The 57448-nt window shown below is 51.1% G+C and overlaps 3 protein-coding genes across 7 annotated transcripts; all 3 read left to right on the forward strand.

The window, feature by feature from the left end:
• Nucleotides 1–7503: 7503 nt before the first annotated feature.
• Nucleotides 7504–11910, forward strand: LOC120693061 (type I inositol polyphosphate 5-phosphatase 4-like). 2 transcript variants are annotated; one of them, XM_039976460.1, is made up of 14 exons: nt 7504–7917; nt 8038–8134; nt 8386–8460; nt 8546–8633; nt 8719–8826; nt 8993–9493; nt 9588–9723; nt 9855–10045; nt 10127–10235; nt 10478–10626; nt 10706–11018; nt 11122–11181; nt 11279–11326; nt 11421–11910. In XM_039976460.1, exons 1-11 carry the CDS (start codon nt 7882–7884, stop codon nt 10950–10952), a joined length of 1737 nt encoding a protein of 578 aa, XP_039832394.1. In that variant the 5' UTR covers nt 7504–7881; the 3' UTR covers nt 10953–11018; nt 11122–11181; nt 11279–11326; nt 11421–11910. The 2 variants fall into 2 exon arrangements, with proteins under 2 accessions (XP_039832394.1, XP_039832395.1); XM_039976461.1 differs by having other exon boundaries at nt 7505–7917; nt 8722–8826.
• A 6640-nt stretch (nt 11911–18550) lies between these two features.
• On the forward strand, nt 18551–44539 carry LOC120688299 (probable RNA helicase SDE3). Of its 4 annotated transcripts, none has more exons than XM_039970555.1 (6): nt 18551–18782; nt 19105–19158; nt 20725–21522; nt 21597–21758; nt 42241–43692; nt 43781–44539. In XM_039970555.1, the coding sequence occupies exons 3-6, from the start codon at nt 20740–20742 to the stop codon at nt 44258–44260; spliced, it is 2877 nt and encodes a 958-aa protein (XP_039826489.1). In that variant the 5' UTR covers nt 18551–18782; nt 19105–19158; nt 20725–20739; the 3' UTR covers nt 44261–44539. The 4 variants fall into 4 exon arrangements, with proteins under 4 accessions (XP_039826489.1, XP_039826487.1, XP_039826490.1 ...); XM_039970553.1 differs by having other exon boundaries at nt 20732–21522; XM_039970556.1 differs by lacking the exon at nt 19105–19158 and having other exon boundaries at nt 18572–18782; nt 20732–21522; nt 43781–44514.
• A 1874-nt stretch (nt 44540–46413) lies between these two features.
• Nucleotides 46414–47436, forward strand: LOC120687293. Its single transcript, XM_039969278.1, has one exon. It carries the CDS (start codon nt 46616–46618, stop codon nt 47057–47059), a length of 444 nt encoding a protein of 147 aa, XP_039825212.1. The 5' UTR covers nt 46414–46615; the 3' UTR covers nt 47060–47436.
• The last annotated feature ends 10012 nt before the right edge of the window (nt 47437–57448 follow it).

The raw sequence follows: 57448 nt of genomic DNA on the forward strand, positions 1-57448 counted from the left end.
TACTCCTAAAAACATACTAGAATTTAAAACTTGGCTATCACATGTAAAATCTTTATCTGTACTGCCAACCTATTAAGCATTCAGTTTGGAAGTTTCATTGTTTTATAACAAAAATAGCGAGTGTACGGATTGTTAGATGACCTAGTTACATTATGAGAGCAGAAATCTTGACAGAATTACTGCATTCTTTCTGAGTTTAACCAATGTGAATGTCTCGGCGATGAATAAGGAAGTTGTAGCTCCAAGATAGGTTAGTGTAAGTGCCCTCTTGTGCTGCTTCAAGTTTGAACACAAGGCTCTATGGAGTTCTCTAACAATATAATTTGCTGAGTGGGGCTACCAATCAGTTGCACAGCTTGCAGCGCTAGCAGTTCCCATGTTCTTATTCTTGGTCAAGTCTGCTCTCAACTCAAGAAGATTGGCCCTGTCTTGGGGAAGGGAGCAAATATGCACAACAAGTAGCCAAGAATGTACTTTTTGATTGATTAATCAACCTAGCCACTAGTCTAATCACAGATTGTACCCATGCTTAGGGCTGTCTTAAGTGACCATTTAAAAACTGACCATCTTTTCCACCCACTCGTGCAATATCTTCTATAACAGTGGGACCATGAATTCAGACATTCAGTATGCCTTATATATCTGGCTTGTAGGCATGTAGATGTACCATTGGTATATACTACACTGCATTATATATGGTATTGTACATATGAATCTAGTGTGTCCGTAGTTGTTAAAGAAAAAAGCTGTTTGCTTTGCCATGATTGGGGCAGTAAGTATCCTGTTGGCAGCATGCTATTTAACCCATGATCAGTATGTACTTGGAACGGAGAAATAAATAACAAATCAGCTCCCAGGTCTACTTTCTCTGAGCTGCCATACACCCGTGGGAATTCTGGGATAAACTAATCAGAAAGGATGGGGCTTTGCACAGCTTTTGACGGAGGTAACCCTGGTCATAATCTCTTGGTTCCAGGATTATGATGCTAATTGTTAATTATTGGCTGGCTCAGAGATCAGACGGATTGGCCAATTCTGGTAAGACCGTCCTACCATCTGAGCTGATGATCATTGAAAATGGATGTCACGTGATTGGCACAAAGGTTTTGCTGTCCTCTTCTCAAGATAATGCTTGTCATTTATTTTGTTACTTCCTCCTTTTCTATTTACATGGCGTATTAGGTTTGTCCTAAGTCAAATTCGACTAACTTTGACCAAATCTATAGAAAAATATAGTAACAACTATATTATCCAACAAATGCACCATCGGCACAAATTTCATGGTGGATTAAAGAGGACAAATTTGGTATTGTAAACATTATTAGTTTTTTCTTCATGGTTGGAAATAGCCCGCTATAGTCTCGCTATAGCCCGCTAATAGCTTTTTAGGAGATCTACCGCTCTGCTATACAACATTTGTCCGCTATATCCGCTAAAGGAGGTTTTATGAGATTTAGCCATGCTAAATGTCCGCTAAATAGATTTTTGTGAGACTTAGCAGCGCTAAATGTCAATTGGGTACTGTTGGGTAGTTAAGAGACGTGTTAGACTCAAATTTTAGGTGTTAGACCAACAATACTTATAATTTGTATGAGATTATTTATTATTTTATCATTCCGCTAAATGATTTAGCTTTCGCTATAGCCCGCTATAGCTTCGCTATAGCTATTCTATTGCTTTTAGATAAGGTTACCGCTAAACTTCATAGCCCGCTATTTCCAACCTTTTTTGTATAAATTTAGTCAAAGTTTGCCAAATTTGACTTACTGGCTACTCTCATGCTCAGTTTTCAGGAAACTACTGTGCTAAAATTGATAGTACCATGTTTATGAACAAAGTTGTGAAAGAATTGCTGCTTTGTTAAAATTCATGATTCATGCCCATCCACTGTCCTGAATGCTCTTTGTTTTTTCTACAAGCAAGCCTCACTGCGATTGTTAATTACACTGAAACAATCTAATGACTGTTTTGGCAGTGTACGAAGAAAGCACATATGTGCATGGGGTAAGTAACTTCTGTCCAAGGTGACACCCGAACCTAGTCAGCCAAACTGGGCGCAGAAGAATCAACCTCTGGCTGTTTTACTGCAGAGATCAGCTCCCTTATTTCTATGTCCGTACTGAGAGCCCCCGGCCCCCTGGTCTGTGTCCTTTGGTAAGTACCTTGCGGCTGACTTACTACCCAGTGGAAAGTTGGTCCCAAGTGTTATCTCCTTGCAAGTACCACGGCTATAAACAGTCTCGCAAAATAAAAGTTTGCCATAATGCATTAGTCTATACTCTATAGTGCTAACATTTTTACAAAGAGGGTAGTACTACCAAACAGATGTAGCATATAAGGTGCGGCGATTTTGTGTCAAGAGGGGTGTATTTTATTCAGTTCATTTCTTTCGATCTTGATCTGATTTGGCTGGTCACTGGTTCTTAGGAAAAGGAAAAGGAAGGATCAGAAAAGAAATTAAGCTCTCCGATTTTTTGTTTTCTTTTACCAAGAGGATCTGCACTTGATTCTTGAGCACATGAAAAGAAGAGTGAATCGCTTGGACTGAAGGTGCTGACAAGCTCAACATTCCCAGTGAAATCTAGGAAGTAGGGACTAATGTGCAATCACCTCCATTCAGATATCAGGGTCGCTCTCAAAACTCAAAAGGCACGCAGTACCCAGTGACCCAGGTACTCGCGGAACAAGAGTCCTCCAACATCCCTGTGGTTGTGACTGCTAGCTCCATTCCAAGTAGCCTCACGACATTTGTACCCGTGAAGACCCAGGTAAATGCTGCCCATTTATTCGCCCTGAGCTAACAAAAAATTTCCATGTTAGTTGTCTAGAACAGCACTCTAAATGAAAGCATATCGAATTCCAACTCACACTATCCTTGCCGTACAAGGGAGGGAGGGGCACAAAATCCAGCAGGCCAAAGAGGGAAAGACCAATCACCTCGAGCCGAAGTACCAAAGCATATCAAAAGAAAGGAAGAAAAAAAAACAAACAAAATAGGGAGCCTTATCATATTAAACACAGGGAAAAACACCTTGGAAGGGAGAAAAGCAGGGAAGGTCTCTGTGAAAGTGTGGGCAGCCTCTCCTCTCCCGACTTTATCGCCAAAGGCCTGCTATCGTAGTGGTAGCATCGCTGGAGGCACTCCCCAGAGGTCCTGGGTTCGATACCCCTCGGGGGCGAATTTCAGTTCTGGGGTTAAAATAACTCCCTCGCTTGTCCCACGTCCAAAGCACTGTGGAGCCCGGTCTAACTCACAAGGCGACGGGCCCCCGTGCTGGAGGCACTCCCCAGAGGTCCTGGGTTCGATACCCCTCGGGGGCGAATTTCAGTTCTGGGGTTAAAATAACTCCCTCGCTTGTCCCACGTCCAAAGCACTGTGGAGCCCGGTCTAACTCACAAGGCGACGGGCCCCCGTGTACGGGTGGGGCAGGGGTTCGGGGGTTTTCTTGGCCTGCTGTGAGAAGGTCATTCTACCTCTCAAACAATGCCGTGGGGGCGGTCTCACCCCCCGCAGGTCAAGTTTTTTTTTCTCCCGACTTTATCTTTTCTGCTCCTCCCCAACTGCTCTTGGTTTCTTTCTCTGCTGTGGTGCCTGACGAGTGAGCGGCCAGTCACCAGTGGAGGGAGGGATCAAAGGTACACGCCAACACTGCAGTACTAGTACACTGCTGCACACCATATCCTTTTTAGGGGTGAGCCTCCAGAATACTATAAGTGATACCACATATCTGAAATAGCTGGCATTATATGCACCACTGTAGGATTTCTTATATCCTTTTGGGAGAAATAAATTTATTATATTTTATATAAAATAGTGTCAGAACACATTGAAGATATTTTTTAAAAAAAATCGTGTACGTATTTGGTGTAGAGTTTGGGAGTTAAATGAGTGCAGTACAGTATGCCAATAGCCCAATAGCAAGGTGGTTGAGTAAGTGGTCCTTTTTGCTTCATGGAGTCGTCACATGCTAAATACTGCAGTACTTTTCCCTGGAAGGCTACTGTGCCTGTATGCATTGTTTGCCATTCTACAGTTCTACGTATTTCCCTTTCTTGGTTTTGCAAGATCAGCATAAAGCAGAGACTGTCCATCCTATAAGATTCCTCCACACTTTATGCTCTCCCTGCCTCACACGTACTTAGGCTATGTCACAGAACAGTCCAAATAATATCAATCAAGTGCAATAATTAACACTTAAATTTAATCAAGAATTACTGCACTCAACCAGTACACTCAGACTGCATGTTGTAACCAGGATCGATTACACAGAAACTCTTGCCAAAAGACGAGCACAGATGATTACCGGCAACAAAATTGTTTAAATTCCTTTACAACCAGAGGTTATAACAGAAGTACCAAATTAATTTACAAAAAGTGTTTACAAGCCGGGTTTACAATTCAAACTTCGGAGTTCAAACGCAGCGGAAAGTAATTCAGAGTTTAAAACATGATCTCAAAATACAATACGATAACCAACGTCAAAGACAAAGAAGAGCTTCACATCTTGCCCACTGATGTGAGGCTCACCTACCCGAACTTCATGGAGAAAACGGGACCCACTCGACCGACCAACCCGGAGGAAGTGGTTGACCGATCCACGAGGCGCAGATCTCCTCGAAGTCCTCCGGAACGCATCCTGCTAAAATATATTACAACAACAAGCCTGAGTATTCTAATACTCAGCAAGACTTACCCGTCTATGGGTATACTTAGCCCATTATCTAGACATGCAAAGCTGTTTGGCTCTGGAGTTATTTTGCTGAAAAGCTGCTAATATTGGATCCTTACTTTCAATATTTTATCGCCAATTGAGTTGACCGCTATAAACTAGGTTTGCCTAGTTCTCTAGAGCATACATGATTGATCACATTAATCTTTAGTAACATACAACTCAATCTTTCCATTCTAGTCTTATTCCACTTCTTTACTACGATGCGACGAAGTGACCAAAGTTCTCATAACCGTGAGTCACGGCGAATCGATCCGATTTAACCTTGCAAGGTGGACCTAACTCACACACCAAGTGCAACCCCGTCGAGTTACACCGAGCAATTGTTCCCATAATTACCTCGAAATCTGACGCGCGGCCGCAAACACTCGGATGATAAGTCCCACACGTGCGAACACCCGGTGAACCCGTGGACGACTACATCATCCGCCCTCGCACCACGCCAGTGCAGCGGATGGAGAGTCAGATTCCGTTGCAATTAGGTAATTAGCTTACCGGTTTCGACTACCTCCTACTTCCGGCATGTGGTTAGTACTGTTCAAACTTGGTCAGCACGGTCAGCAACGGTACGGTCCTCAATCGACACAGACAGAGACTCAATTTTCCTTTATTCCATAATCATGTTCCACTTTCCCTCCGCCTGGTCTCCAATATCATTCTTACAGCACTATTTCTCACTTCTCTTACTGAAGTAGCAACCCTATATCTCGCGGGTGACAGGAAATCACCCGTCTTCTACCGGGTTTACTTAGCATAGCAGTGCTAGCGATAAACTGAACTAGTAAAGACACTGGTTATCCAAGATTATGCATCTATGGTTCTAATCAACTCCTTGAATGTAAATGCACAATACTTTAAGTAAAACATGGAGTACTTAAAATAAGGGATATGCTCCGGGGCTTGCCTGGGAGTAACACTATGTCAGCGTTAGTTAGATGATACTCGCTTGGCGAGCATCTTCCTTTGGTCATGCACATCGGGTCCATCCGTCCATCTTCTAGATGCGTCCGCATCCACCGTTACACCATCTTCTGGCTCGGCTCCAACCTTGCCCTTCAGATCCACGCGTCGCACATCTAGCATACCTAGCTGAGATGCAACGATGCAAGTGCATGAACATAAAGAAAATAACGCACGATGCATTTAAAAGACACATGGCAAGCATAAGGTCACATGAAATGACATAAGCACCCAGAGTTGGTTAGCTAAACATCACACAAGGGTACCATAGAAGGATAGCAGGCACATCAAACATGGCACACAGGTTCAATTGGTTAATATACTACAAGGCATTAAATTTTCAAGAACTAATTAGCTCAACAGCACACAGCCAGCAGGTTATATATAACTAAAGTTTTTCACTTCCAAAAGCAGTACTAAACTTAGAAAAGTCAAGCAACACTACAAAGCAAGAAGGATTAACTAGAGATTTTATTTAACTAACAAACAAGCATGACCAAGGTACATAAAACAATCCATATTATGGTCAACTGAAACAAATAAGCTGCTGAAATTAACATGCAGCAAGTAAATTCTAAGCAACAACACAAAAGGTAAAGCTATAGCTAGGAACTAAACAAAGGAAAAAACATAACTTGCAGGCATGATCTAGCAACACAAATTAACTGGCATGATAACATACTGATAAAGGGTGTAACAAAAATTTATCAATATTTATTGGTAACAGAAAAGTATTTATTTTATCCTCAACAAGACAAACTGAACAAAAATAGATTTACAAACATGCACATATCTTCTGGTTCTGAAATTTTTACAGTGAACTAAACATGCAAAGAGTAAATTGATAAACCAGAAGATATGTGCATGTTTGTAAATCAAGTTGGGGCAACCGGAGGAGGGCCGGCCGCGAGAGCAGTGAGGGAGGCGGCGGTGACGGCAGCATGCGGCGGCGCGCCGGTGAGGGAGGGCGATGGGGCCGGGTTGGAGAGCTTCAGGGGGCTGAGGGCAAGCAGGTTTGGGGGTTGGTGGAGGGCGGAGCGAGCTTGGACGGCGGCACAGCATGAAGGTGCGGCGGCAGCCATGGCAGGCGGCCATGGCGTGCGGTGCGTGGCGTGCGCCGGCGACGCGGGTGGGCGACGGCGTGGCATGGACGCAGGCGGCCGGTGCGGGCGGCACGAGCGCGTGCGCGTGCGCGTAGCGGGCGAGCAGCAGCAGCACAAGAAAGAGGAGGCGGCACGGCATGGCGGGGACGCGCGTCGTGCGCTCTGCGCACAGACGGCGTCGTGGACGACTTGAGCACGATTCCGCTCGGCTTGGGATAAGAGCGAGGACGACGCAAGGATGAACGAGCAGCGGCCGGTATGGGCAGGCACAGGGCGACGGCGAGCAGGCACTCGCCGCGCGTCGAGCGACCATGGGTGCCAGACGGGAGCAGTGAACAGAGGGAGAAAATGATTCAACGAAATTTAGCTCGACTTTGACCATCCAAAACTCAAAATTTCACATTGAAACTTGAATTTTTGCCAAAACAAAAGTTGTAGAGAAAGGAAAAATCTACAACTTTGACGTTGGGCAATACTTGATTTGAGCTTTAAATTTGACAGAAAAAAATAAGGATTAAAGCTCAGCTGACATGAGATGCCACTAAGCGAGAAATGTTAACATTAATGACAATGTTTAAGAGAGAATTAGCGACTAAAGCATATGATTAACCCAAAACGTAACACTGGGTGTTACAGGCTACTCACACAATTTTACCTTCAGAGACCCAGGTTTTTGAAGGAGATAGACAGAGCCTTCCAGTCCAGTCTCCCTCCCTTCCTTCCTCCAACTTTACCTTGTTCTAGCTCTCGCTCACACAAACATACACATACACTCAAGAAGCCCTGTGAGGCTGTAGACTAGTGGTAGCATAGCATCACATTTTGTTCTTCCTCCTTTGCTTCAGGAGCCAGTTAGGACATTGGTGTTACCGGGCTCTTTCCTCCAAACAGAATCCAGATTTTGTTCTCATCCTCAATTCTCTCTCCCTGACCCCCCTCCCTCTCTCTTTCCATCAAATCACAAGCTTTGTTTATAGAAAATGAACAGTTGTCTCTGTCTCTGCTTGGCTTCTTCTACCTGCATCGGCCGTCCATTTTTGCAGCAAGCAACAGTCTCTTCGGCTGCATGAGTGTTCCCCGGAGCAACAATGAGAGATGGCAGCAACACCTCCAAGAAGAGCAAGGTATCTTCCATTCCTGGACCTTCACTGAGCTCTGCATTCTGAAATTAATTGTTTTGTTTTGTTTTGTTTCTCCGTGCTTCAATGTCGCGGCGCTCCTTGATGTGTTGCTGTGACTTGCAGCTCTCGTGGTCCAAGAGCTTGGTGAGGAAGTGGTTCAACATCAGGAGCAAGGCCCGTGACTTCCATGCCGACGATGTAGCTGCGGTTGGGAGGACAGGTGCGTATTTCTGTGAGTTCGCTGTGTGTGTTTCTATCAGTGGGCCTGATTGGTCCCCATTGCTCCAACAGTGAGCTTGCCATGTCTTTCGGTCTCCTGAAGATGAGTTTTGTTATTTCTTCAACTTCTCCTCCGTCCTTGTCTTGTTTCTCTTTTCTTGCCACTCGCAGAAAGCTCCCAACCTTCCAGTTTTCCCAATCTCTTGTTACTAGTTATTTGCCCTGATCGACAGTTTCCTGCTTCGATTGCAGGAGGGGCTGATGATGAGTGGAGGGGCAGCAACTTCACCAGGAGGGAGCCCACTACAGTCAAGAAGAGCAAGACAGGTGAGCAACTAGCAAAGGCTTTATTATTGCTATCTCGACAGATGCATTTCTGAATAATTCCCTTTTCTGTGGCATGTTGATTCAGAGAGGTCCTCAAGGAGGAGCAATGGGCACTCGAGGCGAGGAAAAATTGACCTTGACGCCGCTGAAGCTACAGTTACATTGGACTATAGGTACACTTCTGCATTGCAATGTTAGTGCTCGTGCTTATACCCAATTGCATATTTGGGCTGTAAATAACTCTTCTTGTTCTTGAAGTAGGATATTTGTTGCTACATGGAATGTTGGTGGCCGTTCCCCACCAAATAACATGAGTCTTGAGGACTGGCTCCATGCTGCACCTCCTGCTGACATCTACGTCCTCGGGTACTTGATACACCTCTGTGTTTTTTTTAACGTAATGGCAGGAGCTCTGCCTTTCAATTAAGAGAGAAAGCAAATAGGTTGATACACCTGTGTGTTGGTATCTGAATTCTTGTGACAGTAATTACAAGTAAGATAATACTGATTTTGTCAATGCTGTTGTGTTTAGGTTTCAAGAAATCGTCCCGCTGAATGCTGGGAACGTTCTTGGGACAGAGGACAATGGCCCAGCAAGGAGATGGGTGTCTCTGGTCAGGAGGACACTGAACAATTTGCCAGGCACCAGTGGCAATGGGAGCTTCCGGACACCGTCTCCGGCACCTAACCCTGTGGTGGAGATAGATGATAACTTTGAGGGTTTGTCATCAAGGCAGAACAATGCACCATTCTTTCATCGTCGGTCTTTCCAGGCCGGGCTTAGCCGGAGTTTGAGGATGGAGGGTGACATTCTTGCTCCCCAGCCAAGGCTGGAACGTCGGTATAGTGTCTGTGACCGAGCAATCTATGGCCGTAGGCCTAGTGACTACGAGAACACCTGCAGGTGGGGTGGATCATCAGATGATGAGAATAATACCGGAGAGTCACCGAGTACAGTGTATTCACCAATGTCATATGGATATGGTAATGCATCATCTCTGGAAGATAGTCAGAGACGAGCTGGTCATACTAGGTAAGTTTAAGTTCGAAGTTTTCATTCCTGAAGCTTAGTCAATCCTATATTTATGGTATTTAGTTAATTATTTTTGTGGTGGCTGGATGTTCAGATACTGTCTGGTGGCAAGCAAACAAATGGTGGGGTTATTTTTTATGATCTGGGCTCGGAAAGACATAAGGGATGACATAAGAAATCTGAAGGTTTCTTGTGTTGGGAGAGGACTGATGGGCTACCTCGGGAATAAGGTTAGTCATAGTGTTATAATGCTACCTAATCACGTTAATTTTATCGCTTTTCCAGTCTACCCTATATGACTTGATCACAAACAAGAAATCTTGCTAGCTTAAATATTCAATGGTAAAAATTTTGTTTCCAGGGTTCAATTTCAATTAGCATGTCACTGCACCAAACAAGCTTCTGCTTCGTCTGCAGCCACCTGACTTCAGGACAGAAGGAAGGTGATGAGCTGCGGAGGAACTCCGATGTACTGGAAATCATCAGAAAGACCAGGTTTCCAATGGTCTATGGGCAGTATGAGCGATCACCAGAAACAATCTTAGAGCATGAGTAAGCAAAGAACCTTAGTGGACTTATGAAACTCCAAATGTTGTTCTGACTTTGGGTCCCTTGCTTTGCCTTACGTTGCAGTCGAATCATCTGGCTCGGGGACCTTAACTACCGAATTGCGCTTTCCTATCGGTCAGTGAAGGCCCTCGTGGAGATGCGCAATTGGAAAGCTTTGCTGGAGAAAGATCAGGTGAGAGCTTGGTAACCCTTCTTGAGCACAATGTGTGCGTGTGTGTAGCGTTGAAGCTCTCTAAAGCAGTAAAATTCTTGTGCCACAGGCAACTCAGTACCTTTAGTCTTGTCATTCTTTTACTTTATCATGTTACAAGATTTCTGGTAGCTTGGCAAAAGCAAAAGAGCTATTGTTTTCATTATAAAAATGATTTTGAAATAATCTGTGGTCTCAAAGTCTTGAAAACTTGACACTTTCAGCTAAGGATTGAGCAAAGAGGTGGACGAGTATTTGTCGGGTGGAATGAGGGGAATATATATTTCCCCCCAACATACAAGTACTCGAACAATTCTGATAAGTATGCTGGAGATGACATGAATCAGAAGGAAAAGAGGAGAACTCCTGCATGGTATTTTAGCTGCAGAATTTAGTGCCATTTTTTGTCAGATTTTGTACAGTCAAGTAAATTCAGTAATCTTGTCATGCAGGTGTGATCGTATTTTATGGTATGGAAGAGGCCTTGGTCAACTGTCATACGTACGAGGTGAATCTCGCTTTTCGGACCATAGGCCAGTCTATAGCGTCTTCAGTGCAGAAGTGGAATCAATCAATCATAGCCGGATCCAAAAGCTGAGTTGCTCAAGTTCTCAACTGGACATCGAAGAACTGCTGCCTTACTCATATGGATACACTGACATCAACCCGTATGGATACACTGACCTAAACTTCTACTGAAAGAGTTCAAGGATTTCAGTCTTCAGCATCCTTTGAATGTTAAAACATTTAAGTAGTGATGAAATGGTACGTCTTGAAGAGTGACTTTGGTTCTTATTTGAAATTTATATATTGAATTAATGCACTGATAGTTTCATAAAAAAGATGCACTGATAATTTCCAATGTCAGGTTGTATTATTGATGACGATGCAAACATTGATGGACATAAGCTTCAGCGTCCGATAGTTGGTAAACTCCATTCGATATCATTGTCAATACAGCTGATTCACTAAGCACTTAAGAACTGACTAAATTTAGTAACATTGGATATCCGCGCATTGGACAGCTTCGGAAGTGCTCGGATGGTATGCAAGATTTAAGTAAATGGGACAAGGTACGAGTATGACCAGGATCGTGTTAGCAGAGCTACATCTCTGGTGCATGAGAGGTCTGACGAGCCACTCAACCCTATTTCCTCTCTTTTGCAGGTGAGGGCCATGTTCTCTGAACTCTGAGCAGAGTTACATACTGCAGCAAGGGGCGTGGTTCACTGACTTACAGCAAAACAGTTCGTTTTTGGGGCAGACAGTACGATATTCAATCATAAGCTCAGAAGACTTTGGTCACAGCAAAGATACTCACTGTGTTCGGTTGGCTGGTGCTGATTTTTTTTAAGAGAAAAATACTGCTAGCTGGCTGGTGTTGATTTTGTGTGAGAGAAAAATATTATTGGCTGGATGCAGCAAAGATGAAGCGAACAGAGTGACTACTGACACCAACGGCAAGCGTGCACCAGATATATATTTTTTTACCTGTACATTGTAGGGCAACATTTTTCAGATAATAACGACAAGCAGTCCTTTGCATAGTTACTTCTCTGTGGTTGTATTAAAGCTGTAAAAAAGGCCCATGAACGCCTGCATTGCTCGTATGATCATTTCCATGGATGGAAAAAGGGTGTGTAGGCCATCATTGCCATGTTTTTGTTTTATGAGCATCGTCCGGATCAGTTGAGCTGACAAAAAGGCTACCTGTCACATTTTCACCAGCCGTCGCCCCGCAGGAAAATGTGTTCTACCCCCTTTTTTCACTGTTCCTTGCAGGGGCTATGGGTAGAAAAAAATTGCTGCTGGAACCTGCAGAGACACCTGTGATATTCTTTTCCGTTTGTGCTGCAACTATGCAAGTGCAAGAGCACGCCGTGATGAGGTCTAGCGTGGAATGATTTGTCTACTAGTTGGTGTCCACCGCATGATGGTCAGATTCAGTGCAGCCTGAACATGCATCAGAGCAGGTTTTATGGTTTCGCGACCGCCGGCTGCGAGCCGCGGCGTGGCGTTGGTTGTTTGTGGTGGGTTCCGCCGAAATTTAATGCCCCACAGCCGGTTGAGCCAATCACAACCGCGCTAGCGCGTCTCCGTCGGCGTCGAGCGGGCGCGTCGTGAGACGCCCGCGCGGTTCTCTCTCCTTGTTTTTCCGTGTGCCACATCGGATTTCGCCGATTCAACGTCAACCATAATACTTGCTCTCAGTGGTGCAGACCGTTCCCATTGGGCCTCGCATGTACTAGGGTGATTCAGTCTTTGGCACCAACTGTTGAACTGCAGAGGAACTCAGGTTTCAGGCACTGTTGAAGCTGCTGAGTTACTGAAGGTGTAATCATTTTATATTAACAGATATTGCTCTCCTGAAGCAAATCTTTGTCCACTGAAAAAGTGGCATGGTTGACATAGTAAATAACAGATCACGGCGTTGTGACCCCAATGTTTCGACAGGGAAGATGCAGAGTTCTAGGCTGCTTTAACCTCATTTCCTGCCGAAGAACCTGATCACTTTTTACAATACAGTTATTCTTGATTGGTGTGTTTAGCCAGCCCTTAACACAGCGCCTCAAAAGGAGAGCGAGTTGGAAGGAAATGACCTTGACAGTCACATCTTTCACCTTCTTTTGTGCGGCTTTGTGGGTCTGAACAACTGTAAATTTCACCAAACCTAAGCTGAATCTATCAAGATGTAGGAACTGTTAACCACCAAAGTTACCAGTCCATGCATGATCTCTTGCCTTAGGTCGTCCGCAATGGTAATAGCTAGTATTAGCTATTTGGTCAGCTGATGTGGAGGTGAGAGAGAAAAAAAGACTATTTTATACTATTGGTCACATACGCTTCTCTTACATGTTTTTGGACTACGTGAAATAGATCAGCTATTTGTTCGTCACTAGTGACTACTCTCTCTCCTATTTTGTTGTTGTTGCCACATCAGATCTAGCTAGCCAAATAGCTAACCATTGCGGATGCCCTTAACTTTCATTTCAGTAAATAAATGTGATGTCCACGTAGTATAAACTTTTTGTTTCCGTAATAGGCCACGTCCATGTACGAGCTAGCATGTGTGTGTGTGTTTGTGTCCATGTGCCGGGTGAATGTAACAATTGAGCGAGGTCTGGGAATAAAAGAATCTCCATGAGCATGGAGCAAAATGGCTGCTGTGCCATCGCGCCCTTTGGGCGTTGAGGTGATTGGTGGAAAAGCACATAGGCCATGCATGAGAGGACACGACGGTGGGAGCCGGCCGTCGCTGGCCCTAGAGGCATTCATGCCTTGTTGGTGAAGAAAACTAGAAGAGGAGGAGGAGATGGTCGGACTTTTGCATGGGCCCGCCCAACACAAGCAAAGACTGCAATGGTCGTCAAGATTCATTCATGATCCCGGCCGGATTTCTCCCACTCGACGCCGATCGGATTCTGCATGCATCCCTGGGATGATTGTGTTGCGTCCCGGCCCGGCTAATCATTGGATCGGCCGCTGCAACAGTGCCTCATGAATCATCCATGACTAGACGGCATGCTGCTCTTTTTTGCAGCATGCAACAATGCGATGCAATTGTTCATGGCAGCAAATATGTAGTAATAAATCTGTGGATAATATTCCAGCTGGGTAGGGCAGGGATGGATGAGAAATTGAGAATTGAGAAGTGAGAAGATTGCCTTCCCAACATCGTGGCAGCAACGTGCAAGAAGAAGCATCAATTGCCTGCGGCCGCCGTTGATGCGGCTCGGATCTCGAGGAGCAGATGATGATGGCTGATGTCATGGCTCTCACCGCCGAGGACCCAGAAAACCATGGCCATCATGTCCACCACCTCCACTGCTACTGCAGGAGAGTGTTCGTCACGACAGCAAGCAATTTATTCGCTCGATCCGTCCAGAATTAGCAAAGAGAGGGTGCAGCCTTTTATTTACTCCACAACGCGTTTAAGCAATAATCAACTCCGTGATATGGAAATACTCATCCTAGACTCCTAGTAGTGTTTTACCAGCATATTATTCTTTACCTGGATCTGCAGCATGCATGTTATGAGTTCTTGCACAAAAGATTACAGAGAATGTAGGTATAGAGCGGAAAATGATCTTCTGATCAGGGATCGACGAGGATAACGAGTGGACACTGCACTTTTGCGGTTTTGCCTACTAGCTCGAACAATCTCTGCGTGCATGGGGGGAAACAGGCTTGTTCCTGCTTAAAGTCTATACTAAAGCTCAACGACTATCATTCAGAGAATCGATGCTTGCATCAGGGCACGACGATGGAAGGCGGGCACTCTCAACGCCAAATTTATTGTGGTTTCTATCCCTATCAAGTAGCTTGACACCTCAGCGTTTTGATGATCTGGCACATGTATTAATGAAGAGAGAAGGGGAAAAACGAAGAAACGATTTCTTGTCTACGGAACGACGTCTACGCTTGCAACGAGGCGAGAAGAAACCAGCGTCTGCGCGTCGGGGAGAAACTACTCGTTTCTCGCAGGATCCGCTACGCCGCCGCCGGCCTCCTTCCCAAGCGCGCATGATGTGGTAGCGTGTGTTGTTTGAACTACTTGCCACAATTGATCCATCCCATTTTTTTTGGTCTTCTGGAACATGATGTGGTAACGTGTGCTGCATTTAAGTTTATAGTTTGAATGAACATTGCTAAGAAACCATGGGATGGGAAGGATAGTTTCTACTGACATTAATTACTCTTGGAAACTGCAAACTAGAAATCATCCATTGGGACTGCCCTAAAGGGCGGCCTTGCGTTGCATTGTCTTGTCACGCACTAGCTCATACGTGCCATTCAAGCAAACAAGGTTTTACTGCGACGTGCTGCAATCATGCCAGGTTGTGTGCCAAGGATAATGCTATAAACCACCATGCATGAAGAGACAAGACTGTAAAAAGAGAGAGAGAACAATGCAGGGTTTGTGTGGGAGATATAGGGCACAGCTTGGCAAGATCGATTGGGCCTTATTAGCATATTGATCTATGTGTATATATAGACGACTGTGTTTGGATACGAGTGCTAATATTTAGAAGTACTAAATTTTAGCACTAGAAGTCCAAATAAGAGTGCTAATGGGGTAGGCTAAACTTTAGCAGATATAAGTGATAATAGGTGCTAAAGTTTAACACTCTACTTTAGCCCATCTAAATAGGGTTTATACATGTATGCATACGGTAGGATGGAGATAACTTTATATCACTGATTTTGCATTTTTTCTTTCCCGTGAAGTTTCTTGTAATTAACACCACATCCTTGTGTATCACCATTCTGCCGTGGACATTACATGCTTGTGAATGAAGATGGGCAGGGGAAACTGAAGAAACGCAACGATCAGCAACCTGCAGGGGAAACTGAAGAATGAAGATGGGCAGGAGAAGAGGGAGAGCATCATCTGCTGCAGGCTGCATGCAGCAGAACTTTGGGCATGGGGCACGCGGCGGCCGGCATGCATTGAAGTTGAACACAACACATCAAGCTTTGGCTTTGCGAGGAGGCCGGACGGCAAGTGCAGGAGAAAAGACGGTTGGATTGGAAATGAGCTAGCTGCTGGTGGGGAAGAGAATCTCTCTCCTACTGCCCCTTTGCCTTTTGGCCATTTTTGCGTAGGGCAGAAGCTGTCAGAAAGAGAGACCAGAAGAACTACACTACTCTCTCTCTCTCTCTCTCTCCCTCTCTCTAGTCCCTTCACTACTTTCACTTGCATGCATGCATGCTTTGCTGACTCATCCACAGTCCACACAGGCAGTGCCATGCAACATGCATGAACCGTGCGTGTCTATCGCTCATGTTCTACTTCTCCTTGGCATGCATTGCATGGGACTCTATCTATCGCCTATACGTGAGTGGCATTCCTGTTTAGGGGCGTGTGCGTGTTGCAGTTGGGGTGGGGGTACTATAGGAAGATCAGTCGTCTGTGCGGTAGATGATGAGGTGATAGGCATGCAGAGGAGAGAGCAGCAGCAGCAGTTTGTGGATTTGTGGTGTTTGGGATTTGGGAACCGCCGCTACCTTGCAGATCGAACCACACGGAGAACAAGAGGATAACGCCAACAGTCACATCGCCCAGACTCGAGAGGCCGGCCGGCCGGCCAAAGAAGCATGCCGGTGTACTTGATCGGCCGGCACTTGCTTGGGACTTGGGCATGTCGTGTGTGTGCGTGTGTGTGTGTTTTCTCTCCTCATGGCTCGGCATGTGCGCGGCGTTGTCTTCAAGAATCAAAGATCACCTGTGGCTGGATCGCCGGCAGATCGGATGCCATTCCCATGCTCATGCGAATTGTATCGCATGAGCGAGCAGCCGTTGAGAGCTCGATACGTACGGGCCGGCAAGCGGCAGCTAGCCAGCGGAGAGCTAGCGACGGACGGGGCCGAGCGGCCCAGTGGGGTTGGCGTTGCGTGTACTGGGCCACGGGACACGGCCCACTGGCTTAAGTCTGTGGGCCGGCCCGTGCCGCGTGCGCTGCGCGCTGCTGCTGCGCTGAAGCGGGTCTTTGACCGAAAACAACCACCACGAACAAACATACGAACAATTGTCTAGAATTTCTTTAAAAAAGAATTTCTATAAAAAATTGCCTAAAAGAATTCGTGTTGATTGTACCGCTTCATAGAATAACACAATTGTTCGTAGACGATGCCATTTAAGCTCGGACAAGGTACTCAAGGTTTGCATATCTCAGCGAAAATAAAGATTAGAGGTGAATTTGCGTTTAAAAAAAGGTCGGTAGGTGCTGGCTTTATAGATTTTGCAGGTTCAAATCTTTGTAATTATAGCTCCTGTTCTTGAACAGAGTATGCGGTATCCTACCTACCAAAGATTATACCATTCACTCTGCTCAAAATTCGGCATACTTGCAAATTTTATTTTTTAGGTAACCGAAAATCCATAATGAACTAGAACTAATGTTGTCCAATTTTAACCCGTCTCCCTCAGCATCTGTCGACCAATCTTTTTCCGCAATTATTTTAGGCTACAAATTACTATCTCACGTCTCACTGTAAAACACGTAGAACCCTATATAGAAATACAAAAAATATATATAAAAAAGCAACCATAACCCGTGTTTAATACTAGCTTTGTAAAGCTGTTACCATTATTTTATCTTCATATGGTAACACTTGCATAATACACACATTGCTACCAGGTAGTGGCAAGTGAAGTCGTAGCTACAGCTACACTGATCCATATTTTTTTTCTTTCCAACCTCGATATCTCTAGTCTGATAATTCTAATTCTAACCTACCTCTCTTATTGGGTTAAGAGGATTTCATTCACTACTACTCTCTCCTGTCTGAAATATATGACATTCCGATGACTATGGTTAGCCATGGATAATTTTTTTTAGCATAGCTATGGGGAAACTTAATGATGTATATTAATACCTATATATATAGGTTAGTATTTGTTTGCAGCGCATATGGATGGTGCGTTTAGTTTCCAAAAAATTCTGGAATTTTTTTAGAGCGTTTACAAAACTAATTAGGAGTATTAAATAAAGTCTAATTATAAAACTAATTACATAGATGGATGGGAAATCGCGAGACGAATCTATTAAGTCTAATTAATTATTATTAGAGATTGTTTACTGTAGTACGACATTGTCTAATCATTGCATAATTAGGTTCATTAGATTCGTCTCGAAATTTTGCCCGAGAATTATGAAATAAATTTTATTAGTTATTTATATTTAATATTTCTAATTAGTGATCAAACCTTCGAAATTAGTGTAGCACTAGAAATTTTTGGAAACTATGACCCTACCTCTTGACGGCATGTATCAGCACTCATATATAAAACACTGAGCGCCGTCGGATCCGGAAACGGCGGAGATCGAACCCCGCGGTCGGGTTCGCTTTGTTGAAGTCCACAGATCCGCATCCTGGAGTTGCAACTTCTGCGGAAGAACAGACAGAGAATCAATGCCGGTTTCATAATGAGATGGCACCCTTTCCCTTGATTCTCTTGGTGTCCCTTCGTCAAGAGCCATCACCAACCTCCTCCCCGTGCTTCCCGGCTTCTCCTCTCCAGTGGCCGGTGCATCATCCGACGTGGTCTCCATGAATCGAATCATAACCGCTGGAAGGAGTCGATTCGTAAAGGAGAGAGAAAGAATCGACTCTCTTTTATGAGTCGAATCCTGAGCAATAAAAAAAGGTGAACGGTGTCTCTCGTGAGAATCAAATGCAAGCGATGCCTCTCTGCATATGATATTTTTTAGTTAGATTGGGTCCCACCGATGTGATGGTGAGCAGCGCAGGAAAAAAAGAAACGTTTCTGAAATCCAATCACGGACACGGTGGCGAGAGGTCGATTCAACCACTGGAGAGTGATAGGCACCAGGCGACAGCGGCGCACGGAACAGGCGCATCGGAGGGCCATCCAGCAGTGCTCCTCCCCTAAAACTCCAAAGCTTCTCCCTCCCAACGCCAACCTCGTGGGGGCGGTGATAATCCATCTGCGGTTCCTGCCTCTCGTATCGTCTCGCCGGCGCCCGGTTCTTGGCCCCCTCTGGTGCTTCCCTTCGGAGACAGGTGATACTTCATTCCCCTCTTGATTAGTGCCGCATTGCAATTTGTTTTTGTTCCGAATTTGGAGGGGACTACTGTGGAAGCCTGGAAGGCATAGAGATTCGTTGAATTCTTTTTGAAGAACTGTAGAAATTTCGATGCGATCCTGTTACCTTTTGTTATTCCGATCATTGTAAACTATTTTTAATGCTACGGTAGGGGGGCACGCAGGAGAAGGGAGGGAGAGGGATAAAGTTAGGGTTTGGCCAAGGCACCCAAGCCCTTGATTGATAAGTGTGTTAAGCCTTGCGAGTCTGTGAAAATTCTTGCCTTTTTTCATCAACAGGGGCAATCGGTTGGACTAATGGGGGGATATGTAGAATGATTACTTTATGCCCTGGTATGTCTAATTGCTTAGTTGCTTCATCATTTAAGTTGTGTGCAAAGAAGGGAGTTGGAGTAATGTAGTGGGCTAGTGGCCAATTTCATGTTCAGTAATGGAGCAATGGATTAATGGGCATATATAGAATGTTTACTTTAGCTTTGATGTGTCTAATTGCTTGTTGTCTCATCATTTAAGTGGTGTGCAAAGAAGGAAATTGAAGCAATATAGTAGCAAATTGCCTATGAATAGTTGGTGTGAGAGGGATTTTTTATTTATTATTTTGGGGATCCAGAAACTTTTCTTTTTATGTTTGGGATGCAGAAACTTAAAGTGGGCTCAACAAAACAGCAACCCTTAAAATGCATTGATCTGTGAACCGGCTTACTGGCCGGTGGCTGGGTGATGGCCACACAATGCGAGTCATGTCTGCTTCCCATAGTTACTTATAATAGTTAAGTAGAGTCTAAGCCCTTCCCAACCTGTGAAGGATCTTGCCTTTCTGTTTTTCTTTCTTTTGGGGAATCAGTAACGGACTATTTGGGATATGTAGAGGGACTGCTTTAACACAGGCTGATACGTCCAAATGCAACTGTTTCATCATTTAAGTTGTGCACAAAAAAGGGAATTGTAGTAATGCACTGGCAAATTGCCTCTATGTAGTTTATGTGAAGGGAAATTTTCTATCTAGGGATGCAGGAACTTAAGGGAGCACAACAAAACAAAAAAGGGCGTACCCAGTGCCGTAGGCTTCCCGCACTGTGCGGGGTCTGGGGAAGGGTTGTCTTTAAGCCCCAAGCCTTACCCACACAAATGTGCAGAGGCTGGGGCTCGAACCCGGGACCTTCCGGTTACAGACGATAGGCTCTACCGCTGCACCAGGCCCGCCCTTCTTAAAACAGCAATTCTTAAAATACATAGATCTGGGAACCTGTCAGTGGCTTGGTGATAGCCACAGGTTTGAGTATTACCATGTCTCCTTCACATAGTTTTTTTCCCCAAAAGGACATCAAGATCTTTGATGCCAGATTTATTAGCAGTGAGAAAATAAAAGGAGAGAGAGAATACAAATGACTCCCGAGTCGACCAAACTGAACCAAACAAACGACTATACCCTGGCTTCAACATGAGGTGCACCATAACTACAGGAAAACATCTCCACACATGGAGAGAAAGCTAACACACCAGTATTGGGGTTGAAAATGGAAAGGCTACCACAGAAAGAAAACGACAAAAAATGTCAGTGCAAAAATATTGCTAGATGTCTTCCTTAATTAGATAGGCCACATCCCGTGGTTGCTTTGATACTTGTTGGAAGGCTTGTCCGTTCCACTCTTTTCAGACGTTCCACCAAAAGTAAAACATGAAACCGTCAAACGCTTTTCTTCTTCCCATAATTAGTCATAGTGATTAAATTGTATTTGGTCTTTGGTTGCAATATCAGTTTGTATGCTTGTACGCCTACTGTACATGGGAAAAGGTCCTTTACATGTCTTATGTCTATAATGTTTTTTTCCCCTCATTTCAAACTCCACTCTGAATGTTAACTTTTGGTCGATGGAACTTGTTGTAAAACTTGTTTAGCGCTCAGGATTCAAGATGGAGACCTATCAAAGGAATTATTCAGATGATGAATTTTCAGTGGCTGGTGAGAAGCCAGAAGTAGAATTCATGGATTACCAAAATGATGACACTATTCAGGATTATGCATCTGAAGATGGACCTGTGGTTGTGACAGTTCCTTTCCCTTTTGAGCATGGCAAACCAAAATCAGTCCTTGTTGGAGAAACATCAGCTGACACCATCAGCATTGAGAATACCTCTCCAGAACCTGTAAATTTGTGGAGTGTCAGAATATTCTCTTCAAATCCGGAAGATAGCTATGTGTTATCAATGATGAGACCACCACTAAACGATGCTGATGAGGAGGCAAAGCAGGCTTTTCTTGGTTTGACCTCTGTGGAAGACCGTACACTTATGCCTGGGCAAACCCTTACAATTTGGCTTTCTTGTATGCCAAAAGATATTGGTTTGCATACATCAATTGTGCATGTTGATATCGGTGAGGAGAAGATTGAGCGTGTGGCTTTTCTATTGGCAGATGACAATATCTCTAAGGCCTTATTTTCAGATAAACCTTATTCCAGGAGACGCAGTGAAAATAAGAAATTTGAGCCTGCTCCAATTGTGCCAGGTTGCCGTCCAACTCGGCAACACACTCAAGGATTCAAATATAAGCTTCCTCAGTTTGCAATACCTGCAGACATCCGAGAGCTCATTGAAAGTAAACAGAGACCTGATGTCCTATCCGAAGAGTTGAGCATGATAAACTATGCGCAATTTTTCAGCACTCTTTTAGTCATGGAAGAACTTAATTTAGAGGTATTCCAACACTTGTAGTAGTATACAATTTTAAACTTTGTCCTGGTTTGCTAACTTCAGGTTTCCATTTGCAGGAGGAGATGAGAGCATATGACATGGAGGGTGTCTCCATGAGAAGGAGGGGTATGAACTTTTTGTCTCTTGAGGTCCCTGGTTTGGCAGAAAGAAGGCCATCACTAGTCCAAGGAGACTTTATAGTTGCTAGATATGCTAGGAATGATGCTCGGCCTTACCAAGTTAGTCCCCTTTCTTTGGCAATTGAATATTTTTTTTAGCATTCTTATATATTTTCATAGCTCTCAATGCGTAATTGTCGGTGTCCTGACCCGGCGGTCCGGACCCAACCAGTGATGATGCTGCGTGTTCCTCGTCCCAGATGTTGATGCAAGAGGCAATACAGTAACGCACTGGTTTATCCTGGTTCCGGCCGTAGGGCCGTACGTCCAGCAAAGGGGTGTGCGAGAGCACTGTACTGTCTTGCACCGGGGGTGCCTGTAGTAGGCGGTACAAGCGAGGCGAGAGAGGGATGGAAGCTCCCAAGTCTCTGCTAGAGGAGGAGTTGATTGAGGCGAGTGCCAATATCGGAGCTCGGAAGAGCGTATGTGCTCTGTGAGTAGTGCTGGGCGTTGTGTTCTACCGAATGGGCCGACCAACCCCCTAAGATAAAGCCCGCGTCCTCCTTTTATAGACACAAGGACGGACAGTGTACATGCACAGGGGCTCGCGGAAGTCGTCGTTTTCTCCCCGAATCGCGGGGGTGCAGTGGTCGAGCATTGTGGGAAGTACACTGTGGGGTATGGCGTCGGACGTGGAAGTCGTCCTGGGCATCGTCCTTGGTCTTGCGGAGATCGCGCCGGCGTCCTGGCGGCTCCAGCAGGTGGCGTGCTCGTTGCTGTAGGGGGTACCGTCCTCCAGGCGTGGTGTGGCGGCATTCCGAGGGTCCTACAGGCCAGGGTCTTGTCCTGGTCAAGGCTGGAGCTGCTTTCGAGGGTCGTGCCCATGCCGCTCGAGGGCTCCGCGGAAGGGAAAGTACGAATGAGGTATGGGGAGTTGGCAGTATAGTAGCTGGAGCAGTGCCGAGCATGTATTGCACTGCGTCGCAGGTTCCCACAGTGTCGTCACAGCGTCCGGGATGGCGGAGCAGTGACCAGAGTTGGCGGACGAGACTCCGGTCACAGCCACTGTGGGGAATGGCGGCCTGGCGCCGTCAGACCCGGGCGCTGTGGAGGAGTGGTTGACATTTAATGCCTCCATACGGCGGGCGGGTGAGCGGAAGGGCCGTTTGTCTTTTCCGTCGAGGGGTGGCCTCGAACGAGGCGGAGATGATTCGCCTCTCCGAGGGTAGGCTCGCTACCCTCGAGCGAGGCGGAGACGATCCGCCTCCCCGAGGGTGGGCTCGCTACCCTCGGGCGAGGCGGAGGCGCAGGGCGTGGTCGAGGGCTTTGGCGGGGAGCCCTCGAGCGAGGCGGAGATCACCCCGCGGGTCCGAGGGGGTGCGGATGGGCCACACTGCGTACGTGGGCCGCGTGTTGGGCTTCTTTAAGTCCTTTCCTTTCTTCCAGATTAGAAGGAGGCTGTAGGCCTTCGTGGGCCCGGTTGCCGAACACGTGTTTGCGTTTTTAGGGCGATTTTAGTCCCCTGATTAGGGTGCCCCTAATCACGGTACCCGACAGTTGCCCCCGAGCCTTTGGTCGAGTCAGGGGATTCGGCCAAAGGGTATTTCGGCAATTTTACCCTTTGATGGGATCGATCGGCGCTGCGCTCCCGCCAGGCGCATCCGGGTGCTGGCCAGTCGGACGCGACAACTCGTCGGTCGGGGCAGTGTGCCTGCGGAAAAAGTACTCCTAGGCGCGCGCCCCTTCTTGTCTTGTTTTGGGGACGAGACGCGTCAGCGCGCTGAGCAGGCCAGGGCCATGATGGCGCCTGCTGCTCTGCAGCCGGTGCTATTGTTGCGCTGTCCCGCGTTCAGGGTCTCAGCCCTGCTTTCCCTGGTTGCCTTGCGGCGTGCCGTTCGAGGGCAGTCGGCCAGCGCCGATGCTGCGCTGCTCAGCGTCCTGGGGCTCGGGTTTGCGTTGTTTGGTCACGTCTTGGCACGGTAACCGAGGGCATCTTTCACTCGTGGGGTGCCGCACCGTCACGGGCGGTTCAAGCCTTCCCCCTGCGACAGGCTTAAGGCTTGGTACCCGACGCAACTATAAAATAGGGGTCGTGGGACTACCTTTCCTCTCCAACTTCCCTGCTCTTACTTCTAGCATCGTCTAAGTCAGTAATGTTTCCCTTTGCCTTTCACGGTCGTCCCCCGGATGGGGTGGCCTGGCTTCTTTTGGCTTTGATGCTAGAAGAATGCTTGCGAGCGGCGGGGGAAAGCTGGAGAGGGCGTGCTCACCATCTCTCAGCTTCAGTGGAATTAGCAGAAGAACATTGGGCCTGTGGGGCCCTGCCTCTGCGATGTCCCTCAGCCTGAAGGGGCGTTGAGACGCTTGACCATGGCGTCGGCGCCAGGTTTGGTGGCCGTTCTTCGCATCGTCCCTCTTGGCGACAATGTCGCTCTCGGGGAGATGGTGCAGAGGTTGCTGTCCGCCAGCTTGACCTCCGCAAGGTCTTCGGTGGAGGAGACGCTAGAAGAAAGCTTGCGAGGAGGGCATCCCGCCGGACCCGTGCGGTCTGGGGGCTGCTCCTCGCAATCCAGAGCAGCCTGGTCGTCATGTCGGCCAAGGACTCGGTGCTCTTCATCGCCGCTCGCTCCTCCCCAAGACAGAAAATTGCCACGCAGGTGGCAATGTGTTTGTACTTTTCGACGGCTTCGAGCCGGTAACCTTTTGTAATCTTTGTTTGTAAAGAGCAATGAAGTCTTCTTCTCCTTCGCGGAGAGGATGACGGAGGGTGTAAAGGTGTACATCAGCCCCGTAGAGGCTTAACCCTTCGAGGGTGTGGCTCGAGTACTGACCGCGGCGGCCTTAGTTTGCCCGGCGAGCGCGCAACGGTGCTCCGGGGAGCATTGTTGGAGGAGTTTGATCCAGAGTCGGGGTTTGTCGCTGGAGAAGCAGTGAGGTGGCCACTCCAAGTTGCCTATGCAGATCATAGTTGCCTCGAGTACCATGGTGTCGCCGCTGGGCATGTCGACGTCGTGCTGCTGAGGACGTTCGAGCAAGCCTGCAGAGGATTTTGGTCCCTCCGTGGGGGCGCGCCAGCGCACCCGTGGGTGTAGCCCCCGAGGCCTTGGAGGAGTGTTTGCACTCGTCCAAGGGCTATATACGTCGCCCTGCTTGGTTGCTTTACTGGGGTGGCCGTCCAGCGTCTTTTTCAGCCGGCATCAGCATTCCTTTCAGCCGGCCTCGGCGTTTTTCGTGCTGGCGCAGCGACTCAGAGTCCTGCTGAACCATCTGGCAGGCGCACGTTAAGAGTGGGGGTTTTGGTTAAACACGTGGAACTTCACAATCGACGGTTGTCGATCCATTCGAGGGTGCGGCCTGTGCCGCGGTGTGCGAGGAGCCCCCGAGCCCCGGCCTGCGTGAAGGCGTTCAGGGGATCCTCGACTTTTATTACGACCCTCGTCGCCCTTCCGCAGGGAGGAGGGGTGAAGCGCACCATGCTACCCATGCCCGGGCCGCGAGTTTTGGCTGCTTCAGTGAGCTGTTATCGGGTGGTTCAAGTGGACGTCCGTGCCCCGTTCGATAAGGGTCGACTCGTGGTCCGTGGACACGTCACATAAAGCGCTCGCAAAGGTTCGCTAGGCGGGGCTCGGACTCGTTCGATAGGGTCCGAGAGCTCGATGCTTTCCCTCGATGGGATCCCCCTGCTAGGCACCCTCGACTGGCCTTGAACACTGCGTAGGATGTCTCGAACTTCGCGTTCGAGGGTAGTTTGTACGGCACATCCATGCAGTCCCTGACTCTGGTGATCTGGGGCGCCTGTCGAACCCTCGACGGGCCAGGCTTCGAACCCTTGATCAGTAAGGCCTCGGAATAAGGTTCCTTCGAGTGTGAAGAGCCCCCGAAGGGAATATTCCGTCACGGTTTTCAGACGACGCGGAGTCGTAGGTCGTGCGTGCGGGTATTCCGCTGGTCGTGGGCGACGTGGCCCGGTACGTGTGGTGCAGTGCGGGTGCGCCTTTTTAGGCGGCTGCCTCGGGTAGGCGAAGAGGCGTGGGCGGCTGATTCGGGCTGTGGCGGCAAATCCGCCCGTCTTGATGGATAAAAACAGGGAAGGGGGGATTGTTTGGGCTCACCTGGCCACTTTGGCTTCATCTCCCCAGCCTTCTCCGCCTCCCCTGCATCCTGAGCCCAGAGCCGAGAGCGAGAGGAGGAAGAAGGAGGGAGCGAGAGCGCACCTTAGCCACCATAGAGCTTGCCTTCCCGCATCCCTCAGCGGTTCGAAGCGATGTCGGATGTTCAGGAGCCGTTGTCGTGGGGGAAGTCCACCGCCACCACGGCGGTTTGGGAGCAGCTGGTCGCCGATAGGCTGCTGCCGATGAACATCAACTCGGAGCGGCCGGCGTGGATTCCCTCCCGGCCGGAGGAGACCGAACCGAATCCCCCCGAGGGCTACGTCGTGAGCCTCGTGCGACTCCACGAGCGGGGATTCGGCGTCCCCGTCGGCACATTCATGCGGGCACTTTGCGAGTACTACGGGGTGGAGCTGCACAACTTCGGCCCCAACTCCATCTCGCAGGCGGCGGTCTTCGTCGCTGTCTGCGAGGGGTATCTGGGGATCGAGGCGCACTGGGATCTATGGATCCATTTGTTCCGCGGCGAGCTCTTCATCGAGAACGTGCGGTGCTAGCCGAAGAGGTTCGCCCGCATCGGCGGTCTGATGCTCCACTTGCGCCCAACACGGAGGAATTTGTACATCCCCAACAGGATGACGACGAACAACGCCGGGTGGACCCGAGGGTGGTTTTACCTGCGCAACTTCGGCAACCGGCTCCTGGCGTTCACCAACAAGGTGCTCCGGGAGAGGCCGGAGAAGTGGGACTGGGGGGTATCGCCCCCACCGCATCAGGCCAGGCTCGAGGTGCTCACCAACGTGTTGCGGCATCTGGCGAGGAGGGGGTTGACAGCGGCGGCCGTCATCGCGAACTTTCACCGGCAGAGGGTGATTCCTCTCACGGAGAGGAGCCTGCCGATTTTCGACCTCACCCCCGAGGCCTCGAGCGCGGGCTCGAGAACGTCGTACGTGCTGCTCTCCCACGACGTCGCTGCCCGGAGGGCGAAGAACGCAGTGGCGGAGTTCCCCGACAACCCGAACGATCTCTGGGAGATCAAGATGCGCCCCGAGATGGGGTACCTTTCTGTGGTAAGTTCCAGTTTCAATTCGTTGCCGATTTGTGCTACTCCTCTCCCCACTCCCTGATTCTGACTTGGTTGCGTTTCGCAGGGGTTGAGCCGGAGGGGCTACACCTCGAGGCCTTCGGTCCCGGAGGAACGCGAAGTCAACCGCCTGCACGCAGGGCGGTGAAGAAGCAGAAGGACGCGGCGGAGGCGGCCGCCGCCAGGATGAGGAAGAGGAAGAGGAAGAGGAAGAGGAAGAGGAAGGAAAAGCACGATAAGGCGTGCAAAATTGCACACGCGGAGGGAAAGCCGCGGCCCGCCACGCCCGAGTCCACCGAGGAGGAGGAGGGCTCCTCGGATGCCGAGATCAATTTCTCGGACGAAGACGAGCCGGCGACTGGCGCGGGTTCCCCGCCGATCTATCGAGGGGTTGGCGACGAGGATGTGCCCGTGACGCTGGGTGAGGCGAGGCTCATGTCAGGGTCGTTGGTGGATCCGCCCCTCGTAGGGGCGGGGCGGAGGTCGCCCACGCCAGCGGCGGGGTGGAGGTCGCCCACGCCGGCAGCGGGCGGGAGATCGTCTACGCCCGTGACAGGACATAGGTCGTCTCCACAGGCGACGGGTAGGAGGACACCCGCGCCCGCGGTGTCGACGGGTGGCGACGGGTTCGCGGCGAGTGCGGAGACGCCTGCGCAGACGACCTCGAGGCTCCAGGCCGATCCGAGGACGACTCCCTCGGGTCAGTCGTCAAGAGGCGTCAGTGTGCCGCGGGCCCGAAGGAGCGGCTCGGGCAAGCGCAGCATGAGCGTCCGGTCAGGGTAAGTGATTTTGATTTTATTCTTCGCGTTCGTTTAATCGACCCCCCAATCCTGCTGACTTCAGCGCTTCTTCCCCGATTACCAGCTCCGGTGCCATCGCCAGGGATGCAGCCCTAGCTTGCGCCGACCAAGGCCCTCAAGACCGGGGGGCGCGCCACGCCGCACACGGCAGCGCAGCCCCTGCTCGAGGGGCCCAGAAGGCCCAACAGGCTAGAGCGCTGGAGAGCAGGGGCGACGCCGGCTAGGGCGGCGCTGTAATGGCCGCTCAGGCTGACGCCGAGGGGGAGGTCGACCAGGGTGGCGCAAATGACGCCACCCGGCCGGACGTCGAAGTCGAGGCCGGTCGGGGCGACGCGGATAGCGCCGCCCGGCCGGTCGCAAGAGAAGGAGCTGGTGGGGACGCCTCGGAGTGCCCCGCCAGCCAAATAGAGGTGGGGACCCTCATCCTCGAGCCCCCGAGGGCTGGGGTCGAGGGCGTCACGGAGGAGTCGGCGCCAAGGGCGCGGGCAGCGGAGGAAACCTGCGTCCCGGAGCCTGCGGGGGCCCGGGACGACGGTGTTGTTGCAGCGGTGACGGCGCCGGAGAACGTGGTGCCGGTGGTGCAGCTGCTAGAGAGCAGCGAGGAGTTCGGGGACTTGAGGGACATCGACCCTGCTGCTGCGGCCAGCGCCGCCGACCGGATTGCCGAGTTCACATCGGCCTCCGAGGAGGTACTCAACGCGGGGACGTCCGAGGAAGGCTTGGCTTTGCCGAGGGTAAAGCCAGGCGTACCTCAGTGTTCGGGCGCCTCCGAGCCCCCCAGGGTCCGGAAAGTTCCCAAAAAATAAACAAGTAAAGCATACTCCTTTATTGTTTCGGGAAATCGTAAATGCGAGGACAAACGATGTACAAATAGCTTGGAACTCTAAGGATAGAAACGACGTAGCTACTGTATGTTCCAAGCATTGGTGAGGATTTCGTCGTTTTCGTTCGCTAGGTTGTACGTGCCGGGCTTGAGCACCTCGGCGATGATGTATGGGCCTTCCCACGGTGGTGAGAGCTTGTGGCGGCCCCTGTTGTCCTGTCGAAGCCTTAGGACCAAGTCCCCTTTGTTGAGGTCTCGGCGCCGAACTCTCTGCGCTTGATATCTTCGCAGGGACTGCTGATAACGCGCAGAGTGTAAGAGCGCCACGTCTCGAGTCTCGTTCACTTGATCCAGCGAGTCCTCGCGGACTTGCTGATTCTGCTGCTCTTGATAGGTCTTGAGCCTCGGTGACCCGTACTCCAGGTCCGTGGGGAGCATGGCCTCGGCGCCATAGACGAGGAAGAACGGGGTAAAGCCCGTGGCTCTGCTTGGGGTCGTTCTCAGGCTCCAAATAACCGAGGGTAGCTCTGTGTGCCACCTCCGGCCAAACTTGTTCAGCTTGTTGAAGATTCTTGGCTTCAGTCCTTGGAGGATCATGCCATTGGCACGCTCCACTTGCCCATTCGTCTGTGGGTGCGCCACAGCCGACCAGTCCACGCGTATGTGGTAGCTGTCGCAGAATGCAAAGAATTTCTTGCCTGTGAACTGGGTGCCGTTGTCGGTGATGATCGAGTTCGGGACCCCGAACCTGAAGACAATGTCAGTAAAGAACAGAACAGCTTGCTCGGATCTAATCTTGCCGATGGGTCCATTCTCGATCCACTTGGAGAATTTGTCGATTGCCATCAACAAGTCGGTGTAGCCCCCGGGCGCCTTCTGCAGCGGGTCAACGAGATCCAATCCCCACACGGCAAACGACCACGTGATGGGGATTGTCTGCAGAGCGTGGGCCGGGAGGTGCGTCTTCCGAGCGTAGAACTGGCAACCCTCGCAGGTCCGCACGACGTCGGTGGCGTCGGCGACCGCGGTGGGCCAGTAGAAGCTTTGTCGAAACGCGTTACCCACGAGGGTGCCCGACGCGGCGTGGGGACTGCAGATGCCAGCGTGGATGTCACGGATCAGCTCCTTGCCCTCGAGGATGGGGATGCATCGCTGCAAAACGCCTGAGGGACTGCGTTTGTACAGCTCGTCGTCGATTAGGACAAAGGACTTGGCCCGCCTAGCGAGGCGCCGCGCCTGAGCGCGGTCCGAGGGTAGGATCCCTCGAATCATCCAGTCGAGGTACTGTGTGCGCCAGTCTCGCGAAGTTGGGGCCTCGTCGATCTCCATTGCTTCGGCCTCGTCCATGGAGGAGGTCTCGAAGTCACTGTCCATGGGCTCGACCTCGTCCGCCGAGGGGTTCCCGCCGGGGGGCCCGGCGTTCGAGGGGCCTGGTTCCGCCGGATCCTTGAAGTCGACGGAGGGCTTGGCGACGTCGCGAGCAAAGATGTTCGGGGGGACGGTGGTCCGCCCCGACGCGATCTTGGCTAGTTCATCGGCATCCTTGTTGTACTTGCGCGGGACGTGGTTGAGTTCTAGGCCGTCGAACTTGTCTTCGAGGCGGCGTACTGCATTGCAGTATGCCTCCATCTTCGGGTCGTGACAGCTAGACTCATTCATCACTTGGTCGATGACGAGCTGAGAGTCACCGCGCACGTCGAGGCGCTTGACGCCAAGCTTGATGGCATGCGGAGGCCACTGAAGAGGGACTCGTACTCCGCCATGTTAGACGCAGGGAAATGCAGTCGTATTACGTAGCGCATGTGCTTTCTGAGGGGTGAGATGAAGAGGAGGCCAGCGCCGGTTTTCATCACTGACCCGTCGAAGTACATGGTCCAGCGTTCAGCTTGGATTTGTGGTGGGGGTAGCTGAATGTCCGTCCACTCAGCGACGAAGTCGGCCAAGACTTGGGACTTGATCGCCTTGCGAGGGGCGTAGGTGAGAGTTTCTCCCATCAGCTCTACGGACCACTTGGCAATTCTACCCTCGGCTTCTCTGTTGCGGACTATCTCTCCCAGAGGGAAAGACGAGACCATGGTGACGGGATGGGCCTCGAAGTAGTGGCGCAGCTTGCGCAGAGCCAAAACCACTGCGTATAGCAGCTTCTGGATCTGCGGATAGCGTGTCTTGGTTTCGGACAACACTTCGCTGATGTAGTACACCGGCTGTTGGACAGGCAGAGCATGGCCCTCCTTTTGTCTTTCGACAACGATCACCGCGCTGACCACTTTGGTTGTCGCGGCTACGTACAGATAGAGGGGCTCGCCGTCTATGGGTGGTGTGAGAATGGGGGCGTGAGTGAGCGATGCCTTTAGCCTGTCGAGGGCTTCTTAAGCCTCGGGGGTCCACGTGAAGCGCTCAGTTTTTCTCAGGAGTCGATACAGGGGCAAGCCTTTCTCGCCGAGACGCGAGACGAATCGGCTGAGGGACGTTAGCCATCCCATGACCCTCTGTACCCCTTTAGGTCTCGGATCGGTCCCATCCGAGTGATGGCCGAGACTTTCTCAGGGTTGGGTTCGATGCTCCGCTGGGAGACAATGAAACCCAAGAGCATGCCTCGAGGGACTCCGAACACGCACTTCTCGGGGTTGAGTTTTACCCTTTTGGCCCTTAGGCAATCGAATGCGATCCTGAGATCGGCTACCAGGTCGTCCGCCTTTTTGGATTTTACAACGATGTCGTCGACATATGCATCTATGTTCCGCCCGAAATGGTCCCCGAATACGTGGAGCATACACCGCTAATATTTAGCTCCGGCGTTTCTAAGGCCATAGGGCATCGTGACGTAGCAGTACATGCCGAAAGGTGTGATAAAAGAGGTCGCGAGCTGGTCGGACTCTTTCATCTTGATTTGGTGGTAACCGAAATAAGCATCAAGAAAGTATAAAAGTTCACATCCCGCAGTTAAATCTACGATTTGATCAATACGTGGCAAAGGAAATGGAACCTTCGGATATGCTTTATTTAAACTAGTGTAGTCTACGCACATCCTCCAATTTCCATTCTTTTTCTTCACTAATACAGGATTAGCTAGCCACTCGGGATGGAATACCTCCTTGATGAATCCGGCCGCTAGAAGTTTCTGCAGCTCCTCGCCGATCGCCCGGCGCTTGAGCTCGTCGAAGCGTCGCAGGCGCTGTTTCACCGGCTTGGAGTTGGGTCGGATATCAAGGGAGTGCTCGGCGACCTCCCTCGGTATGCCAGGCATGCCCGAGGGGCTCCACGCAAAGATGTCTGCGTTGGCGCGGAGAAAGTCGACGAGCACCACTTCCTATTTGCTGTTGAGGGTGGCGCTGACCTGCAACGCCATGTCGTCGGGCTGATTCGGGTCGAGGGGCACCTTCTTGATACCCTCGGCGGGTTCGAAGCTGCCCGCGTGTCGGTGCGTGGAGTCCAAGGCCTCGCATGCCATCTTGTCGAGGGTGGCTGCGAGGGTCTCGTCCTTCGCTTGAGCCTCCGCGTGCTCGACACACTCGACGTCACACTCGTAGGCGTGCTCGAACGAGGAGCCGACTGTGATGACACCCCTCGGGCCCGACATCTTCAGCTTGAGATAGGTGTAGTTGGGGATGGCCATGAATTTGGCGTAGCAGGGACAACCAAGGATGGCGTGGTAGGCTCCCCGAAACCCCACCACCTCGAAGGTGAGCACTTCCTTGCAGAAGTTGGCTACCGTGCCGAAACAGACGGGTAGGTCGATCTGGCCGAGGGGTTGGACTCGCTTCCCCGGCGCAACGCCATGGAATGGCGACTTGCTGGGGCGGAGCATGTTCAATCCGATCCTCATGAGCTCCAAGGTGTGGGCGTACATGATATTGAAGCTGCTGCCTCCGTCCATGAGCACATTGGAGAAGTGGGTGTTGCCGATGATGGGGTCGACAACAAGCGGGTACCGTCCCGGGTGTGGGACGTAGTCGGGGTGGTCCTCGCGGCCGTAGGAAATGGTGTCCTCCGACCAGTCGAGGTAGGATGACGTGGCCTTGGTGACGGAGAAGACTTCCCGGCGCTCTCGCTTGCGCTGCCGAGAGGTCATGTTTGTCGTCGGTCCTCCAAAGATGAAGAAGGCGTTCTCCACCGGGGGGAACTCGTCGTCTCCACCTTTGTCGCCAGCATCCTTCTTCTTGTCCTCGTCGCGATGCGCGGCGCGATTGTAGTATTTCCGGAGCATCTCGCACTGCTCTAGGGTGTGGTTGACCGAGCCCTTGTGGTAAGGGCACGGCTTCTTGAGCATGTCGTCGAACAGGCCGCCACCGCCTCGAGGGGGGCCTCGAGGTCCTTTGCGGTCCGGGGCAGCTACGAAGGCCTCGTCGGAGTCTTCCGCCTGCCCCGGTCCACGCTGGTTTGGTGGGGCCGGTTTCATCCCCTTCTTCCCCGCTTTTGTTTCTTGGCGGGGGCATTGGTCTTGGCGTTGTTGCTCTCTGCGGGTGCATCTTCCTTGCGCTTGTTCGGCTTGTCGTCGAAAATGGCGCCGACGGCCTCCTCGCCGGCGGCGTAGTTGGTGGCAGCGTCGAACAACTCGTTGGTGTTGGCGGGATGGCTTCGCGCAAGCTCGTGCACCAGGTTCCTGCACGTCGTGCCCTCGAGGAAGGCGTTGATGACCTCGACGTGGGCGACGCTAGGGAGCTCGGTGCATTGCTTGGAGAAGCGCCGCACATAGTCGCGCAGAGACTCATTGGGCTTCTGCCGGCACCATTTGAGGTCCTAGGAGTTCCTAGGGCGCACGTACGTGCCCTGGAAGTTGCCCACCAAGATCTGGACTAAGTCGGCCCAGTTGTAGATCTGGTCCGCGGGCAAGTGCTCGAGCCACGTTCGTGTGGCGTCAGCAAGGTGAAGGGGAAGGTTGCGGATGATCGCCGCGTCGTACGTCGCACTGCCCAGCTGGCATGCTAGGCGGTAGTCGTTGAGTCTGACTGCGGGATCGGTCTCGTTCGAGTACTTGACGAGGGTGGTGGACTGTCGAAAGCGTGAGGGAAAAGGAGCGGTACGAATCTCCCGGCTGAACACACGGGTGCCCGGAGGCTCCGGTGACTCGCCCCTGTCATGTTCGGGGTCGAAACGTCCACCCCGTCGAGGGGTGTACTTCCTGACATTGATGATGTTGCGAGCATCGCCGTCGCCGGCATGTCCGCGCGTGTCGTGGAGTCGCTCCCTTGCGGGAGTCTTTCCGATGCGGTCGTGCACCGAGGGTGCCTTCGCACCGTGCACTGCGGCTGCCTTTCCCTTTCCTCCTTGTGGTGTGCACCGAAACCTCGTGGTCCTGCCGTGCAGTCCCACCGGGATGCTTCGGGAATATCAAGCGCATGCGAGACGCAGAGCTCTCGGCCTGCTATATAGCAGCTTGCTCGATGAGCGCCTGTGCCTCGCGGCGCAGGTTGCGACCCGAAGTCGTCGACGGCTTGGGCATTGCTTGGAGTAGGTAGGCCGCAGCGACGAGTTTTTCGCCGGCCGTTTTCAGTTTCGGAGGTTTGTCGACGTTGTCATCAGCTAGGATCCGCTCCCGGGCAACGCGTGCTGCCGCCTGGACATGTGCGCCACGCGTGGTACGCTGCTGCTCGAGTGCGGTGCGCAGCTCCTGTGTCTGCCGACGCTGCTCGTCGAGCTTGGCTTGAAGCTCCTTGAGCTGCGCCAGCTGTGCCTGCCGCGCCGCCGAGCTTGTCGAAGAAGGGGTCGCGGCCAGCACCACTGGTTGGTTTGCCTGCGCGTCTGCCCCGCCGTTCCCGTTGTTGCCCGGAGCATTGTCGTTTTGCCCATCCGCGAGCTCGGCCTGTTAGAAGCTCAATTCTAACTCTCATTGAGCTGAGAGGATGACAATGAACTTGGGGCAATTTTCTGGTTTTCTCATATTCACAAACTCAAAGCCATGCCAACCCAAGGGGCTGGGGATACATACTTATAGCCAGCCAAGGCAGGCAGCCAAAGCTTGCTGCAGCAAAAGATGCTAAGATGCTAGTCAAAAGAACTAAAGCTAGATGCTGTCCTAGCAAACTGACTGTCCTAGCAAGATGCTGTCCTAGCAAACTGAAATATGCTAAAGGAATATATGCCCTGGTCCTTGCAAGGACTCTATGCCTTATCCAGCACAAAGACTTATCCATCATTCTCCCCCTAAGTCTTATGCGTCGTCTTGTGGGAGGATTGGACCATCCCGGTCCTGGAGCAGAGCTCAAGGAACTTGATCCTCCCAAGGGGCTTGGTGAGCAGGTCTGCAAGCTGGTCCTTGGTGTTGATGTAGCTTGCCTTGATGCTCCCGTCCTCCAAGCAGCCTCGGATGAAGTGGTACCTCACCCGGATGTGCTTGCTCCGTTCATGGAAAACGGGGTTCTTCGCCAAGGTCAGGGCGGACTTGCTGTCCACCCTGAGCTCCACCGCTCCAATGTCTCTGCCGAGTAGATCACCCAGCAGTCGAGCGAGCCAGAGCGCCTGAGTCGACGCAGTGGAGGCCGCTATGTACTCGGCCTCGCAGCTGGACAAGGCCACCACCTGCTGCTTGACCGACTGCCAGCTAACGAGGCACTCGCCAAGGAAGAAGAGGATCCCGCTCGTACTCTTGCTGGTGTCGATGTCGCCGGCGTGGTCGCTGTCGCTGTACCCGACGAAGTGTGCCGCCCCAGGGCACCTCGGGTAGTGGAGACCGTGGTCGAGAGTCCCCGCAACATAGCGGATGATCCTCTTCACGGCCTGCTGGTGCTCCGTCGTCGGTCGCTGCATGAACCGACTGACGTAGCCGACGGAGAACGCCAAGTCCGGCCGTGTGTGGGCGAGGTAGCGGAGGCTCCCCACAAGACGCCGGTACTGAGTAGCGTCCACCTCCTCCGCCGTGCTGTCACGGCTCAGCTTCAGCCTCTCCTCCATCGGAGTGAGGGCTGGGTTGCAGTCGGTGAGCCCAGCGAGCTCGACGACGCGCTTGGCGTAGGCGGTCTGTCGAAGTGTGATCCCGGAGTCGTCCTGGTGCACCTCGATCCCCAGGTAGAAGGAGAGAGGCCCCAAGTCGCTTATCTGGAAGGCGGCCTTCATCCCCTCCTTGAACACTGCCACCTCCACATCCTTGGTGCCGGTGATCACCAAGTCGTCGACGTAGACACCCACCAGCAGGGCATTGCCTCCTTTGCCCCGCCGGTAGATGGCCGCCTCGTGCGGGCTTTGCTCGAAGCCCATCCCCTTGAGCGTGGAGTCCAGCTTGGCGTTCCACGCCCTCGGGGCCTGCCGCAAGCCATAGAGGGCCTTGCGCAGACGTAGCACCTTACCCTCCTTGCCGGGGATCGCAAACCCCGGCGGCTGGTGCACGTAGACCTCCTCCTTCAAGTCGCCGTTGAGAAACGCCGACTTGACGTCCATGTGATGGACACGCCAGCCCTCCTGGGCAGCTAGCGCAAGGAGGAGTCGCACGGACTCCATCCGTGCCACGGGAGCGAAGGCATCGTCGAAGTCGACTCCCTCCTGCTGCACGAAACCTCGTGCCACCAGGCGAGCCTTGTGCTTGACGACGGTGCCGGCCTCATCCCTCTTCAGCTTGAACACCCACTTAAGGGTGATCGCGCGGTGACCGCGAGGGAGATCAGCAAGCTCCCAAGTGCGGTTCTTCTCAACCGCGTCCATCTCCGACTGCATCGCGGCACGCCAGGCCGCGTGTCCCTCGGCCTCTGCGAAAGACCGAGGTTCGCCATCGTCGCACGCGAGGTGCAACTGCGCCTCCAGGTCGTGAGGCACCAGTCCCGGCACCGGCTGGTCACCGAGAAGGTCCTCCATCGTACGGTACCGCAACGGCTCGCCGTCATGGTACGCGTCGACGCGCTCCTCGTCGTGAGAGAGCGGAGTAGCGAACTCCACCGGACTGTGCTCAGCACGAGCAGGTGTCGAAGTAGACGGGCCCGGAGGAGTAGCTATCGGTACTGGAGTGCGCGGCGTCGCCGGTTGTAGTGGTGCAGCCGAGGAACTCGGCGCAGCCGGAGTCGTAGCGGAAGGGCGTGGTGCCGCCGGTGTGGCGGGCGCCGGAGTCGGTGGAGGCTCGGGGACCGGGGTAGGCACGCTCGGCGAAGAAGAGCTGCCTACTCCCCCAGCTCCCTCGAAGTGGACGTACTCGACGGTGAAGTCGTCGTATGTCGGAGCCGAGCCGTCGCCTACCGCCTTGTCCCACGCCCATCCTCGCCCTTCGTCGAACACAACGTCGCGCGCCGTGCGCACACGCTGTGTCTCCGGGTCGAGAATGCGGTAGGCCTTCGAACCCGCAATGCGGTAGGCCTTCGAACCCGCCGCGTAGCCGATGAACACTCCCGGAGTGCTCCTGTCGTCGAGCTTGCCGATGTGGCCAAGCTCCTTGGCGAACGCGAGGCAGCCGAAGACCCGCAGGTGGGAGACCGCCGGCTTGCGCCCATGCCAAGCCTCATACGGCGTCATGCCGTCGAGTGCCTTGGTGGGCGAGCGGTTGAGGATGTAGACGGCTGTCACCACCGCCTCTCCCCAGAAGACAGCCGGCATCCCCCTCTGCTTGAGGAGGGCCCGGGCCATCCCCACAACCGTCTGGTTGCGCCGCTCGACGACGCCGTTCTGCTGCGGGCTGTACGGCGCGGAGTAGTGGCGCTGGATGCCCTCATCCACGCAGTACGCCGCGAACTCGGCCGCCGTGAACTCGCCGCCGTTGTCGGTGCGCAGCACACGCAACTTGCGGCCGCTCTCCGCCTCCGCAGCAGCCTGAGCACGCCTGATGGCGTCCGCAGCCTCTCCCTTGCTGCCGAGGATCATCACCCACATGAAGCGGGAGAGGTCGTCGACGAGCAGCAAGAAGTAGCGCCGTCCTCCTGGTGTGACCGGTGTCACCGGGCCACACAAGTCCCCGTGTACGAGCTCGAGCCGCTCCTTGGCTCAAAAGCTCGCCTGCTGGGGGAAGGAGTGCCGCCTCTGCTTCGTCAGCACGCAGACGTCGCAGAGCTGCTCCACGTGGTCGAGGCACGGGAGGCCTCGCACCATCTCCTTGGCGCCGAGCCGCTTCAGGGCCTCAAAGTGGAGGTGCCCAAAGCGCTCGTGCCACTGCCATGCCTCGTCGTCCTTGCGAGCTGCAAGACAAAGAGGCTGGGCCACCCCGACATGGAGGATGTAGAGGCGGTTCTTCCCTCGAACCACCCTGGCGAGAAGCTGGCGACGGTGGTCCCAGATGCGGAGGACCCCGCTGTCGATCACCACACGGGAGCCGCTCTCATCGAGCTGCCCAAGGCTGATGATGGAGTTCCGCAGCGCCGGGATGTAGTAGACTCCGGTGAGCATCCGGTGCTCTCCGGACTTGGCGGTGAAGATCACGGAGCCCACGCCCTTGATCTCCACGGCGGAGGAGTCCCCGAACCTGACGGAGCCACCTACGTCGACGTCCAGGTCGGAGAAGAACTCCCGCCGCCCGGTCATGTGGTGCGTGGCGCCGGAGTCGAGGTACCAGCCATCGACCCTGTCGTCGTCGGAGCCGTTGCCGAGGAGAACTCGGGCACGCGGCTCGTCGAGGTGGAGTAGAGCGGTGACAGGCGGTGCCGTCGGGTGCGGCTCCATGTCCCCGTGGAGTAGGAACAGAGCCGGCTCGTCATCCGGCTGGGCCTCCGCGACGTGGGCTTGGCCCCCACGCCTCCGCTGCGGGCAGTCCCTGGCCCAGTGGCCGGGCCTGCCACAGTTGTGGCAGGCGTCGTCTCGTGCCGCCTTGGGCCTGTCAGCGGCGCCGCCCTGAGCATCTCCGCGGGCGCCACCCTCGGCGCGCCCTCGTGCCCCGGCTTGGGCACCTCCGCGCCCCTTTCGCGGCTTGCCGCGCTTGCGGCCACCTGTCGAGGAAGAGGGCTCCCCCTCCTCCTGTCACCGCGCCGAGCCTCCCACTGCTCCTGAGTGAGGTGGAGCTTCCCACCGATGGAGATGCCTCCCGAGGGAGGCTGTGGCTCGTCGCTGTCGACGACCTTGAGGCGACCTATCGCCTCCTCGATCGTCATGGTGGAGAGGTCCAGCAGAGACTCGATCGAGCGAGCGGTCTGTCTGTACCTCTCGGGGACGCAGCGGAAGAGCTTCTCGACGGCTCTCTCCTCGTCGTAGGTGTCGTCGCCGAACTGCACCACCTTCTGCAGCAGAGTGTTGAGACGGAGGGCGAAGTCATCAACATCCTCACCTGGCTTGAAGGCCAGGTTCTCCCACTCCTTGCGAAGTGCCTGGAGAGTGGTCTTGCGGGCGCGGTCGCTGCCGATACGTGCCGCAGCGATGGAGTCCCATGCCTACTTGGCAGTTCGCTTCTTGGAAAGCGTGAACTGCATCTCGGACGGGGCTGCTGCGATGAGAGCATCTAGCGCCCGTCGATCCTCATCGTAGCCGACGTCGCCGTACCGGACTGCCTCCCACATGTGCCGCACCTGGAGCTTCACCTCCATGACTGCGGCCCACTCGACGTAGTTGGTCTTGGTGAGGGTGGGCCACCCACCGCCGGGACCGACGTCCCTGACCACCGCCTGGAGGCCGTGGTAGCCGGGGGCGCCGCCGCGCGCACCCCAACCAGGAGCGCCGCCACCGCCCTGCGCGCCGCCGCCAGGGGCGCGGCCTCCTCCGCCGGGTGCGCGGCCCATTGGACCGTCGCCGGGCGCACCGCCAGGCGCGCCGCCGTCCAGGCAGCCGCCGGGCGCACGGGCCCCTGGACCGTCGCCGGGCGCGCCGCCGTCCAGGCCACCGCCGGGCGCGCGGGCCCCTGGACCGCCGCCGGGCGCGCCGCCGTCCAGGCCATCGCTGCCGGGGTGGGCTGCTGCCCACCGCGTGGTCCGCTCCCGCGCGCTCTCCCTCTCCAACTCCTCAAGGTCCTCGTCGGCGGTGGCGTCGCCGGCGATGGAGCCGCTGAGGCTGCCGCGCAAGGTCTCAACCTCGACCTCCGCCGCACGCGCCGCATCCTCCGCCTCCTCTGCTTCCACCTCCGCCCTGGCCGCTGCCAGCTCCGCTGCAGCTAGCCTGGCCGCCCTCGCCGCTGCTGCAGCGGCTTGAGCCGTCGCTCGCCTGCGCTCCTCTGCCGCGGCGAGCTCGGCGTCTCGCTGGCGCCGTGCGCTCGAGGCGACCGAGCGCTGAGACGGTGCGTCGGACATGGCGCGCCTCCAAGGGCTGTTGCGTGGAGAGGGGGAAGGGAACGGGGAAGAAGCGGCTGGTGCAGCAGCTGCTGCTGCTGCAGTTGCTGGAGCAGCTGCTGCTGCAGTTGCTGGAGCAGCTGCTGCTGCTGCTGGTGGTGGTGGTTGGGCTGCTACAGAGGCTTGGGAAGGGGAGGAGCAAGAGATATCCAACCTACAGGAAAGTACGGCTCTGATACCAGATGTTAGAAGCTCAATTCTAACTCTCATTGAGCTGAGAGGATGACAATGAACTTGGGGCAATTTTCTGGTTTTCTCATATTCACAAACTCAAAGCCATGCCAACCCAAGGGGCTGGGGATACATACTTATAGGCAGCCAAGGCAGGCAGCCAAAGCTTGCTGCAGCAAAAGATGCTAAGATGCTAGTCAAAAGAACTAAAGCTAGATGCTGTCCTAGCAAACTGACTGTCCTAGCAAGATGCTGTCCTAGCAAACTGAAATATACTAAAGGAATATATGCCCTGGTCCTTGCAAGGACTCTATGCCTTATCCAGCACAAAGACTTATCCATCACGGCCATGAAGGACTCCCGAGTGGGATCGTAATCCCCCTCGCTGGAGTCCTCGGAGCAGGTGAGTCAGTAAGCCGCCGCGAGCTGGAACGAGCGGAAAGCGTCGGGGTTGCGGACCCCGGAGTAGTCCTCGGCCTCCTCGGCCGTGAAGTTGTCCATGAAGAAGCTGGAGCTCGCCGTCTCGGGGTAGGAGTCGTCAGGAGATGATGCGATGAGGTTGCGGATCGACAGGAGGTGATGACCCGGCAGATTCTCGTACTCGGCGAAATTGGTGCTAGACGAAGAGGCGTAGGTGGCAGCGTTGCGCATCCCGAAGGGAAAGGGCGACGGCGCAGTCGCGCCCCCCTGGGAGGCACTGGGGCTGCAGTTCGATGATGGTGCCGGCATGGATGACGCCGAGGCACGTGATGACGAAGCGGTGGCCCCGTCGGCCGCGACGCTGAGCTGCGACATGGCAACCTCAACCCACGTGGGGGAGCTGAGGCGTGCCGCCCGGCGCCGCTCCATGCGCGCTTGTCGCAAGTGCTGGCCTGAGCGCCTGTTGCGTCGGGCTGGTGAAGTCGGAGTGTCAGGGTTGCGTCTGGGCGAGAGGAGCTCCATGAGGTAACCGTTGCCGGTTGCTCTGAACTCAAGACTTCCGAACCAAATCGCGTATCCCGCTAGGAGAGGATCCGAGGCGCCTATGGGGAATGGGTTGGATCTGCTCGCCATCTCTGGAGATCAAATGGGAACAAAAGAGAAATGTCACGCAGGACCCCTACCTGGCGCACCAACTGTCGGTGTCCTGATTCGGCGGTTCGGACCCAACCAGTGATGATGCTGCGTGTTCCTCGTTCCAGATGTTGATGCAAGAGGCAACACAGTAACGCACGGGTTTATCGTGGTTCCGGCCGTGGGGCCGTACGTCCAGCAAAGGGGTGTGCGAGAGCACTGTACTGTCTTGCACCGGGAGTGCCTGTAGTAGGGGGTACAAACGAGGCGAGAGAGGGAGGGAAGCTCACAAGTCTCTGCTAGAGGAGGAGTTGATTGAGGCGAGTGCCAATATCGGGGCTCGGAAGAGTGTATGTGCTCTGTGAGTAGTGCTGGGCGTTGTGTTCTACCGAATGGGCCGACCAACCCCCTAAGATAAAGCCCGCCTCCTCTTTTTATAGACACAAGGACGGACGGTGTACATGCACAGTGGCTCGCGGAAGTCGTCGTCTTCTCTCCGAATCGCGGGGGTGCAGTGGTCGAGCACTGTGGGAAGTACACTGTGGGGTATGGCACCGGGCGTGACAGTCGTCCTGGGCTTCGTCCTTGGTCTTGCGGAGATCGCGCCGGCGTCCTGGCGGCTCCAGCGGGCGGCGTGGTCGTTGCTGTAGGGGGTACCGTCCTCCAGGCGTGGTGTGGCGGCGTTCCGAGGATCCTACAAGCCAGGGTCTTGTCCTGGTCAAGGCCGGAGCTGCTTTCGAGGGTCGTGCCCATGCCGTTCGAGGGCTCCGCGGAAGGGAAAGTACAAAGGAAGTATGGGGAGTTGGCAGTATAGTAGCTGGAGCAGTGCCGAGCACGTCTTGCACTGCGTCGCAGGTTCCCACAGTGTCGTCACAGCGTCCGGGATGGCGGAGCAGTGACCGGAGTTGGCGGACGAGACTCCGGTCACCACCACTGTGCGGAATGGCGGCCTGGCGCCGTCAGACCCGGGCGCGGTGAAGGAGTTGTTGGCATTTAATGCCTCCGTATGGCGGGCGGGTGAGCGGAAGGGCCGTTTGTCTTTTCCGTCGAGGGGTGGCCTCGAGCGAGGCGGAGATGATTCGCCCCTCCGAGGGTAGGCTCGCTACCCTCGAGCGAGGCGGAGGCGCGGGGCGCGGTCGTGGGCTTTGGCGGGGAGCCCTCGAGCGAGGCGGAGATCACCCCGCGGGTCTTAGGGGGGTGCGGATGGGCCGCACTGCGTACGTGGGCCGCGTGTTGGGCTTATTTGAGTCATTTCCTTTCTTTTAGATTGGAAGGAGGTTATAGGCCTTCGTGGGCCCGGTTGCCGAACACGTGTTTGCGTTTTTAGGGCGATTTTAGTCCCCTGATTAGGGTGCCCCTAATCATGGTACCTGACAATAATGATATGTTATTTTGTTCTGCAGGGTTTCATTCACAAGGTTGAAGCTGATGAGATATTCTTAAAATTTGACAACCAGTTCCATTTTAATCACCGTGACAAGAACCGGTACCATGTTAGCTTCACATATAATAGAATGAATATGAGAAGGCTATACAAATCGATTCATGAAGCAGAACTATTGGGACCTGGCATTTTATTTCCTTGCCAGTCAACTTATAGAGCTGTGAAAAAGTGTACATTTAAGCCTCTGAATCCACATGTGAATACCGAGCAAGCTAAAGCTGTTGCTATGATACTTGGCTGCAGAGGTGTTCCACCATATGTGATATATGGACCTCCTGGAACTGGCAAGACCATGACAATTATAGAGGCAATTTTGCAGCTTTATACAGCCAAGAAGACGGCAAAAATTCTCATTTGTGCTGCTTCCAATGCTGCAGCTGACCATGTACTGGAAAAACTACTACTTGCTAGCTATCTGATCCGGCCAAGTGATATCTTTAGGCTAAATGCTCCGAGCCGTCAATATGAGGATGTAAATGCTGATTTTATCCGGTTTTGCTTCTTTGAAGATCGGGTATTCAAGTGCCCTCCATCACAAGCATTGATGCGGTACAAGATAGTTATATCGACCTACATGAGTTCATCTCTGCTGCAGGCTGAGGGCATTCGCCGAGGGCATTTCACACACATTTTCTTGGATGAGGCTGGTCAAGCCTCTGAACCAGAGACGATGGTTCCTTTGTCGGGGTTGTGTGGAAGAGACACTGTGGTTGTGCTAGCAGGGGACCCTAAGCAATTAGGTCCGGTGGTTTTTTGTAAGCAAGCGGACAAGGAGGGTCTGGGGATATCATATCTGCAAAGGCTGTTTTTTGACTTCGATCAGTACCGAACAGGGAATCCAAACTATGTGACAAAGCTTGTGAAGAATTATCGGTGCCATCCTGCAATCTTAGAGCTACCATCAGAGCTTTTCTATGGCGGTGAACTGATCGCCTGTAAAGAAGATGATGTACCATCTGTCTACAATTGCATTGGCCTTCCTAACAAGTCCTTCCCTGTTCTTTTTGTTGGAATCCAAGGATGCGATGAGAGGGAAGGCACCAATCCATCATGGTTCAATAGAATTGAAGTCAGCAAAGTAGTAAGTATCATCATAAACTTGACAAAGGGTGGTGCTGTTAGTGAAGTTGATATAGGAGTAATCACTCCATACCGTCAGCAAGTTGCTAAGATAAAGAAAGCCCTGGAGGCATTTGAAATGTCCGACTTGAAAGTTGGAAGTGTTGAACAATTCCAGGGCCAAGAGAGGGAAGTAATAATCATCTCTACAGTCAGGTCAACTGTAAAGCACAACGAGTTTGACAAATTCTTTAATCTGGGATTCTTGAGCAACTATCAAAGGTTTAATGTTGCAATCACTCGTGCGAAATCGTTGCTCATAATTGTTGGAAACCCTCACATTGTCACCAAGGTAGTGCTGCTGCATCATTTTATCCTCCTGCAGTCCCATATCATCCACTGTTTTTGTATTATTTTCCTAACCAACAACTGTAATGTAGGATCGGCATTGGGACAGGCTCCTGCGATACTGCGCTGATAATGGCTCTTACCAAGGATGCCCACTTCCACCACCTGAGTCTCATTCTTATTCAGACGAAACCAAGTATAACGAAGACCAAGGTGGACCTGCTGGATGGGGCTACAACCAAGAAGAAGCTACCGATTACAACTACAACCAAGAACCATCTGACTTGAGTCCCAGATGTGGCAGTGGTGCTCAAACTGCTGCTACCAACAATGGATCAAAATGGTCTGAGGAGTTGCCTGAGGATGAGAACCTAGCATCCAACAACGCCGAAGTAGATCCTGAGGAGAGGCCGAAGCAGCACGTCGAGGAACAGTTTGAGCAGGGAGATGTGCAGCCCAACGAGTGCTGCACCAGCGACAACCAGGTCCATGATGCGTGCCCGGAGAAGTTCACCTTCCCTCCTGGTTGGTGCGACGTTTCAGGCATCCCAGCATCTGGCTGGGACGACTGATCAGACCTGCAATCGCCCACCCTAGGGCCATTTGCAGAATAACGGAGGCTGGTGACCCTGTGAAACTAGCTCCCAGGCAGGTATCCCTTTAGCCTTCAGTCGACTCACCGCTGGACAATTGTTGTAGTGAATGGTGAGTGAACTGCATATGCATCTATGTGATTAGGCCGTCGTCTACCTGGTTTTGTCAACATGAGAGGACCCTGTGTCCTCCTGTTCGACTTGTCTTGCTGCGTGCAATATGGTTTGGTTAATTTGCTGGTGTCATTCGGTGCGCTATTATTGTGTTATTGCCTCTTAAGCAGCTTGCTTCGTGCCTTCGGTGGTTGGCGCCATGGCTCTTTTGTAAGGCCCAGAAAGAACCTTCTCGGCCCAGTAAGGTTGTTGGCCCGGTAAACACAGAAACGAAAAATTAGCAAAGCAAATTAGCATCGGTTTGATCATTTCACTCAGGTTTCTAGTCAGTTCGATGTCGATAACTGACCAACAGACTAGTGTGTCTTCGTCTCATTCACAAACGAGCAGCCGGGTAACTGAAGTAGTAGCTAGTAACTCTCAGTCTCAGTCACAGGGGGGGGGGGGGGGGGGGGTAGCCGGACAGGTGCATGTGGCGATCATGTGGGGGGGGGGGGGGGGGGGGGATCGCAGCGCAATCAGTATCCGGTAGAACTTGGCGTCCATGGGTTGTGTTCTGATGGATGACCGGCAAGAGACACTCGCTTGTAACACAACATAATTGAGGCGTGTCCATTGCAGTCTCCAGACAGTTTCATAATGGTAAGAGAATATCATGTCAGCTTATCAAGCATTGTCTTGTTATTAGTAGTATGGGTGCTCCAGAGCTCAGAAGGGTCAGATTTGTAAGGTGGGGTCTTGGGCTATGACAGCTACATTGCTGCATAGTCTCAGCAATGAATACCACTTCGCAGTTTTGGGGCTCCTCTGCTCTTTCTCGCATTCATTTCTGCCACTTCATAGATTGGATAAGAACGAGCAAAATGAAGCTCTGAATTAGCATGGGATGTATGCCATGAAACTTCACTCAAAACATGATGAACCTTGTTTAGAACTGCTCACCATAAGCTCAATGCATTGTTGGGCTACCACATGAGGAAGAGACAAAAGGGGGAGGGAGCTGTAGAGAAGAAGAGGCACTAGGCTTGGTCTGTGTGCTTTTATTGCACTTCTTCATGGTACAATTGCTTCTTGATCCTAGGACAATTAGCAATGGTTGTACACGGATGACAGCTGGTGCTCCCATATTTCCCATCCATGGACCAAACGCCCCAGCTGTACATGTGGGCAACAGAGCAGGGTTTTGGATCAATGAGTTGAATCACCAACCTTTGCTGCTCATAAATCAGTAGCTGAGTACAGACTTGCATTTGTCATGTACACCTCAAACCACTAGACCAAGTGGCATATATGTGTGATGTGCGTGGTTACGTCACACGGTCCAAAGAGTGTTCCCCAAAAAAAAATGCAGCACTTGGCACGGATGGTACGGTCCTACACTAACGGCAAGCATGCAAACGAGGCACTTGAGTTGAGTTTGCCTGGCTTCTGTGTTGTGTTGTTGTATAGCAGCTGATGCGTGCAGGTCCAAGAGGAACTGATCCTGCCCAAGAACACTTGGTGTGGTAGCAGTTGAGCAATTGTGAGTTCGTGACCAACTGAATCACGGGGTCATTAGTGTGAGTCGACCACGTAACAACCGATCCGACAAGGCCAGGTGTGTCGTATCATGAACAGTGACTGAAATCTAGCAGAAGCGACGAAGAGATTCTGCTGGTCCCTCCTAGGTCCCTAGGTCGACAGTAACTATGCTGTTGTATAAGATTGCGGTTCAAAGTTTATGGAGCTCGTAGAGAATAAGAATCACCAAGATAAGATCCTTAATGATTCTGTCTGCCTCCTACCTTTTAGCGGTCGAATTCCCACGGTATCTTGTAGTTGTAGAACTTCGAAATACTCCTAGTATGTCAGTCCTTTTCTCATCTCTTCGGAGTGCCAAATATACTGTTCATAAGTAACATTGCTACCTCTCAAAGCTCAACAGAAATGCATCATTCGTCAGACTACCCCTGCAAGAATTTCCACAGTTGAGCTCTTCAGAAGTTCAAATGCCAAGGCAAAGATTAGGTGTAATCCACAGCATGAACAACAGTACAGTAGCACCTCCAAGTGAACTTCACTTAGCTCACTCTCATCTGAAGCATAAATGTGACACATTTTAACTGACGCATCAGCGTCACTGTAAAATTTCCGAGCTGTAATCTGTAAAGCCCCCTGCACAATGCAAACAAACAACACCGTCCCCTGGTTCCTCACTGTGTGTCTCACTGCAAGATCAACATGCCGTGTGAACCTCACAGACTCCACTGCTTAAATACAGCAGCCGGTCTCCCACACGCTAACCACAGCTCCACCTCTGATCAAGGTCTCTTCCAGTTCCAGCTGCACATCACCTCGCCGGCCATGGAGGCGGCAGTAGAGTGCGCCAGGTGCGAGTGCTGCGGGCTGGTAGAGGACTGCACCCGGGACTACATCCTGGGCGTGCGCGCCGCCTTCGGCGGGCGGTGGCTCTGCGGGCTCTGCTCCGAGGCGGTGCGCGACGAGGCGGCCAGGGGCACGACGACGACGAAGCAGAGGGGCCCTGGCGCTGCCGCCGCAGCAGCCGCGGCGCGGCTGGAGGAGGCGCTGAGGGACCACATGGCCTTCTGCGGCAAGTGCAGGCGGAGCCCCGCGTTCCGGGTCGCCGACGGCATGCGGCAGATGCTGCGGAAGTGCTCCAAGTGACGGCGTCGCGTCGCGTCGCAGTCGCAGTGCATGCATGACGCCGACGCGTCGTCGATCCGATCAGCGTCGTCTATGAAATCTTGAAGAAGATGAACAAGATGAACACCGCGCCATTTATATTATCTGTGCAGTAAGCTAGCATTATGTGGAACGAAATGGCACGTCAGGTTTGGCGTGTTAGTGATCTCTGATAAATTCAGGGGCTCGTAGGCATTGTACTGTACGCTAAGCTAGGACGCTGCTACCTCTTAGCTACTAGTCACCAGTGCCATTAGCAAGCAGTTGGAGTCTTATAGGCTTGGAAGGTTCCTGCATTAATTCTTCAAGTCTTGAGACTATAAGGCTGTTTCATCAATAAGGAATGATTTTGCACGGCAGCAGAAATTGTCCTGCACACTGCACATTTCTTTCAGTATGAGAAGGTGAGGATGCAACAGTGCGACGACCATTTCTGGCTCTCGTTCTCCTCCTATCTGGCGAGTGTGAAGTTAGCGCTTGTTCCTGAAATCAAACCAAGCTCGTTCCTTCTGGCCTCGGTTCTTGGTGTGACGACTGCCTGAAAGGTGACTCAGGCTTAGTCACAATCTTGGAGAATAACAACGCAGGAACGGAGGATGGACGCGTCTATTTCAGACTAGAGTGCAGGCTTGCCGTTGCTAGGCTGCTAGCTGCACCTGTTCTGTTCTGTTGTGTCTTTTGCATCATCTCAGGCCTAGCTAGCTACTAGCTGCTACACTGACCACAGAGAGCACTGATCAGTGATCATCGCTATATTAATCTTGGTCACAGCAGTTGTTGGACTCAGTTAACTAATCCGCTCTAGAAGCACACGCATGGGTTCGTTTCGACGGGCCTATGATCATGTTGGCTCTCCAGCCATGCTATGCCCTGTAACATGTACGGTGGAAGATGCTTTTGCTCGGAAATGACAAGCCGAGCGAACCGCAGGATTCCTGGCTGGTTGTTTGTTTGGCGTCACCCGATGAGTGATTCGGTTGGGCAGTCCCATGATTGTAACTAATCGACATCATGTTGCACACTACTGGGTGCTGGCTGCTGCGACAGCTGAGGCCTAGAACAGTTGGGAATTTGAGATGCTACGCTCCAAGGGACATAGCAATCGATGACCAGTTGAAATCCACGCTCAACAACCTGTCTACTCTACCTTCAAAGTTCTGGCTCTTGCATTGCATTGGGACAATTCACCATCAGCTCTCCGGTGTCATTCGTTATGCGCTCAGGGCTTGCAGCCGTAGCAAATCGGCACCTACCCCTATAGCCTGGACACATCCGTGGGCTATCCGTGCGTGGACTGCAACGAATTTTGCATACACTTGCATTGTAAATTTTACTATTACTAATCGGAAAGTATCTTTGGACCCCACACATGAAACCACCTAGGATCATATATGGACACTCTAAAAAAAATAGAGAAATCCTATAAATTCTCACAAAAATCATAAACATCCAATCATCAATCCAACAATTCTAATTATAATAATTATCGGATCTTTTATCTTTCCTAATAAATTATCCACCTCTATCATTATGAAAATAGACTAAAGTAACTCCTAAACATGTATCTAAATTACCCACCTCTGCCATTATAAACAAATCTAAAGTAATCCCTAATCTTTGTGTAGATTACCCACTTATGCTATTATAAAAATAATACAAATACCCCCCTAAATTTGCATGTAAATTATCCAATTATATCATTATCGTTACAAGTTAAATTACTCCTAAATCTAAATCTAAATTATATAATTAAACAAAGTATTAAAGTGCACCAATATAAAATTCTAAATTACTATTTCTATCATTATTAATATATTATTAATATTATTGTCTATATAAAATACTACCCACGTATATGTCACCATATATTCATGTATGATGGAAGAGATACTAATACCAATTCACAAACAAATAGCTCAACTAAATATATATCGAATAAATATGGAGGTGTGATGCAAATTAAATCTATTGTATCTAGATAATATATTTTAAATATGGAGGTGTGATGCAAAATTAAATCTATTGTATCTAGATAATGATAAATATATATTTTTAGAGTATGCGTTAGAATATTTAATAGATGAAAAAAAGATGTAAGAAAAATAATTATAATTATTGACATCATTCTTATACTAAATTTAATTAGCTCGTGCGGGAACACGAGTTGATAGACTAGTGATGATAACCTAAGGCACGCTAATGTAAATGGGAATGCAAGCAAGGCAACACGCAGAGCTGGCGTTCCCATCAGCAAACCCAACTTGCACAGGGGATACTAGGGGCAAAAATTACATGTCCATACATTACATCCGCACGGTAAATGATAGAAGTCCATACATTACAGCAAACTTAACATTCAATCCATACAACTAACTACTAGTTCTTACTACCACATACAAAGCGAAATGATACAAGCACACATTGTGCAATGAGAGTCTCACGGCGGCGACTGCGGTGTTGCTCCGTGGGTACGACAGAGGATGGGCACGTAGTCATGGCATCAGCCACAACTTTCTTGAGTGCTTGCCGCTTCCAGTGTCTCCTCATCTTTGTAATTATTATTCTTCGGAGCTGTAAAAGAGTTGTGTTAGCAAAACGACAGCCGGACAAGTTATTTTGTTTTAGTTGGATAGTTGTATACATAAGGATTGGAGTAATAACTGTACTATAGTAATTCTTCATCGTGGTTGGATTCTTCCTCGTCGTCCTCCGCAACGTCCATTGGCTGTGTGTGATCCGATGGTGTGCTCGGTGGTGTCTCCATTACTTCGGTGGAACCAGATCCACGTTTCTCTTGAGGAGGCAAATCTTCTTCTTCAATCAGATCAGTATGAGAATGCGCATGAGGTATTGTAGTTTACGGATTGTTTTGGTGCTCAAGTACGTAGTTAGGGGCAATGTATAGATAAGTTGAACCATACGTAATTGCAGACGACGTGCTTCATGTCCACCTCTTTGTCCACCTCCTTGTCTAGAAGTCCCCGCACCCTGGTCACTTTGGGGTTGCGGGTACAGTGTGTATCGGAGTGGAAAGTTGCTCAATGCTGTAGGAAGAGTGACAATTGTTAGACGGAACAGTTTCACATTAATGGAGCAATGATCTTTTGCAACTGCAGTTACCATTCGTGCTCGCGGCTAACTGGATTGCCGTTGGGTCGCTCGGTGGAAGAACATCAGCACGAAACCAAAGTGGCCATATGCTCAAGTAGGAACCCCCTCCTGTCTGAACTCTGCGGATGGCTACATGTACAACACTAGGTATAGCGTTCCTTGGAGCGAATGTGTCACAGAACAGTCCAAATAATACCGATCAAGTGCACTAACTAACCATTTAACTTAATCCTCCGCTACTGCACTTCACCAGTACACTCAGACTGCCTGCTTTAACCAGGATCGATTGCACAGGAACTCTCGCCAAAAGACGAGCACAGGTGATTACAAGCAACAAAAGTTTTCAAACAAACTAACAACCTGAGTTAAACAAAAGTCTCCAAATTAATTTACAATAAAATTTTACAAGCCAGAGTTACATTTCGAATACAGAGTTCAAACGCAGCGGAAAAATACAAACAGGTTTGAAACAAGCTTCAAAATACCGTACGATAAATAACGTCGATGACCAAAAGACGAACTTCACATCTTGCCCACTGATGTGAGGCTCACCTGCCTTCACTTCACGGAGAAGACGGAACCCACTCGACCGTCCAACCTGGAGGAAGAGGCTGACCACTCCAGGACGCACTGATTTCCTCGAAGTCTTCTGGAATACAACCTGCTCAGAAGGGTTACAACCAAACCCTGAGTATTCTAATACTCAGCAAGGCTTACCCGTCTATGGGTATACTTAGCCCATTACCTAGACATGCACAGCTCTTTGGCTCTGGGTTATTTTGCTGAAAAGCTACTAAAACTAGATCCTTACTTTCAATATTTTAGCTCCAATTGTGTTGACAGCTAGAAACTAGGTTTGCCTAATTCTCTAGAGCACACATGGTTAATCATATTATCTTTTCAAGAACGTCAACAAAAGTCCAACTTTTCTCTTTCTGTCAGGACGCAGTCAAGCACGCCCCCGAAGAAGCCGCTAACCCCACTGACTTGCAAGGCAAGCCCCGGAGCATATCCCTTATTTTAATTACTCCATGTTATATTTAAAGTATTGTGCATTTACGTTCAAGGAATTGATTGGAACCATAGATGCATCATGTCATTGATTAGTGCATGGCGTTGCATCATCGTCAAGAATCCATAGATTGACTAACGGGAATGCGTTCGAGTGTAACATCGTGGGTTGTCTGGGGTTCCCTCTAACCTATCTTACTCTTTTGGCCTGTTGGGTTGCTACTCTTGATTTCTTGTGGTGGTGTTTAATCACATAACCCTGATGCCGCGACGGAACCTAGGGTCTCATGTGTGCTGCAGCCACATGATTGAGCCACTAGGAGCGCGCTGGTGTCTCGGTAGATGTGACATAACTCACCTCAATCCCTTCTTGTGCAACCCTTACTAGTGTCTTAACTTCTAATTCTTACTCAAGGATATAGGGTTAACGCGAGGTTAGTCGCGAGGGAATGGTCATAAGGTGCGTGTTGCATATGTGCATTTTCAACTCATATGTGTATGCATCATGCTCTATACATCTCTTTATGTGCATACAATAAAGAGCATTGCCATCTTTGCATCATGGTGTATGCATCATGGCAATTGCATCGTATCACATGCACCATTTCATTTGTGCATGGAACCTCCCATTGTTGCATTGCACCACCATTGCAATCATACATTTCATGGGTGCATCATTATCATGGTTATCGAGCATTTACACTCTGAGTTGGAATATATGGTTATCATTCCTTGATTGCATTGGCATAAATAAAAATATTTTACAACTAGCATCGTGCAACTACTTCAAGTAATAAATCCTGAGCAAGGATGTTCCAAAATCTCCTCCTAAACCATTCTTTTGTGTTATCCTCGCTTGACATCCGTAAGCCTTGTGATGAATCTCACCGACATCTTTTTCCTCCCGTTGTGATCTCAGCCCAGTGAGAATATGATCACTTCGTCTCATCGCCATACCTTGTTTTGTTAACCTTTTCCCTGCTGGATTGAAAAGCTTTACGGGACTGCACCAACCGTTCTAGATGAGGAGTTGTGTAAGAATTGAGTTTGGGTGTTCACTTAAAAGCAATCATCGTCATTAGGAGGCATTCCCAGCTGCATGCAAAGAGGAAGTTCCTTTCACCTTAGTAGGAAATCCTGGTTTTGGACTGCATGCGTAACTTTGAGTTTCCTAAACCACCTTGCTTAAGTTGGAGCTAGAAACTTCTGTATGCAGTGCTAGTTACGGCTATATGTGTGTATGTTGTTTATGTGAGCCCTCATGAAATAGAAGTTATCATACTACTAAAGCTGTCTCCACTTTATTCTGTTTCTTAGGTGAATAATGGAGTATGCAGCGGGAAGTAGTAGGAAGGACCCTGGTCAGGGGCACATCAACCTTCTACCCTCCGACGTCGTGATAACCGAAGCACCAATGAGGCAATTTGAGCCTTGCCACGGTTGCAAGATGTACGACCGCCCTTGTCTATGAAGCAGCTCCAAAGAAAAGAAAAGTGAGCACAGCGAAGTACTTGAAGAATATACTAACCCCAGACCGGAAATAAATTGGAAGCAAGAAAAGACGCAGAATGTTTATTCAGACTCCTTAATGCCACCATCGCGACTTCCGATGGGACTTAAAGATCACCAGGTAGATTATCGGACTCCCAAGCTCGGCGCAGGCAGCATAGACTTGAGTGGATGGGAAATTACATGCACAGAATTCTCTCCATGTGGTAGAAGGCAAGTTAGGAGTACTACTGATGTCGACCCAGCTATAAGAGCAAGAACTCGTTCACCGGTTCGGTGTTCAATGAGGTCAAAGAAGAAATGTCGTTGCACCAGGTGTCAACCTTGTTTCAAGTGTGGCGAATACGGCCATTTTATCCGGGACTGCCATTCATCCACTTGGAAAGATCCACTGAATTCGGTTAACACCTCTAATGATCTGAACTGGACAAGGATACTATCCGATGTTCGTATGTCGGGAGGCGACTCAAGCCATCTACTTCGGATGTTAGCTGCACAGTACGAACCACCTACACAAGGTCAGAGGTCAAATAAGCAATGCGATAGAGAAAAATTTTGTACTTGGTACCATCGTGAAGAGATAGTTCATGCTGAATGCGCTACCCCCAAGAAAGATTCCGAAGGTAAGTCAGTTGGGGAAGGTAATTTTTGGATAGTGCTAATATTCTGGGTTAACGAACATCTTCCCTCCTTATCGATCACTTACGCGTGTGAATCTCGGGACGAGATTCCTTTAAGGGGGGAAGGCTGTAACACCTCGGTGTTAATTTTGACGCTAACATTGTGCTTAGTCACTAATCGAGGCTAATCATCATCTTTAGCGCTAATCGAATTCGCATAGTAACTTTCGACTGAGCTACGTTCGATCTTGTTTTTCTCCCTAATCCGAGCTCTAAATCAACTTTTGCCCAACATCAATGTTGTAGAACTTTTCTTCCTCTACAACTTTCATTTTGGCCAAAATTCAAGTTTTAGCACGAAATTTAAAGAAAATCTTTAATTTTGCTTTGAATAGGACTTTTTCAATGCACCCAAGTTTTAAATTTTATCTTTCAAACCATTGTTCAAATGAAAAAGTGCCAGAAACAAAAGTTGAAGATCTCAAAATTTTGAACAACTTTCGTATTCAAAAGTTTTTTATTTGAGGCCAAGAACAAGGAGAAAAACTAAATTTACAAACTGGAATATGAAAGTTTGAGCTATTTACAGAAATGCCATTGCTACATATCCTCGTCTGCTCGTCGCTCGACACGCCGCCGGAGCCGTCGCCGCTCTTCGACGTCCGTGTCCACGCGTCGCGCCGACGAACCTCGCCCCTCGTGCTCACACACCCGTCCTTACCCGCACGGAGTCATGCTCGTTTTCGCCTCCCCGTTCCCCTTTCCTCGCCCGTGCGCAGAGCACGCAGCTGAGCCGAGCCCTAGCGCCGCCGCCGCCGACGTCCGCACCGGCCACCTCTCGCCGCCTCACCTCGATTCGGTGCACCCCGACCTCCCTCGCCTCGCTCCGCACCAGTTCCGCCCCTCCCTGAGCTTGGCCGTGCATTGCCGCTCACAGAGCTCCGCCGCGCTCGTCGAGCTTCCCTCTCCGGCCGTCCTCCGTCCAAATCGAGTCGTCGGTGAGCTTCCTTGCGACCCACTCAAGCTCTCCGAGCTTTTCCCCCTTCGGTTCCGGCCATGCCGCCGCCGGTTTGACGCCGCGCCGCTGCGGGCGCTCCGTGCGCCGCCGCCACACGCCGCGTGCCACCCCTGCGCATGCCTGCTAGCCATTGCTGCGCGCCCCAAGGCCGTCGGACCTCCCTGAACGTCGTGCCGCCCTGCCCCGCGGCCGCCCTGTGTCCCCGTCGCCGGAACGCTGCACGCCGCCGCCTCTGCCCTTGCGCCGCCGCGAGCTGCCTGCGCGCTCGCCCCTGCGCCGCCCCGCGGGCGCCCTCGCTCTGCTGGCCCGCCCTGACCGCGGCCCGGCCAGGCCGCGCCGCTGGCCGGCCGCCGGCGGGCGGGAGCCGCACCGCCGCCGAGCCTGGCCGCGGCCACGGCCCTGGCGTGCGTGCGAGGCAGAGCAGGGGAGGCCCCCTCTCTCTCTTATTCCTCTGACGTGTGGGGCCCACGGCTCCAATTAGGGGTAGGGTAGTTTTGTTTTGTTTTGTTTGATTTGAGTGAGATTTGCAAAATTCGTAATAAATCACAGAAAAATTCTAAAAATGCAAACCAAATTTTGTTAGGTTTCTAAAATTGAGATCTTCAGAAGAAAAATACTTGTGCAGGTGAAATGTCACTTTTGCCCCTGCTAAATTTAGGGTTTACGTTTAAGCTAGATTATTTTGTATCGGTTGTTTGGTTTGTCTAAAAATACTGAAAATTTTATGGTAGCTTACTCTTTGCCTGTGTAGTCCACTGAAAAATTTCCAGGTGCATGGCCTATGTGCATATTTGTGGATCTATTGTTGTTTGATTATCTTCTCTAGGGTTAAAGTAAATACTTTTATATATCAATAATTGTTGGTAATTTATTTATGCACTCCTTATCAGTAGTTTTTCATGATAGAAAAGTTGTGCTGCTATATCATTGTGGTTTGTTAAGTTTTTGTGTTTAGCTAGTTCCTAGCTTTAGTCTTTCTTTATTTTCACCGTAGCTAAGCAATGCCTTATTGCTTCTTTTTGTTTGTGGTGCACCTAGCCTTCTTAATGCAAGTTTAGTAGTGTTGTTTAAAGGAAACACTTCAGGCTAAGCTTAGTCGGAAATTAAACCTGCCAAGCAGCACCAAGTCGTTTCCTTTATCGCTAGTTTTTCTTGATTGTTCGTTAAATGATTGCCAGTCATATCTTCTTTTACTCGCATTGCATTGCCTCCTGAGTGCCTTGCACCATTGTAACTCCTGCATGTCATCTTTTCATACGTGTAGACGTCACGAACGAAGCAGTTTACGAGCTGGTTGCTGAGCCGGTCCAGGAGCCACAAGCAGGAGAACAGCAGGAGGACGCAGTCAAGCATGCCCCCGAAGAAGCCGCTAACCCCACTGACTTGCAAGGCAAGCCCCGGAGCATATCCCTTATTTTAATTACTCCATGTTATATTTAAAGTATTGTGCATTTACATTCAAGGAATTGATTGGAACCATAGATGCATAATCTTAAATACCCAGTGTCTTTACTAGTGTAGTTATCGCTAGCACTGCTATGCTTAAGTAAACTCGGTAGAAGACGGGTGATTTCCTGTCACCCGCGAGATATAGGGTTGTTACTTCAGGTAGTGTTATGAGAAATAATGCTATGAGAATGGAAATGGAGACCGGGCGGAGGGAAAGTTGGACATGTTTATGGATTAAGGAAAGTTGAGTCTCCGCCTGTGTCGATTGAGGACCGTTCCGTTGTTGGCCCTTTGACTGAGGATTGAACAGTACTAACCACATGCCGGAAGTAGGAGGTAGTCGAAACCGGTAAGCTAATTACCTAAATTGCGTCGGAATCTGGGTCTCGACCTGCGATGCTGGGTAGGGTTGACGGATGATGAAGTAGCCCACCGGGTGTTCGCACGTGCGGGGCTCATCATCCGGGTGTTTGCGGGCTTGATTCAGACTTCGGGGTAATTGTGGGAACAGTTGACGTGTGTGGCCCGACGGGGTTTTCACGTGTCGTGTGAGTTAGGTCCACCTTGCAAGGTTAAATCAGATCGATTCACCGTGACTCGCGGATATGAGAGCCTTGGTCAATGCGTCGCATCGTAGTAAGGATTGAAAGGACAGAAAGAGAAAAGTTGGACTTTTGTTGATGTTCTTGAAAAGATAATATGATTAACCATGTGTGCTCTAGAGAATTAGGCAAACCTAGTTTCTAGATGTCAACACAATTGGAGCTAAAATATTGAAAGTAAGGATCTAGTTTTAGTAGCTTTTCAGCAAAATAACCCAAAGCCAAAGAGCTATGCATGTCTAGGTAATGGGCTAAGTATACCCATAGACGGGTAAGCCTTGCTGAGTATTAGAATACTCAGGGTTTGGTTGTAACCCTTCTGAGCAGGTTGTATTCCGGAAGACTTCGAGGAAATCAGTGCGTCCTGGAGTGGTCAGCCTCTTCCTCCAGGTTGGACGGTCGAGTGGGTTCCGTCTTCTCCGTGAAGTGAAGGCAGGTGAGCCTCACATCAGTGGGCAAGATGTGAAGTTCATCTTTTGGTCATCGACGTTATTTATCGTACGATATTTTGAAGCTTGTTTCAAACCTGTTTGTATTTTTCCGCTGCGTTTGAACTCTGTATTCGAAATGTAACTCTGGCTTGTAAAATTTTATTGTAAATTAATTTGGAGACTTTTGTTTAACTCAGGTTGTAAGTTTGTTTGAAAACTTTTGTTGCTTGTAATCACCTGTGCTCGTCTTTTGGCGAGAGTTCCTGTGCAATCGATCCTGGTTAAAGCAGGCAGTCTGAGTGTACTGGTGAAGTGCAGTAGCGGAGGATTAAGTTAAATGGTTAGTTAGTGCACTTGATCGGTATTATTTGGACTGTTCTGTGATAGAATGTGTGCGCCCTGATTGAGAAATCCACTTGCCTCGTATGGATGTCGCGAAGGTTACATATGTTCGCGAAGATTCTATGTAATATCGTGGGACACTGCAGAAATAATTGTGGTGGCATTCCAGATATGAGAAGACTGAGTGGTACGTTATTTCCTTGTGGACGTTGTTGTCTACTTTCTATCTGGTGCTCTACTGGAATAGACTCATCCAAGAATAAAGTAGTGGAACCATA

Source organism: Panicum virgatum, chromosome 9N, assembly GCF_016808335.1.
Source record: "Panicum virgatum strain AP13 chromosome 9N, P.virgatum_v5, whole genome shotgun sequence".
Taxonomy (NCBI): Eukaryota; Viridiplantae; Streptophyta; class Magnoliopsida; order Poales; family Poaceae; genus Panicum; species Panicum virgatum.

What these genes read in the sequence shown, in the direction of transcription:
- LOC120693061 (XM_039976460.1), top strand. Translation starts at nt 7,882, where the DNA reads ATGAGAGATGGCAGCAACACCTCCAAGAAGAGCAAG. An exon ending in AGTCAAGAAGAGCAAGACAG is followed by an intron (nt 8,461 to 8,545) that starts GTGAGCAACTAG and finishes ATGTTGATTCAG; the next exon opens with AGAGGTCCTCAAGGAGGAGC. An exon ending in TGGGCTACCTCGGGAATAAG is followed by an intron (nt 9,724 to 9,854) that starts GTTAGTCATAGT and finishes TTTTGTTTCCAG; the next exon opens with GGTTCAATTTCAATTAGCAT.
- LOC120688299 (XM_039970553.1), top strand. An exon ending in ATGATGCTCGGCCTTACCAA is followed by an intron (nt 21,759 to 42,240) that starts GTTAGTCCCCTT and finishes TTTGTTCTGCAG; the next exon opens with GGTTTCATTCACAAGGTTGA. An exon ending in ACCCTCACATTGTCACCAAG is followed by an intron (nt 43,693 to 43,780) that starts GTAGTGCTGCTG and finishes ACTGTAATGTAG; the next exon opens with GATCGGCATTGGGACAGGCT.
- LOC120687293 (XM_039969278.1), top strand. Translation starts at nt 46,616, where the DNA reads ATGCCGTGTGAACCTCACAGACTCCACTGCTTAAATACAGCAGCCGGT.